Here is a 51,199-nt window from a genome sequence, read left to right on the forward strand (position 1 = left end):
GTGACCACCATCCCCCAGCCGGCCCTGAGCAGTGGGCGGGAGGGGGCTCCTCCGAATGGATAGGAAACCCCGAGCTCCAGACCGCACTCGCCACCGGGCGCCTTCTGCAGGGGCAGCCCTGGGGTGGGGGCCGAGGTGAACCCCAGTCTTCCCGCCGGCTTGGGGAACTTTCCAAGGCCCAGCGCCGCCCTGCAGCCCGAGGCTCAAGCAAGCGAGCGCTCGTCGCGCGTCCCGCTTGTTGCGAAGTTACCGCGCGCCCTCCCGCGCCCCTGAGCCCCAACTGCTCTCCTCCTCGCAGGTCCCGCCGGCGCCTCACTTCTGCCTCCTCTCCGCCTCCGCCTCTCCCTTCCCCTCTCCCAGGGCCTCGCCGCCACTTTCAGCTCCGTGCGCTCCCCCCTCCCTTCCCCAGTCCCCGCTCTCCCGCCCCCACCCCCACCCGCCCGCGCGGGGCCGAGGCCGTCGGGAGCGCGCGGAGGGCGGCGCGCGCCTGGCGCCTGCGGCTCGGCGCTCGGGTTGGTGGCGGCGGCGGCGGCCAATCCCCGCCGAGCCCGAGGCGCCGTCGCGCGGGAGCCGGGGCCGGGCGGCTCCTCCCCCTCCCGCCCCGGCTCCCCCCGCCCCGCCGCCGCCCGCCGGGGCCGCGGAGAGGAGCGCGCGGCCGCGCAGAGCCCAGCCCCGGGCGCAGAGCGCGGGAGGCGGCGGCGCGGAGCCCAGGTGAGCGCGGGGGCCCGGCCGCCGGTGTCCTCGCCTTCTCGGGGCGGGCTTATCGGTGCCGGGGTCCGAGACAAAGCCCCGAGGCTGGCCGGGGCTCCCTCCACCCAGGGGGCCCCACGTGCGGCGCCACACGCCCCGCCACGTGGGGGGACGCGGCCCGCGGGCGCCCCTTCTTCAGCGTCCTCGGGGCGCGCGGGGCCTCGGGGTGGCCTCCTCGGCCGGGCCGCGCCCGAGCGGCGTGGCAGGGGCGGTCCCGGAGTTTAGAACCGCTGTCACCGCGGGCCGGGGCAGTGAAGGATCTTGGGGGCGGCCTAGGCCCACCCCCTCGCGTTGACAGGTGGGGAAACCTCCAGCGCTCCGGGGAAGATCCGGCCGCCGGACCTCGGGTGTTTTGGGGGCAAACCCAGGCCCCGGTGAGTTGGACACTTGGGGCAGGACCCGAACCTACAGTCGTGGGCTCCGGGGCCCCCTCTGCCCTCTCCTCGGTCTGTCCTTTCCTCCCCTTCGCTGAGCCCGAGCCTCCAGGCTTGGTCCTTTTGACCTAAATTCACCTCGGGGCTGCAGCAGGCTGCGCTCGCAGAGCGGAGCCGCCTCGGGCCCCCTCCTCCCGGTCCCGAGGATCCCGGGCCCAGCCCGGCTCTGCCTTGGGTGTTGGTGCCTGGGTGCCACCCGCTCCAGCCTGGAGCTCTTCCCGGCTTCCCCCCACCCCCGGCACTGCCCAGCCTGGGGAGCAGGGTGCTTTCACAGCTCCGCCAGCAGCCCGGGCTGCGCTCACTTGGCGCTGGAGAGGTTGCACCTCAAAACCTCCCATCTCCCTCAGAAGGTTGGGGCGGAGGGATCACGCGTCTGGGGCCGTCTCCTGTGCAGTTTGCTTGCGAGGGGCACGCTGGCCTCTGGGTGGGATGTGGTGTCCACCTCCTCACAGGCAAGTTGTACTTGCCTCTGCCAAGTGTTCCGAGCCCCACGGTCCTGGAGATAGAAACTTCACGTGCCCCAGAGCTGGGCTCGCAGGCTGTGTCCTCAGGGGCCCCCTGCTCCTAGGGGGAGGCAGGGGCAGCAACAAGGGGAAGGGTTGGGAGGACCGTTAGCCCCCCTCCTCCCAAACCGCCCAACAAATACACGGAATTTAAGAAGGAACAGCGTGCATGCTGTGCAAGTGCAACTTCAGGAAGGGCCTCCCACCTTCCAACCAGACGCTGCTGGTGAACCTCTCTGTCTACAAAGCAGCCATTGGCAGAAGAGTATAGGCATATCGCTGTAATAGGGTGATAGCCGTCTTCTGATGAGCTATTGGAGTAATAATAATAATGAGACTAATGCTGAGAATAGCTAACACTTACTGAGTTCTTGCTGTGTACCAGGTACTGTGCTATGTTTTGCATGCATTGTCTCGTGTAATGCCTACCAAAACCCAGGATGCAGGGGTTTCTGTCTCCTATTTATAGATGAGGAAATCCTGCAGTGTTGCTTGGAGTTATCCCATTTTATAGATGGGCTCAGAGAGGTTAAGTATCTTGCCCAGGATCACACAGCCAAGCCAGGTATGTCAGGCCGTTAGAGCTTTGGGCTTTACCACCTGTTCTAGGGCCAAGGGCCCTTGTGAGGTTGCCCTTGGCTTATTGAAGAGCCCAGGTTTGTTTACTAAACCTACCTAGGAAGACACAGATCTCAGGAGGCCCACTGGGGATGCAGAGCTCCTCAGAACTTGTCTTGGCCCCCTGGTTGTTAGTGGGCTGGTAGCCAAATGTATTCACTAATAACTATGTAGTTGTTCTCATCAGGGGTTGGAAAAGTGTGGGGGCGACTTTTGGTTGTCAAAATGATGCGGAGCAGTCCTGGTTTTTGGCGGGCAGGAGCCAGGGATACCAAATGTCCTGCAAGCAGGCAGTCCCACAGCATGAAGAATTGCTGCACCCTAAATGCCAGTAGCACCCCCAGAAACACCATGAGGAGTCAGTGCCATGGGACCGGAGGACACAGAGGCATGGGGCTTCTGGAGCAATCCCTTCTGGCCAGTGTGAATCCAGGAGGCCCCAAAGGAGGCGTTGTTTGTCCTGGGCCTTGACCGATGGACTAAAACGCAGAGCTTGGTGGCTGCCCTGGGACTATCTAGCGGAGAGAACTTTCTACAGTCACTAGGGACCCACACTGGGATCCAAGACAGGATCTCTCAGTGGGGAAAGGTATGAGCTGTGTGGGGCAGGCAAGTGTGTTTTCAGGGCATTTTGGCTCAAATTCTAACATGGGCCAGAGTCACCTGTAGGCCACCATGAACCCTTTTATAGAAGGGCTCAGAGAGGTTAAGTAACTAGCCCAGGGTCGCTTGGGATCTTCTCCCCTCCCTGGCACTCCTTCTGGTGGCTCTGGGAAGCATATGGTTCTCATTTCCTTTCCCAATCCCAGTGATTTGGGCAAATGCTATTTCAGATTTTCCTTTGAGTCAGAGGTCCTTGTGTCATTTTGTTTTGTTGTGTTTTGCAGGTGTTTTACTTTCCCAATAGCTCCTTCCATTTGCACTGGGCTAGAGAACCTGGACGTGGGGTTCAGGCAGGCCTGGCACAAGGCTGGGGCAGCAATCCCCCCCTTGCTCCCATCTGTGCCTTCTCTCCTGGCAGTTGAGGAAATTGGGCTTCCCTTTAGGAATTGTCCGTTCTTCTTTCAGGCTGTGCTTGTTAACGTTCTAACCTGATAATAGGAATTCATAAGGGCTTCTTTTGTTTTTTAAATTGAGGTGATAATTCACGTAATATAAAATTAACCATTTTAAAGTGAACGATTTAGGGGCATTTATTACATTCACAGTGTTGTGCAGCCACCACTTTTTATCTAGTCCCAAAACATTGTCATTACCCAGAAAGGGAACCCTGAACCCATAGAGCTGTTCCTTCCCACCCCTCTACCCCCAGCCCCTGGCAATCACGGATCGACTCTCTATGGATTTGCCTGTTCTGGACTTTCCATATACATGCAGTCATATAATATGTGGCCTTTTGTGTCTGGCCTCTTTCAGTCAGCATCGCGTTTTCAAGGTTCGTCGATGTTGGAGCAAGGATCAGAACTTTATTCCTTTTTATGGCTGAGTGATACTCCGTTATCCCGGTGGACCACGTTTTGTTTATCCCTTCACCTGTTGATGGACGCTTGGGTTGCTCGAGGCCACTTTGTTCTTTCTTCTAACTCAGCAGCACTTCTGTTATTAATGGGTGTGTAAAGACCCATCCCTGGCACTCCTTTTGTGGGGAGGGAGTAGTGGAAGATTGGTTTTCTAAAATCAGCTGGAGACCAGGTTCCCCGGCCGAGGTTTTGGGGAGTCCCTCAATCTCACCCTCACCTGCCCCCCACAAGAAGCCAAGCTTCCCCCCCCAGCCCGTTGCCTCCATGTCACAGACACAGCGAGTGTGGCTCTCAGGGAGAGTGGATTCCACGCAGCTCCTTTCTTTTCTGTCACAACCACGTGTTACATGTGGGCCCTGATGTGATTTCATTGGTTTTTTATTTCCTGAGCCTTTTTCAGGGTAAGTAAAGCCACGGAGTGAGAGAAAGCCGCACTGACAGGTCGGGCCGTGGCTCCGTGGCCACACATCTGGCCACGAGCTCTGCCAGGAGTGGCCACCGAGGGAGCGGGAGGCTGGGAGGAAGCCACGCAGCCCCTCCCCGCTTTACCGACGGGGAAGTGGGGTGCAGAAAGGAAGGGGGAGCCTGGACTTTGGGAGCATTTGCTGCGTGCTGGGCTCACGTTCACACAGAAGACTGACTGTGTGTGCTCCCCTCGTTGTGGGCTGTGCTGCTCCATGTCACAGATGAGAAAATCAAGGCCGAGCCCCCTGGGATCTGTGTCGTCTCCCACGGCTGCCTAACACATGTCCACACACTGGGTGGCCATCCTCAGGTGGCCTTTTCCTCGGCGTCTCCCCAAGTCTCCTTTTCTGATTCTTAAGAGGACATTCTCTTTGGGTTTAGGGCCCCCCCCAACCCAGTATGGCCTCATCTCCATCCTCCATTAACTCTGCAGAGACCCTATTTCCAAAAAGGCCACTTTCTGAAGTTCCAGGTGGACATGAATGTGGGGGGAGCACAACTCAACCCACTGCACGTGCCCCCCCAGCCCCCCTCCACTGGCAAAGTGGAGTGGAGCCTACCTTCTCTACAAGGTTATTCTGTGGAAACAATTTCCAAATGGTTTTGCTATCTGAAAAAATAAGATTTTGAAGTATCTTTTGTATTTTTCTTCTTCCCTGATTAGACCCTCTTCCTCAACAAAACCAAGCAAAGAGCCCCATTTAAAACGAGGTGATTTTGTCGGACTAGTCAGGGAATCCTGGACTCCTGCTCTCCCTGCCTGGGGTGGGGGTCAAAGGTCAACACGAGGACGAAATTCTTCTAGCCTCCAGTGTTTTCAGTTTCAGTCATGTTTGCAGTTTGCAGGACTGCCGCTGAATCCCTCCCACCCCCCAGTTATGAACCATTTTCAGCAGAGAGAAAAGCCCAAGTTCTGTTTCGTTTTCTCTTGTTTTCCGAGTGGCTCATTTTTGGAAGGCTGGAAGGAGGCCACGGAGGTGCGGGAAGCCGAGCAGAGCTGGGCGCCGAGCTCTCCTCAGCATGGCTCTGGAACCCTGATGACCTGCCACTGCACCCACACTTTTTTGGGGGGGCCTGTGGCTGGCCATGCCCCGGGGACCTGAGGAGCCCTGGGACTTGGTCCCTGTCCCCAAGGAGCTTCCCCAGGCCGGTGGGCTGCGAACTCTTGGGGAGCCCTTCGGAAAAGACAATTGTAGCCTCATTTCCCTTTTGCAAAGGAGAGAAAGAACTCGAAGATTCTGTTGTGCCCCCGCTCCTACCCCCTCTTGAAAGCTGCTGAACAACTATTTTTATGTTGCCTCTTTTTATCCCGGTTGCTTCTGTAAATAGTGGAGAGATGGCAGTTGCAGAGAGAAAAATGCCAGTTCCATCTGGGAGGGGAGAGACGGAGGGGTCCCTCGAGGAAACGGGCAGGGAAAGGCCGGGGGTGTTGTCCTGTGTCCACAGGGCTCGAGCTGGAAGCAGGCACGAGCGGGCAGGGGAAGGGGCACAGCCAGTGGCTCCCCAGAGGAGGCTGTGCTGGTGTTGAAATGGGGAACAGTGGTTTGGGCAGGATGGGGAGAGCACCTCTTGTCGGGGGTTAGATTGTGACCCCCCAAAAGATACAGTCATGTCCCAACTCCTGGACTTGTGAGCGTGACGCTATTTGGAAATACTTGTATGTGATTAGTTAAAAGACGGCGCTGATCCAGTGTGACAGGTGTCATCATAAGAAGAGCAGACTCGGAGACGGACAGACGGAGGGACGAAGGCTGAGGGACAACCGAGGTGGAGACTGAAGCCCAGGGATTGCTGGCTGGCCCCCAGATCTAAGAAAAGCACAAAAGGATTCCCCCCTAGAGTTCTGACTTCTGGCCTCCTGAACTGTGAGAGAAAACATTTCTGTGGTTTTAAGCCCCCTGGTTCAGGGTACTTTGTAAAGGCAGCCACGGGAAATGAAGACACCTCCTTTTGGGGGGTTTTAAAGGTGCATTAGGGTCTTGACTTCAAAGTCTCTGGAGGCGAGAGAGTTTTATTTATGTTTATCCCAGACAGTTCTCCTGCCCTCTGGGTGCCAGAAGCAGGGACGGGCATGGAAAGCTGCAGACTGTCCCCAGGCCCTCGTCACCCCTTAGCCTCACCCCCAGACAGCCGAGCAGACAGAGGGGTAGGGCTGTGGGCGGGCCAGGCCGTGGGTGCTGAGCTGGCCCCTCTGCCTCCATCCTGCCAGGCAGCAGAAAGCTTGAATTGATGTCTTTTCTTTGCATTACGAATGGAACTTCTAGTTGGTTCCTTTTGGTTCAGTGAAAGGTTGGGAGGGATTCGGTGGAAGGAGAGGAGGGAATTAAGGTGGTTCCTACCTCCCATTTCTAAATTACCTCCCCCACCATACACACACCCACTACGCCACACTTTCTCCACCTCCCACCCCACCCCCGCTTCAAGGCTGAGGCCCCCAGTATGCACCTGGCTGCAGGTGCCTGACCCGCGTGACTGGGCCGCGCTCTCAGTGATGCATAATTACTGCTGGAACATGAGCTGCCTGTGGACTCAGACGGGTGAAGCTGCCCAGTGAGTGTCCGTGGCTGTAGAGAAAGGGCGCTGGGCTGCGGGGGTCTGGGCTCTGGGTTCTAGTTCCCACTCCGGCCGTGAGCTTGCTGGGCTCCCTTGGGGAGGTCATTCCACCCCCTGAGTCTCCTCGATTTTATCTGCAGCCACTGGTACGTTGATTACGAAAGCCGTGTGAAAGCATGTGCCAATTCTTAAACCCAAGTAAGCAAAGATGTGAAATTATAGGCACACCCTTTTCAGTTTTGTAAAATGTGATGCATATGGACACGGGTTAGAGGGGAAGATGGAAAGAGTCAGGTTACCATGGTGGGATTATAGATAAATTGTTTTTGTTTTAATAGAACTTGATCACGTTCAAGACCTTTCTTGGCAGCGGCTTCTGTGTGGTGGGCATTTACCGTGTACCCTTGTGTTAGCACTTTTAACCTTGCAACGTTCCCACGAGGTTTTTGGTATCTCCCAAGGTCCCACAGCTAAGGAGAAGGGGTGGGGTCAGGTCTGCAGTTGCAGAGGCTAAATCCCAATCACGAAACTCCACCCCTCCAGGAGCCTTTGATTTTAAACCTGGGCCACTCAAAGCGCTTTGTTTCTTGGTCAGTTTTTAGCTGTGTGATCTTGGGTAAGTTGGTCAGGCTCTCTGTGCCTCAGCTTCCTGCCTAGTGAAATAGGGTATCAGCAACTGACTCCCAAGGCTGTTGTGGCTATTAAGTGAGCCACCACTGTTACTACATCCTCAAATACCACAGCTACTGTGACTATTTTTAGCAGGACTAAAGGGCCAGTCACTTTTGTCCCTTCACTCTGCTCATTGCTCCTTGCCTCCCACTCCCTTGATTTTTTTTTCTTTTAAGATAAAAAAGATTAAAATAATGACAACAAAAGGCTTTGCAGCTGTTGCTTTCTGCCTGAGTGTCAAGGTGAAGGCTTTCCTGGCTGCCAGGGGACTTGCAGCTGCCTGGCAGTTTGGCGTAGATGGGAGCCTTAGGCTGTAGGGAACTGAACAGCCCAACAGGGAGCTCTGTGGAAAAGCTTTGCTGTCAGTCAACTCTGTATCATCTGTCAGTCAGGACCCTTTGTTGCCAGTGACAGCAAACCAATCACAAACTGGCATAAGCAAAAATGTTTATTGGCTCATGTAAGTTTAAAAAAAATTCCTGAGTTCATGAGTTTCAGGCATGGTTGGATCCAGGTGTCCAGACAGTGTCTGCAGCCTCTCTTCTCTCTCTGTTGACGTCATTCTCAGCAGACTTCTCCACAGCCCCTGGTAAATCCAGAAGCACATCCTCAAAGCTCTAAATTCCTTTGAAAGAGAGGCGTTCATTCTTCTCAACACTTCCATAAAATCCTTGACTATGTTTCGGTAGACCAACGTGGGTCATGCATCCACTCTAGAATCAATCCCTTGGCCAGAGCAATTGGTGCCCAGTTGTCCAGGCTTGAGTCGTAGATGAACAGCTTCTTGGGGTGATCTCTCACATGAAGGGATCGGTTCCCAGAAGTAAATCAGGCTGCTGTTGTCAGAATGAAGGAACGTCGATTCTAGGCCACTTCTGAGTGGCCTTAGGATGGTTGAAATAAGCAGCCACCTTCAGCCAATATTCATTGTGCCAACAGTGTTCTAGAAGGTTCTGGGATCTGGAGTCCAGCAGTAAACAAAAGAGGCAAAGCCACGGCTCTTATGAGTTAGTCGGATGAATGTTTCTGTGCCCAAATCCTGTGCATTTCAGAAGACACTGTGCCTTCACTGCCTCCCCTCAAACACACGGGGGGTCCCAGGAGAGTGGAGGGATGTGCTCTGTGCTCCCCTTTGTTAGGGCATGTGGCTCAGCCTGGACTTTACTCAGGACACAATCCGTAGATGTTGCAAGGCTGTGCCTTTAGTTTCTAGCCCCTTCCTGGGAAACCCAGACCAATTTCAGCTCTGCCTGAAACCACTGTGTGACTTTGGGCAAAGCAGTAAACCTTTCTGAGTCTTGTTTTCTCATCGGTGAAATGAACTGGTTGGAACAGTGACTGCTGGTGTCTGCCCTTTTAGCTCCAACATCTGATGACCCTCAAAGCAGGAGCTGCACACTCGGACACCTGTAGGGGTGAGGGAGACATGAGACAAGTGGAGGGCAGCTGGCGCCTGTCCTTAGTGTCGGGAGGCAGCAGGGAGTGGTGAGAACTGTGGCGTGCTGGCGAGCGTGTTCCCTGACAAATGCTGCAAAGAGCTCGTGTTCGCTTCCTGGGTCTGCTGTAACAAATGACCACAAACCGGGTGGCTATAAACAACAGAAATTCATCTCTCACTGTTTTGGAGTCCAGGGGTTCAAAATCAAGGTGTCAGCAGAGCCACACACCCTCCAAAGCCCCTGGGAGGGGGCCCTTTTTGCCCCCTGCAGCTTCTGGTGGCCACCGTCTGTGTTCCTTGGCCTTGCTTCCCTCGTAGCTGTGTCGCTGCAGCCTCTGCCTCCCTCTGGGAGTCTGTCCACAATTCTCTCTTCCTACAAGGACACCTGTCATGTTGCATTAGGGGCCACCCTTCCCCAGGATGACCTTGTCTTAACCTGATGACAGCTGCAAAGACCGTTTCCAAGGAAGGCACATCACAGGTTCGGGGTGGACTTGAATTTGGGGGGTGGAGGGCATTATTCAACCCAGTTCAAATAATGTGGTCCCAGTGTTCTCTGCGTGCCCAACTATTCAAGAGAGGCAGGGCATTTAGGCTTTTATCGGAAGCCTCCCAGCTTTTAGATGTTGGTCTCTAAATCAAATCGTTTTAAATGTGGGGCAGGGCAAACAAAACGCCGGGGACCCGCTGTCATCTGAGAGTCACCTCTGCAACCTTTTGGCTCCAGGGGCTGTGGTGGGACAGGGTCTGTGGACGTCCTTCCAGCCATCCGACAAAGGAGGGCTTTGCCTTCGGGGAGGCCCTCCGTTTTCACGGCCCCCTCCAGGAGTTCAAGGAGAGCCGGCATCACAGCTCTGCTAGGACTGCTTGGCGAGGGGGAGTGGACCCGACTCATGGCCCTCGGGCGCTGTCTGTCCATTGGCATCGAACCGCTGTGCCCCCCGCCCTGTCACCCTCAGGCATCGGCCAAAGTCACTGAGCCAGTGGCCCTTCGGCCCCCTGCACCCTAATGCCAGTGGAGTAGGGTGCAAGCTCTGTGCCTTCGAGTGTCCTTTTCCTTCCCCCACAAAGCTGTCCTGATCCAGCCCCCTCCAGCCCCCTCCCACAATCCTCGCCCCTGCAGCTCCGGCCTGGGCCCCTCTTTCCACCCTTACCCCCATCCCTCTTGCCGCGGGGCCTCTTGGAAGCCCTTTCCCCACCTGGAACCTTCTCGGCACCCCCGCCCCTCAGCCAGGATGAATTTCCTTAGCTGAGGCCCCCAGCTGCCTCCTCCCACTCAGAGCTGAAGCATTCTGTCTGCTGCTCTCTTCAGCACCCTGGTTTTCTCTCCCCCAGTTTGAGCTCATAGAGCCATGTATCTCCTTTTTTTTTTTTTTTTTTTTTTTTAATTTTTTTTATTGGGGTAAAATAGAACAAAAATCTGCTATTTTAAACATTTTTAAGTGGGCAATTCAGTGGCATTAGTTACATTCACATGGTTGTGCAACCATTACCACTATCTATTTCCAGAATTTTTCATCTTTCCAGAGTAGAAACTTTGTACATATTAAGCGATTAACTCCCCATTCTTCTCTCTGCCCAGCCCCTGGTAACCACTAATCTACTTTATGTCTTATGAATTCCTTATTTTAGATATTTCATATAGGTGGGATCATCCAATATTTGACGTTTTGGGTCTGGCTTCTTTCCTTCAGCATGATGTCTTCATGGTTCATCCATGTCATTGCATGGATCAGAACCCCATCCCTTTTTGTGGCTGAATAATGTTCCATTGCAGGGATAGACCACATTTGGGTTCATCTGTCAAATGGACACTTGGGTTGCGTCCATCCTTTGAGTCTTGTAAATAACGCTGCTGTGGACACGTGCTGCTTGGCGCCCTGTGTTCAGTTCCCTTTGGCATACGTCTAGAAGTGGGCTTGCCGGGGCATGTGATAACTCTGTGTTTAACTCTTTAAGGAACCCCATGTGTTTTTCTTTTTCTGCACTTGGGGGAAAAAAATCTGTTTAATAACAAAAGAGTGAGACATAATCTGTGCTCCAATCTGGTGAAATGTTAGAGTTACAATTCTTCCATAACCAATGGTAGATTTCCAATATGACACAGGGGAGAAAATCACAATCATGTATTTAATGCCCATATCGTGTAAAGGGCTGGTATCCGCGAGCCAACATGACTTACTTGCAGTAGCTACATATCAAAGCCATGGAATGTGCATCAGACATACTTCTAAAGTGCAACTTCAAAACTACTCCTTACCACCCATTCCTAGATCAGAAGTTTAAACTTGTAACAAACAAGTTCCATTTATGTATGTGACATATGACTAGTTTTAAATGTTTTTTTTTTTTTTTTTTTTTTTTTAAATTTTCCATCACTAGCCTGTCAATCCCTCAGGGCAGAAACCACATCTGTTTTGCTTGCCGGGCACATAGTAGGTCCGCAAGAATTATTTGTAGATAGAACAAGTGAACATGTGAATTTCCTTGAGGTCCTCCCTGAGCCTCGGTTTTCCCACGTGTGAGAGGATGCAGCTGGCTGAGCCCGTGGTCCCTGGCCTTGGCAGCGATCCTTGGAGCTATTTCAGGTCCCTTTGTTGTCCCGTGGTGTCCAGACAAGGCGACCCCACGGGACCCTGTGCACGGTGTGCCTCTCGGGGTTGGGGACATGTCCTTGGCACCTCCGTTGGCCTCTTGGGCGGGTGGCTCTGCCAGGGGCTCTGCATGGTGCAGCAGGTTGGAGATGGCCCCTGGGAACCGGGCAAACTTTTGCTTGCAGCCCGTGGCTCTTGCTCCCAGCAGAGGCAGGAGAGCATGCTTTCCTCCTGGCTCCATCCTGGGACCACGTGCCCCAGGAAGCATCTGGTCACCAGGGGGCGGCCATCGGGGCTGGACCTGCTTGGATATCATGGGGACCAACCCAGGGTTGGGGCAGGAGGTGCCGGGAAGAGGACTCTGTGCATTTTGTTAAACCCACATGGTTTTGCAGAAAGGTCTTATTCTAGGCCCCCCCAAAATTGAATGCTTAAGAGTGCTTCCCTGGCAGGGGGCCCTCGAGGACTGAGTGACACAGGTGGAGCTGCCAGCCCATACCTGGCATAGGATAGATGCTTGGCTGAGTGTTAGCAACTGCTGTCACCACAACCGCGTGTTTTGTGCATCCTTAAAGGGATCTGGCTTAGGCTGTGCAGGGGTGGGTGAGCTGGGAGAAGCCATCCAGTCTGGGAGGGGTCTGCGTCAGGCCAAATGGCCAAGCCCAGGCCCCGAGGCCTTGCTGCAGACCCGAGACCCATCCGCAGGTGGCCTGAGCACTGCTGGGGCTGGGCTGTCCTGGGCTCCTCTTCGCTGAGACCTGGACATACCTGCCCCCTCCACGACAGATGCCCCTGCCTTCCACATTCTTCTCCTCTCCTCCCTCCTCCAGACCGCAAAGGCTCCCGTCAGAGGCTGGGAAGGAGGCCTGGGTGCTTTTATCTGATTAAAAGCACGTTTGCCGGGGGCGAATGGCCTGGTGTCCTTGGTCTGGAGTAGAAGTCGATAAGCAATTGTTTTTCTGTGGGCAAGAAAAAAAAAATCTCCATTGACTGTTTCTGGGCACTGCCAGGCTTAGATTTGTCTGCAGGAGCAGTCCTGGCCTGTCTGGGAGGGAGGACAGCCCCCGAGCTGCTCTCCTGCCCGGGGGAGGCAGCTCCCATGGCCAGAGCTGTGGTTTGCACGAGCTGGCCGCAGCCCTGCTTGCCATCAGCCCCTCAGGAACGTTCTGGAACATAGCCCAGCCCGTAGTTGCCAGCCAAAAGGCATTTGCTAAAAGAAGAGCTTTTTTGGGCACCAGACCACGTGCAAGGCATGATGCCGAGTGCTTACCCCATTTGGTCCTCGTGACTGTCTGGTGGGGACTCATTTTATGGACTGGAAAACTGAAGCTGCAAGAGGCTGGGTTGCCCGTCCACAGTGAGCTGGGATGAGGGTGATCCCGAACAGACCAGCTTCACAGCCTGGCTTTTCCCCTGCCGGGAGACAAGGATGGCAGAAAGGGATGTAACGTGAAACGTGACAGCGCCTGAGGCCATGGAGAACACTGAACTTGGGTCGTGTCCCTTCGTGAGCCCAGAGTCAATTCATTCTCAGATGCAGTAAGGGACAGGAGAGAGGGAAAGAAGATGGAACCCACCCCCTCCCTCCCACCCCAAGTGGCCCCCAGCCCCTAGGCCTTATCATCCTACCTCCTATCGAAGTTACAGTTATTTTCTTTCTTTTGAAAATTTGTTTTTTGAATAGTTACTGTGTGCACACAGTACAAAAACTAAAATGTATATAGTGAAAAGTAAGTCTCTGCCACCCTGTCCTCCACCCCTGCAAACTGCTTCTCTCCCTCGAGACCTTCTCTGCTGCCACTTCCTCGGTGTCTTTCCAGAAACATTCCTTGCAGCACCAATTGTGCATGCACGTCTGTCCTTTAGCTAACAGCGGCACACTGATGCTTTGGTTTTGTTCACGTAACATTGTGTCTCAGAGCTAACTCATACTGGGACAGACAGAGCCATCTCATTTTTTAAATGAATGCATGGTTTTCTCCCAGAGTGATAGACTTCATTTTGTTCACTCGGTTCCCTGTGGGTGGTTTAAAACCACGCTCCTGGAATGATCTTGGGCATACATCGTTTTCTGCATGTGTGAGGTTGGCCATAGGATAAATTTGCAGCTGTGGAATCACTAAGGCAAAGGGTACATGCATTTGGAATTTTGTTAGATATTGATGAATTTCCCTCCACAAGGTGGCAACCGATTTATACTCTCACCAGCAACGTGGGGCGTGTGTGCTTGTGCATAGCCTCGCCATAGTAGTGTTAGTAAATGTTTCGTCTTTGCCAATCTGATAGATGAAAAAAGATATTTCATTGTGGTTTTATTTTTTGTTTTGATTTATTTCTTTATTGTGGTGTATATATATAGAAAACATAAAAGTTACCATTTTAACCTTTTTTAAGTGTACAATTTAGTGACATTAATTATATCCACAGCGTTGGGCAACCATCACCACTGTCTGTTTTTTTCATCATCTCAAACAGGAACTTTGGTCCCGTGAAGCAATAACCTCCCACCCCATCCACCAGCCCCTGGTCATCTCTAGTCTACTTTCTGTCTTTATGAATTTGCCTGTTCTAGATATTTCATATAAGTGGAATCATACCATATCTGTCCTTTTGGGTCTGGCTTCTTTCACTCAGCATCGTGTTTTCATGGTTCATCCATGTCATAGAATGCATCCGAACTTTATTCCTTTTTACGGCTGAATAATGTTCCATTGTGCAGACAGACCACGTTCTGTTTATTCATTCACCAGATGACAGTGTGAATAAAGCTGCTATGAGCATGTGTTTACATGTAATAATTTACACACCTGTTTTCATTCCTTTTGGGAATATACCTAGGAGTGGAATTGCCGGGTCATATGGTAATTTTGTGTTTAACTTCCCGAGGAACTGCCAATCTGTTTTCCACAGCGGCTGCACCATTTTACCTTCCCACCAGCAATGCACAGGGTTCCAATTTCTCCACACCCTCGCCAACACTTGTTATTATTATTTTTCTGATTATTGTCATCCTAGTAGGTGTGCGGTGGTATCCCACTGTGGTTTCGAGGAGCACTGCTCTTCCAGTAAATAAGGCTGGCATCTTGTTCCCTGATTGGGTTCTTTATCTTTCTTTGTGCATGGGTGGTCATAACTTGTGCCCAAGTCTGTTCCGGATGCCGTGGTTGTCTCTTCAGTGCCTTTCCAGGTGGATTTTCCATCTCACAGAGCAGGGACCCTGTCTGTGTACTCCACTATCCATGCACTATGGCCTGACACAGACGACGGTCAAGAAATACTTCCTGAAGGACCATTCCAGAAGGGCCAGGTGGCATTTCTCTGCCCACAGACAGATCCTCCGGGGAGCACTGGCTTTCTGCTGCCATCAGTTCTTCGTTCTTCCCTTCCTCTCTATCCCTCCACCTCCCAGTGTCAACAAGAGGATCATTTTACACAGTGATAAAGTCCTTATTGAGCGCCCACCATTTTCCTGGCACCCAGACAGAGAGCCCTTCCTTTTTCTTTCCGGCATCTTTTAGAAATGCTGATCTAATTGTGTCATTCCTCTACCTACAACCTGTCAATGTCTTCCAAGGCTCTGAAGACGAAGATCCAGATCCCCACCCTGGGCCTCAGCCCCAACCACCCTGACTTTCTGCTCAGCCACATGGGCCTTTTCACATTCTTGAAAGCAGAGCACTCTCTCCCTTCTGCCACGGGGCCTTTGCAAGTGCAGTTTCTCTCTCTCCATTCCTAGTGATATCATCTACTCTTAAGGTTTGTCATTTTTGTTTCTATGGAGGTGAAGTTCAACTAATGTAAAATTCACCATCTTTAAGTGAACAAGTCAGTGGCAGTCGGTACATCCCCGATGCTGCGCGGCCACCCCTCAAGAGCCCGTCTTGTCCACCCTCCACGTCCACCGATGTGCTCATTGAATTCCAGTGGCGCCTGTGACGTTTGTCCAGAAGGACATGTCAAACACATGAATGAAAGGTTAATGTTCTGTCCCAGGGACGGAGGGAGTTTACTGTCTAACGCAGTGAGGTCAGGCTTTTTTAGCCAGTGACTTCACATTATGTTTTGCCGGGGACCAGCCGGGAAGATGTAGCTGTGGCTGAGGTGGGGAAACATTTGCCTCTAGCTGTGCTGCACCTGGCATTACAGCAGCACAGACCCCGGGCCCATCCACCCACTGGGCGTCTCCTGCCTCCTACTCCTCAGCTGAGAAGCACCAACTGAGGACAAGCCCAGAGCCCAGGCTCCCCTCCCTTGAGCCTCAGTTTCCCCATTTTATAAAATGGGGGTAATAATAACAAACCAACAACCTAGGGGAAGCTATGCTGGTCTGTGGGAGATGTTTTGTAAACTGTTAAGCGCTGTTGTGAGGGTCTGCATCCCAGAGGCGGCTATGTGGAAATGTTTTACTTGGCCTGCACACCATTTGAAAATATTTGGAATAATTGCTAACTACAAACATGAGGAGATGTCACCCAATATCCTGGATTTAGGGCTTCTTTAAAAAAAAAAAAGGGAAACCCAGACAATCCTAGGCCCAAATCCCTGCTTAACAACAACTGGCTTGTGCTGGAAGTAGCTGTTTCCCTTATAGGGACATGCATGCTCTATTTGGGGGCTTTCTCATCCTCGGTTCCTGTAGGAGGAATCTGAGTTTAAAATTCTTGTTCTGGTGTGTAGGAAGGGGATTTTAAAATAAAGAGGTGTAGAACATGCTTTTCTGTGCAGATTCAGAGAGCCGATTGCATCATGTTTTACAAAATTAAAAACAGTTCTAAGAGCTTTATCGAGATATAATTCACAGCCACGCAATTTACCTATTTAAAATGTACAATTTGTTGGTTTTTAGTATATTCACAGATATGTGCAACCAACACCAGTCAATTTCAGAATATTTTTCTCATCTCAAAAAAGAAATCTATACTCCTTAGCCATCCTGACTCTGATCCAACCAGCACCCATCCCTCAACTCCTAATCTACTTTCTGTTTTATGGATTTCCCCGTTAGCACATTTAAAAAAATTGTGGTAGCATATATATATTTACAATTTTAGCCATTTTTAAGTGTACAGTTCAGTGGCATCCATTACTTTGTTTTGCAAGATTTATTTTAGGCTGTCAAACCGAGGCAGGATCCAGGCGCCGGCGGGGGCCAGGAGAGGGGCCCCCTCCCCGCCGGTGCTGACCCTTCCTCTCTCTGCAGGCAGCCCCCGTGCTGGATGGGCGCGCCCCGGCGTGTTGGATGCAGCTGGCGGGCGCACCATGTCATCATGCGTCTCTAGCCAGCCCAGCAGCGACCCGGCCGCCCCCCAGGATGAGCTGGGGGGCGGGGACGGCAGCAGCAGCAGCAGCAGCGACGGCCCGAAGCCCTGCGAGGCCCTGCGGGGCCTGTCCTCGCTGAGCATCCGCCTGGGCATGGAGTCCTTCCTCGCGGTCCCCGAGTGCCAGCCGGGCCGTGCGGGGGACCGGCCCATGGAGGCGCGTGGCCGCGAGGGCCGCCTCGACGCCCCCGAACCCCAGGCCCGGCCCCTGCTGGCCGGTCGCAAGCTCTCCCTGCAGGAGCGGCCCCCGGGCCCGGCGGGCGGCGGCAGCCCCGACGTGAACGGGCGCTGCTGTGGGGACTCGCCCGTGGGCTCCCCGCAGTCCTCGCCCCGGCTGCCGCGGCGGCCCACCGTCGAGTCTCACCACGTCTCCATCACTGGTCTGCAGGTGCGTGAGCTGGGGGCCACTTGCTTCCCAGGGGCCCCCAGAAGGATGCGAGTGCAACTTCCTGCGGGGGTGGTCCCAGGAGGCCCTGCAGAGGGCTGGGGAGAGGAGGCAGGGAACGGGGTGCAGTCTGCAAAGGGCACCTCCCCCAGCTGGTCACTCAGGTGGATCCCCGGGGCTCCATCCTTCTGGGGAGCCTGGGAGACAGCAAGGCCCACGAGCCCTGAGGGATATGGATGGGGGTGCGGCTGTGAGTGTGGGCAGGACGGGCTCCAGGAGCCAGAGGGGAGCTGCACCCCTGCCCCATAGAGGGATGTTGTGCTGGGTGTGCTGCTGGGCACACTGACAAGGGGACATGGTGGGTCACCGCAGTGATGGCTCCTCTTATGGACACTTTAGGTGCTTCATCCCATCTCATCCCTGTTCTAACTTCCAGGAGAGTTTCCGGCCCTGCATGCTTTGCCCCTCCCAACTCCCCTGCTCTCACAGAGCTCCACCTGCATCTTCCCTTCTTATGTTTCTCAGAGACCCCAAGCTTACTCCCACCCCAGGACCTTTACCCTTGCAGTCCCCTCTGCTTGGAACCAGTTCCCTGCCCCACCACCCAGCGATCTTCGATCTTCAATCTTTGCAAGGCTGACACTCTCTGTCATGCAGATCTCGACTCAAAAGTCACCTTCCTGGAAGGGGTCCTCTACCGCCCTCTCTAAAGCAGTCCCAGCCCTCCCTAGCCTTTGGCCCTATTTATTTTCCATCAAAGCATGCAGCGCTGTGGGATTATCTGTTTGGTCAAGTGCTTGTTTCCTGCCTCCTCCTACAATGTGAGCTCCAGTAGAACATTCTTCTCCACTGCTGTGTCCTCAGCACCTAGTGCCTGGAGCATAGTGGGAGCTGAAAAATATTTGTTGAAGGAATGAATGAACTTAATTGGGGAGGAGACTTGAAATCATGAATAGCTTTCTAAAGTGGCTGATGTTTCACTACATTTTGAAGACTTGGCAAAACTTTAAAACTTGGAGATGAGTACAAGAGAGTTCACTCCAGGTGGGTGCACAGAACGAGCAAAGACTCAGAGGTGATGAGTGGTTCATTCAGCTGGAGTGTGGGGCCCATCATGGGGGGCAGTGTGGAGATGAGGCTGGAGGGATAGTTTGAGTTCATATTAGTTAGAATTGAGTTAGCTTAGAGAAAGAAAGCCCAGCAGCGGGCTTTACCATGATAGGGCTTCCTTAGCATGTAAAATAAGTCTGGAGCTAGACATTCTAGCCAAGGTGGTTCCATGATGTTGCATTTGTCCTAAAAGCCTCAAGATGGCTGCTGTAGCTCTAACTTTCACATCAGCATTCCAGGCAGGGTACCCGCCTCCTGAGTTAGTTCTCTTTTCCTGGAAGTGCTATGCAACAACTTCTGCCTACCTGCCACTGGCCAGAACATAGTCACATGGCCACCCTCTAGCTGCAAAGAATGCTGGGAAATGTAGTTTTCCAGCCTGGGACATTGGCACCCACAAAATCAGAGTCCTATTTATAAGGAAGAAGGAGGGGACTGATATTGAGTGAGTAAGTGACACTGCCATGGACAGAGCCCTGGTGGGCCTTGATGGCCAGGCCCATGGAGTCAGAACTTGATCCTGGGAGCAGTGGGGAGCCCAGGAATAACGTGGTCAGAGTGGACTCTGGGAAGAGAAATCCAGCAGCTTGTGGGGGTTGGATTAGGAGGCAATGAGCCCCCTTCGGGCAGCTCCCCAGCCCCCATCTCTACTTGCCACAGCCGTTCAGGACTCAGGGGAATGAAAGCAGCACTTGGGAGAAACATTGGAAGTAGTCGGTGAGGGGTGGGGGGTGGAGAAGGGGGCTACGTCAGCTGTGGAGTTCCGTACAGCAGATCCAAAGGCACAGGGATATGTGTGCATTCTGTCCTGGAACTGTCTCCAGTGACACTATTGAACAAGAAGAGGAAGTTGAGAAATGATTTAGTGTGGCACCATTTTAGCCTCCCAAACCCCATGTATTTTCTGCAGGTGCATATGTGTGTGCATTTACATAGAAGAGGCCTGTAAAGTTATATACCAAACTGAGAGGAGAGGACTAGAATTGGGGAGGGGGCATTAAAGGGAACTTTAGCCTTATCTGTATTGCTTTAATTTTTGTTTTCTATCATGTTTCTTTTTCTAATTTTATTTCTTGCATCACTTGAAAAATGTCCCCTAATTATAATGAGGTATAAGTGAAGTAAATTAAACTGCATATACTTGAAGTGTACAATATGATCAGTTTTGACATATAGATGTCATATGTACACCTGTGAAACCATCACCACAATCATAATAGCAGACATTTCCATCATGCCCCCAAATCCACCCCAGCTCTGCTTTCCTGTTTCCAGGGAACTATGGACCTGCTTCTATCATAGGTTAATTTTGCAAGTTCTAGAATTTTACAAATGTACTCTTTCTTAACTTAGCTTTCTTTCCCAGAATAATGATTTTGAGATATTCCCATGTTGGTGCAGGTATTAATAGTTGGTACTTTTTATGGCTGAATAGTATCCCATTGGATGGATAAACCACATTTTGTTTATCCATTCACTCCTTGATGGACATTTGGGTTGTTTCGACCATTACTAATAAAGCTGTTATGAACATTTGTATGTGATTCTTTACGTGGACATATTTTTCATTTTCTTTGGGTAAATACCTATGAGTGGAAAGGCTGTATCACAGGGTAAGTGTATGTTCAGCATTTTTAAAAAACTGCCAACTATTTTCCAAGATCTGCATCATTTTAATTCTCACCAGCAATGTATGAACTTGCATTTGATCCACATTCTTGTCGACACTTGGTATGGTCAGCTTTCTTGATTTTAGCCATTCTAATGGGTGTGATTTTTAATTTGCATTTCCCAGATGACTAACGATGTTAAGCATCTTTTCATGCACTTTTTGGCTATCTGAAGATCTTCTTTTGTGAGACAGATGTCTGTTCAAATCTTTTGCCCATTTTTTAATTGGGTTGTTTGTCTTCCTATTATTCAGTTGTAAGATTTCTTTTTATATTATGGGCACCAGTGCTTTGTCGTTAAATGTGCTGCAAATAGTTCCTCCCAGTCTGTGGATTGCCTTTTCATTTTCTTATTGGTGTACTGAAAAGCATAAGTTTTAAATTTTGATGAAGTCCACTTTAAAAGAAATGATTTGTATTTTTTGTGTATTACCTAAAAAATTTTTGTCTTCTCTTGAAACACTTTAAATTGTTACAGGGGAATGCAGTCTTGGATTACTTACTTTAAAATTAACTTTTAATTGTGGGAGCAGCCTTTTAAAAAGTGGGTGCTAAAAGAAAATGTACTATATGATTGCATTTTTATAAAGTACAAAAACAAGCAAATTCCAGGCTGTTGGAGTCAGGGTACTGGTCACCTTTGGAGGGACAGGGACTGGGCATTGCCTTGACTTGGGATCCTGGGGGTTGGGAATGTTCTGGTTCTTGATTTGGTTCCTGGTTACATGGATGTGTTTTGTTTGTGAAAATTTTAGCTAGCTGCAAACTTACAATTCATTTTTCTTGTGTCTCTCCCATCCCTCCAGGACTGTGTGCAGCTGAATCAGTACACGCTGAAGGACGAAATTGGAAAGGTAAATATCCCAGGAGCCAGGCTGCTTTTCTGCATTCACCAGGGACGTCTCAGATACTGTAGTGGGAAACCGGCAGAGGTGGGAGAGGAGTCCTTGGGGGCCAGCCAAGTTGGGGGCAGTGGGTTTTGTCATTAATGGCCCAGCATTTTGTTTGTTTGTTTTCATCTTAAAACTAAGTGAGTTTCTGCAAAAGCTTCTAGGGAAATCCCATGTCGCCATGGCAATGTTGCATTCCCATAACATTATTATTTTTATTCCTAAAGTATTCTGGTTTCAGCCAGTGGTCAGTATCAGTGCATGGGTCAAAAACTCACATGCCAATAAAGACCATGTGAGTGATATAAATGAGCGAAGCGGGCTAGCTGTTATACAGTAGGGAGTAGTGAGGTCTGTGGCAAACCATTAACATATGCAAATGAGGGCTTCCTGCAGATCTTCTGTTTTTTTTAAAAGAAGCTGGGAATCTGGATTTTTTTATATGAACTCTCTCTACTTTTCAATGTTGGCAGTGAATTCAAGCTTTGTAAAAACTCTGTGAGTGCAATGAAACACAATTGCAGGGCAGATTTGGCCAGTGTGCAGCTTCTGTATTAGGGTCCTCGTTTTGCAGATCCTAACTGCTGGATAGTATGTCACGGGCATCTCCCTTTATCCAGGGCTCCTACGGCGTGGTCAAGTTGGCCTACAATGAGAATGACAACACCTACTATGTGAGTATCCACCTCCCCCTCCCCACCCTGTCCTTATTCAAAGAAAACGTCTGTAGCACTCGGCTTCTTGGAAGGTTTTCATAGCCATGTCTCATTTCATTCTTAGGTCATTTTATGTGTCAGGAAGGAAGCAGTGTTCCCCTTTTACAGATGGGGAAATGGGGGGTGAATTTTTGGCCCAGGAAGAGTTATTCATTCAATAGGCATCTCTTATCTTACTGCCTTCTCTGGGCTGCCATTTTTATTTTCCATTGCACTGAACACAATACAGTAGAGACACAAATTGCCTTTGCAGCTGAGGCTCTGGAGACAGTTCGATGTGGGTTCAAATCCTGGCTCACCCATGTTCTAAATGTGTGACCTTGAGTAAGTGATATGACCTTGGAGCCTCAGTTTTCCCACTTGTAGAAGAGTCATCCCCTTCACTCATCACTCCAGCTCACTCATGTCTTGATTCAGTGGCTGCAGGTACCAGGTCTTGTGGTCTCCAGGACCCTGGGAGTCTGGCCCCCCATGCAACCCAGTGGCAGCTTGATCACCTCCGGTGACAAGGCACTCACTACATTGTCCCGAGGTTGCCGAGGGAGTGAGAACTTGGGCAGGCCTCAGAGGGATGGGAAACCACCCTCCTCACTGCTTAACCTGGGCACTGGGTCTTTTCTCCCGCAGGCGATGAAAGTCCTGTCCAAAAAGAAGCTCATCCGACAGGCGGGCTTTCCACGTGAGTTTGGTGGGCCAGGGCCTTTGTTCCTGGGTGCAGGGGCCAGGGAAGGACAGGACAGAGCCCACCAGATGGTGCTCCTTGCCGACCCTGCCACTGGGCAGCCGGGAGGAGGGAGCTCTGGGTGGATGCCCGCCCTGCTCGGGGCCTGCCCTGAAGACCACGCTGGGCCTCAGTCTGAGGTTCTCTCTTAGTTTTTATTTTTAAACATGTATTAAAGTAATATACATATCAAGTTAAAAAAAACCCAATAGAGGAGAACAGTTTGGCAGGTCCTCAAGGAGTTATTAAACATAGAGTTGCCATGAGACCTGGCAGTTCTACTCCTTGGTGTCTATCCAAGGGAATTGAAAACATGCGTCTACGCAATGTTCATAGCGGCATTATTCATAATATCCCCAAAGTGGAAACAACCCCAGTGTCCATCTGCAGATGAATGGATAAACAAAATGTGGTCTATCCATACAGTGAACTATTATTCAGCTATAAAAAGGAATGAAGTGTTGATCCTTGCTACACTATGGATGGACCTTGAAAACGGGATGCTCAGCGAAAAGGCCACGTATTATATGATCCCATTAAATGCAATGTCCAGAACAGGCCAATCCACAGAGACAGAAATGAGATTAGCGGTTGCCAGGGGCTGGGAGGAGGAGAGGATTGGGGAGAAATAAAGAGTGACTGCTAATGGTTCAGAGTTTCTTTTTGGGATGACGAAAATGATCTGGAATTAGGTAGTGGTGATGGTTGCACAACCTTGTGAATGTAGTAAAAGCCACTAAATTATATATTTTGAAATAGTGAATTTTATAGCATTTGAATTGTATGTCAAGAAAAAGAAAATCCCATAGAACAGGGCAGCTTTTTTTTTTAAATTCAGTTTTATTGAGATATATTCACATTATGTACAATTATCCATGGTGTACAATCAACTGTTCACAGTACCATCATATAGTTGTGCATTCATCACCACAATCAATTTTTAAACATTGTCCTTACACTAAAAAGAAAAAAGATAAGAATAAAAAATAAAAGTAAAAAAGAACACCCAAATCATTCCGCCACCACCCCATCCCACCCTATTTTTCATTTAGATTTTGTCCCCATTTTTCTATTCATCTCTCCATATACTAGACAAAGGGAGTGTGAGCCACCAGGTTTTTACAATCACACCGTCACTCCTTGTAAGCTACATTGTTATACAATCGTCTTCGAGAATCAAGGCTACTAGGTTGCAGTTTGGTTGTTTCAGGTATTTACTTCTAGCTATTCCAATGCATTAAAACCTAAAAAGTATATATTTAGTGCATAAGAATGTCCACCAGAGTGACCTCTCGGCTCCATTTGAAATTTCTCAGCCACTGAAACTTGATTTTGTTTCAATTCTCTTCCCCCTTTTGGTGAAGATTTTCTCAATCCCACGATGCCAGGTCCAGGCTCATCCCTGGGAGTCATGTCCAAACAGGGAGGCTTTTAATGGAGAGCAACAGTTCCTGGCCGTACCCCTCCCCTCCCTGCAGGCAGCCCCCACTCTTTGCTCTTTTAGGAACTGGTAATTACTGTTTTGTGGTCGGATCATGTACTTGCAGGCAGGCATTGCAGAGGCTGCTTGAGCTGCCTGCCGCAGTGCCAGGCAAAATGTGAGCTTGCGCAAAAAACAGAAAGCAGATAAGGAAAACCTAAACTGTGTGCTCACACCAGGACCCCTGGTTCATCCTGCTTATCTGAACTCCAAGTCAGATAATGGCCTTATGCCACTATTTCTCAATTTACCAATTTTTGATATTTGCTTTTGACTTCCTCCGATCACAGATGAGGATTTCATGTGCTTAATCCACTCCCTACCGCTCTTTCCCAACCATCCGATCAAGCGATACCATATTTCAGCTTCTTTATTGTTACTTTGGGAACTTTTCGAGCAACGCTTGTCACTTTCTTCCTTGTTCCAGCACTGTGGCCTGTCTTCCAACTCCTGACTTAGTTAGACGAGGCTCTGAGTACCGTCCCCTTTACTTTGAACTTTTTTTTTTTTTTTTTGCATTTTTTCCTATTTTTGATGCCTGCACCTTTGCTTTTACTTTACAAAGGCTGATGATTTCCACTCTGAATTCTGTTAACTAAACCTAGATCCTTACGTCCTTGCAGTCTGTGACAGAAGAAACGTTTTGACCATTGGCCTTGAACTTGTGACCTTTCAGGTATCACACCTGGCAGAGTCTTGCTCTCCTTGACTCTGGCTTCCTTTCCCAGCCCTGACCTCCTTTTACATCTCTGGTGCTCCCATGTGTGGAGGAGGTGAGGCTGGTGTTTGTGTCCATTTTATGGAGTCAGAAAACTGAGCCCCAGGGAGTGACAGCCTCACCTGGGAGCTGAGGTTGCCGAGACCCCCCACCACCACCTGGGTGACTCCTGACACCCACCCTGGACGGGGGCCTGTGATGGAGGGAGGGGGTTCACGGGAAGTCCAGGCAGCTGTTCAGAGCCCTTGGGAGCATTAGCTACTCACCTCGTCGTCCCATCTGCAGCCACCCTCTGCCGGGGAAGGTCTCTCGGTCCCTGACCCTTGGGCTGTTTGTGTCTCCTCCAGGTCGCCCCCCACCCCGAGGCACCCGGCTGGCCCAGGGGGGCTGCATCCAGCCCAGGGGCCCCATTGAACAGGTGTACCAGGAAATCGCCATCCTCAAGAAGCTGGACCACCCCAACGTGGTGAAGCTGGTGGAGGTGAGCGGGCCCACGAGAGCAGGGCCACAGCAAGGGCTTCTTGCAGGGCTGGGAGCATTTATTGCCCCAGGCACTGGTGTGCCCACTATTCCAGGGAATCCTCACCCCCTCCCTGAGACTGTTTTATTCCCCCCATTTTACAGACGAAGGAATTGGGGCTCAGAGGGATGCCGTGGCTTGCCCTTGACCCATTTCTGTCTGTCTTTGGAGCCGGTTCTCTTTCTACTCCACATATGTGCGTCCAGTAAACAGAAACAGGAACCCCACCAAAAGCCTCGTTCAGACTTTCAGAAAAGATCTCTGACATGTTGCAAAGGCAGGGCAGCATTTGGCAGCAGTGGGTTTTCCTGCTTATCCAGATGCCGAGTAGAGGCTCCCTAGAGGCCTGGGAGCGCTAATATTTGTTCCATTCATTCAAACAACATTTACCAGGTCCTCCTATGCACGAGGCAAACTCTATGGGCTGGGAATATTCCGGTGGACCAGACAGACAGAGGCTGTAATTGAATTTTTGAATAATTGAATAATTGAAATTGAATCGAGCTAGGGTTCCACGAGCCCGAGCCTGGTCCTACTGCTTTGGGGCCATTCCTGCCTCAATAGGATGTTCCTACCAAACTTGACCACGCGAGAGGGGTGCGCAGTGGTTACAAGTCTAGCTCCTGGAGTCGGCCCTGGGATGGACTGTGGCCCAAGCATGGGACCAAGCTGTCATTTGTCCGAGTCTCTCTTCCCTCTTTTGTGAAACAGGGTTGTCACTGTCCTAACTGGGTGAGGCCCATATGAGATCACAAGGGGTCCGCGTGTAAAGTGCTTGGTGGGGTGAGTAGGCTGTCAGGATGGTGTCCTCGGTCTGCTGAGCATCGTGGAGAGGGGGCCCAGGGTGTGGGAAGATGGGATTCCTTGGGGTGCCTAGGGTGAGCTCAGGCTTGTTTGCCAAATCTCTTAACCCCATAACTGGGTTCTCCCTACCCCATATTCTGGAATCGGCTAATAAAGTCATTTGGTCCTACGGTGCCCCCAGCCTGGGCTGGGCAGCTCGGCCCCAGTGGTTCACATCAAAACCGGGCTCCACAAGGCTGCGTTGTTGTCATTATTACTTTCTCTTGTTTGCTGAACAGTCCCAAAGCATCGACCCGGGCCACGTACTCTTGCAAGTGCCTCACGTACACGATCTCATTTCATCCTCACCACAAGCTAATGAAGGAGGCACTACTACTGTTCCCATTTTTCAGATGAAGAAGACTGAGGCACAGAGAGGTTAAGTAACTAGTGCCAAGGCCTTACAGCTCATACGAGGTGCAGCCTGGATTTGCTCTGGCAGCATCAGCATCACCTGGGAACTTGTTACAAGTACCAATTCTGGGGTCCCACACTAGGCCTGTGGAATCCCACCCGGGGTGGGTGGGAGCCGTGGGCAGGCAGCGGTCTGTGCTTTCATGAGCCTCCAGGCAATTCTGATTCAGGCCAGAGTTTGAGAAACTTTACTCAAGACCAAGGGTCAGACACCTTTTTCCGGAAAGGGACAGATTATAAATATTTTAGGCATTACTGCTCACAGCTATGCAACCCTGACATTGCAGCAGCCAGGGATATTACCTAAATAAAATGGGCGTGGCTGCATTCCAATAACACGTTTTTATAAGAACAAGGTGAGGGTGGGAGCAGATTTGGCTCTCAGGCTATAGTTTGTCGTCCCTGCTCTAGATCAGCAGTGCTCATACTTTTTGGTGCCAGGAGTCCTTTACACTCTTAAAAATTATTGACGACCCCAAATTGTTTTGTTTATGTGGGTTACATTTATTATTTTTTTAAATCAATTTATTAGTATCATTATTTACCATATTTGAAATTTCAAAAATACTTACTAGTTCATTTTAAAACAAAAAGCCTATTAAACATTAACATAATGTATTTTTATGAAAAATAACTATTTTCCAAAACAAAAAATTTAGGGAGAAGAGTTTTACATTTTTGTAACTAAAAAAAAAAAAATGTTTGGCTTAATAGAAGACAGCTGGATTCTCATAATGGTTTCTGCATTTAACTTGTTATGATGTCATGCATTATGCAGTTTCTAAAAACTTCTTGTATACTGGTAGAGAATGAGAGTGAAAAAGGCAAATGTTTGTTGTAGTATGAGAGTGGAAATAGTTTTGACCTTGTGGATTCCCTGAAAGGGTCTCAGGGACCCCCAGGCATCCCCAGATCAGGCTCAGAAAACCTTTGGTCCAGATGACTGGGACATGGAGGCAGCGAGTGCTTTACTGGAAGCCAGAGGGCCTCGGCGGATGGAGGGGGAGCGGCCCGCTCAGCCTGAAGCGCTGGGGAAGGCTCTCAGAAACAGTGATGTTTGAGATGGGCCTGGAAGTTCCCTGAATGGAGAAGATGGGGAGGGACACTCGAAGGGAGGGAACAGTGAGTGTGAAGGGTTCGAGGCCTCCACCTGGGGGAGGGATCCCTACCTTGGGTAAGTGTCAGGTTTGCAGCCACACCTTGTCTGGAGCCTGCCGGGTACAGAACTCGGGGTGGGCAAGGCCCTGGGTCAGCTCTGGGCTGGCTGCCCTGGGCCTCCTTCTATGGCCCCTGGTCCCAATGGATTTCGGGGGGCTGTGGAAGGGGCACATGGTGGGGGAAAAGGTGGGAAGGACCATTAGCCAAGGAGCCTGCCTCTGCCTCCTTCCAAAGGAGAGCGATGATGGCGGCAGGCCGTCTCCGTCTGTCTCCAGAGTTTCGCAATCTCCATGTCCTGATGCTGGAGTCGCCATCTTGGAGGAAGCTCAAGGGCGCTTGCTTAGTGAGAGGTTCCAAGGGGCCCCGGTGGGCTCCCCCCTGCCTTGTGGCACCTGGCCTTTACCTGACAATGCTCAGCAGACCCTTCCTTTGTATCTCCTGTGGCCCAGCCCTGGGCAGGTACCACTGAGGGATCCAACATGGATATGACCTGGTGCTGCCCTTTGGAGGGAAGGAGAAGGTTGGAGATAATGATAAGATCACAGCAGGAAGGCATGAGAGGAGAGGAAGATCCGTGGGGGATCCACAGAGACAGAGGGCATTTCCTGCTGGGACGGGATGGGGTGTGGGGAGGGTCTTCAAGGAGGAATCACTTCACCCCAGATAGGATTTGAATTTTCACCTTAAGGACAGGAGGATTCCTACTCAAGCTGAGACATTTCCTTGGGGAGAGATTTGCCCCTTCCATTTGTAACCTTTCTGGGTGTTATGGATCTTTGAGGATTGGGGCCAGGAGGGGCTTATTTTCTACAAGGCCATTGGGATCCCAAACTCTGGGTAATTTCCTTGTCCCCTTCAGAACTTGGAGAAACAGTGGAAAGTGCAGCCCTTTGTGGGCAAACACAGTGGCATAGAGGCTACTTCCCCCAGCTCATCCATTTTTCTCTCTTCCTTGCTCCTCCATCTCTGGCCTGTCCGCGTGTTGGTGCACACAGGTGCTGGATGACCCCAATGAGGACCACCTGTACATGGGTAAGAGAGCCCCCTCCCACCTCCACCCCTGCCAAAGCAGCAGCCCCTTCCCTGTACCCCCCACCAAGCACACTGTCCCCTCCCCTGGTCCTACCGGCCACCCCGCGAGCCCTGCAGAAGCCCACAGCCCCTGTTGGAAGCAGGATGCAGAAGGGAGTTCTTGCTGGAACTCTCTTTGTCTGGATCTCCTATTCATTCATTTGCAAATATTTACTGATATTTGCCTGGTATCATGCTGGGCACTGAGGATGCACCGGTGAGCCAGGGATGAGGCCCTGCTCCTAGGAAGACCTTCCAGTCGGGGAAGACAGGCAGTGTGTTTATTTCCTGGAGTTGCCATGGCAAAGGGCCACAAACTGGGTGGCTTACGACAACAGGAATCGGTTTCCCCACAGTTCTGGAGGCCAAGGTCCAAGATCAGGGTTTGGGCAGGGCTGTGCTTCTTCCGGGGCTCGAGGGGAGGGCCCTGCCTGGCCTCTTCCGGCTTCCACCTGGGGATGAGGTTGGAGGGTCTGACTCTGCAGGGCCTGGGAGGCCACACGGGGTGTGCGGAGATGTGGGGGGCATCCAAGGGTCTGGGCCCATGGACTCAGGTCCATCCTCAGCAGCTGCATCCTTTACAGATGGCGAGGATGTGGGCCGCTCTCAGCAGCCCTCAGCCTTGGTGCTGATGAGGGAAGGAAGGGCAGGGCCATTTCACAACTGGACAAGCAGACTGTCCATTGGGCCCAGCGTGCCTGAGGACACACGTCCTGATGACGTTTGACTTGGGCGGGCATCAAGACGAGCCTGGGGTCCCCAGAGGGCACAGATGACAGCAGGGAGGGGATCCAGGAGACAACGGGGGTGGGCAAGGCCAATCTCAGCAAGGATGCAGAAGTGTCTTCTGGGTGGAACATGAAGGTGATCCTTTGCTGCACCGGGCGTGATTGATCATAAAGTAATGGATCTGGTTTGCAAATGCAGCCTAGAACTTGACTTCCTCTAAGGTAGTCACTATGATTCCAGGGATGCTGGTGGATCTGCCAGTGCTTAGGACAGTTTCCATCCCCCCGACCCGGGTTTTTATTATGAAACATCTTAAGCCAACAAAGAAGTCAACAGAACAGCACAATGAATACCTCTAGGCCTCCCCGGATCCAACAACAGTTATTAGCATCTGTCGTATGGACTTTATGAATTTACCTCCCCATCCATGCCTCTCTCTCTAGTTTTTTTCACTCCTCAAAGATTTTGTTTTATCATAAGTTTTTTCCACTCCGTATTTTATGCTGAACCATTTGAAAGTAAAGTAACAGACCCCTTGACTCTTCAACCCCTGGATACTTTGGAGTGCATCTCTTAATAATAAGAATATTCTCCTACATAACCACAATGTCACCATCACACTTAAAAAACAATACCAATTCCTTAAAAGCATCTAGTGTCCAGTCCATATTTCAAATTTTAGGACTTTAAAAACTTCCTTTAGAGACAATTTAGAAGCTATACAATAAACCACACTAGATCTGTTATTTTCAAGAATTCTGAGAGTAACTGATGCTCATTATAAAAATGTGAACATTAAAGAGTTGCGGCATTTCTCACACTGTGCTCCCACCACCAGCACTTGAAGTAGGTCAGATGATTTTAGGTGGTGCCTGGAGATACGACTAAAAATTACTTTTAGATTTAATTTAACATGTAACATGTACAGAGAAAACCATAACCAGTACACTAAACTCATGCTTTTGTTGATATGATTACTTAAGACAAGGCTAAACATTTTTTAAATGAATCCATTTAAAGGAAAACATCATGTAAATTATAGTTTAAGTGGTATATAGATATGGCCAGATTATCATTGTGGTAGGCAAAGGAGTGAAATTTGAAGGGAAACAGCAGAAATCACAAAATGTCAAAACTTGTTTTTGACCAGAATGGCTTCTGTAGCATAATTCACTCACTTGGGGCTTTGGACCTGACTCTGAATGGCTTTAGGACCTTCCCTCCCTCCTCCCCTCCCTCCCCCTTCCTCCCCTCCCCCCCCTTCCTCCCCTCCCCCTCCCCTCCCTCCGCCCTCCCCCTCCCTCCTTCCTCCCTCCCCTCCCCCCTCCCTCCTCCCTCCCCTCCCCTCCCTCCCTTCCTCCCTCCCTTCCTAGTTGTGGGCTGTTTCTGAGAAGGTTGTTTCTTCATTCCACACATATTACACTTTGTCAAGCCTACTTCTAGTGGACAAAACTCAAGACTGCCTGCCCCCCAGGCCCTTTGACATACTACCCGGGAGAGACAGACAAACCCAGGCCTGAGGGTATATGTGTAGACCAGGGAGCCAGGGATTCTGCTGGAGGACTGAGCGGCTCAGGAAGTCCCGCAGGGGTGACATTTGCACAGGACAGGGGGGCAGATGGCCGATGGCAGTTGGCACCACCGTAAAGCATTTGGCTTTTACTCAGAGAGAGTTGGGGACCGTTGGCTGGCTCTGAGCAGAGAGGAAGGACATGGTTATAAAAAGAATGTGGCTCAAGCCAACCCCCCAAGAGCCGTTTCCCAAACTTTTGAGCCCAGGCAGCTTCACGGACTCCTTGAGGCAACAGTTAGAAGGAGCCGTGCTAATTTTCAGTCTGTGACTCCAGTAGTTTTGGAAATTCAGACATGGTCATCGTTTACCATCCAGCCACAGCTCAGGCGTGACGAGGACAAGCAGGTTAAATGTGGGGCCGGGGAACTAGGTATCAGGAGGGATACTGCAGCGGCAAGCCCGACTCTCGGAAGGTAGAAAACACCCTCTTTGTTTCTAGAACGTAAAAAGTTCCCACCCAGCCCCAAGACTGACTGAACTGTTTGTGACTGAAAACAGATGGGCCAGCTTCCCTCGTGTGGACTGATTTATGGCGCTGGGTGGGTGGTAGGAAAGGGCAGAAGCCCACAAAGCAGCTTAAGTCATCCAGGTGGGAGATGCCCGAGCTGAGGAGCCAGCCCTCGGCTGTCTGTGAAAGCCTCCCTTCCCTTCAGCCCTGATACCTTTTCTTCTAAACACACCCCGAAGCAAAGGCCTGGGTGTCCTGTTTGCCCTGCTGGTTGATGAATTTTCCTTTTGCCTGAGGAGCCCCCTCAGCCCTTGTAGAACTTGCTTCTAACCCTTTGGTTTCTACCACACACTCACCTCAGTGAGGGTAGATGATTCCCAAATAACAGACAACTCTAAAGTCATTCTCTGGTGGAGTTTGAAATTCAGTGTGCTATTTTTTCACCTGTTAACATACAGCTTCATAGTCTCAGTTAGGTCTGTCCCAGCAGAAAAAAATTGAGTGCCCATTATCTCAGACTTGGTGGCAGCAGTGGCGGTGGTGTGGGAGGCGTTTTCCATAAGTGTAGGGCTGAGAATAAGCTGGCATTTTGTGAAGTGCTGGGTCACAGAGCGTCTGGTTAGGGTCGGGTGAGGAACTCCCACCCCCACCTCTCGCTCCAAGTCTTGGTTTGGATTGAGACTCATGGGAGAGGGTCAGAGGGCAGCTGAGCAGGAGGGTCAAGGTGGACCCCTGTTATCCACCAGTGCTCGGTTTATCGTCTAGCACAGCCTGGTGGTTTGGAGAATATGGAAGGGGTGGTGGAAACCTTTCTGTTCCTTGGACTGAAACATCTCTAGGGTCAGAAGACCCCTGTCACTATTTCTTTGGGCCTCAGTAAATAGATACTGGGGTTGTGCCCCCTTAGACCTGTTCATTGGCACAGGTGGCTTAGGACCTGGGGATGACCAGAGGACACTGTTTAGCGTCAGACACAGGGTCTGGACCCACCGAGGTCTGAGCGGGAGAAGGTGTCTCCAGCCATTCCCACCCATCTCGTCAAAGGCTCATTGACCATTTCGAGGACTGGACATCAAGCCGGGCTGGAGGCTCAGGGACATCAGACATCTTTTGTCCTCTGTCTCCTGATGGGAACTTAGCCGAGCAAGACCTGTGGGCAGCTTTGGCTCCGTGGACTTTTCCACTCTGAGCCCCAAATATTAGTTCTTGTGCTTCTGGGTGTTTCTAGAGGCAGGTGGGAGGTGGGGAGGACGGGGAGGAAGATGAATTTCCAGTTTCCCCCTGTAACAGTTTGCCCCCTTCTCTTCCCTTACAGTGTTCGAACTGGTCAACCAAGGGTGAGTATCTCCCCCTGGCAGACGGGTGTGGGGCCGGGCACTTCTCGGGCTGCACAGCTGAGCCAGGCATCACTGGGCTCGTCTGGGGAGAGGGCGAGGGCCGAGGGTCCCTGATCTGATTTTCACTGGGTGCCCCTTTCAGGCCTGTGATGGAAGTGCCCACCCTCAAACCGCTCTCAGAAGACCAGGCCCGATTCTACTTCCAGGACCTGATCAAAGGCATCGAGTACTGTAAGCAGACCCTGCGGGAGGGCTCTCACCCATGGGGGGCTGGCATTCCGAGGTGGTGGGTGGGTGGGACCAGATTAGCTGAGATACAGAGTCACAAACAGCTGCAGGGCGCCACTGGGTCGGTGAGCAGAAACACAAAAAATAGTAACCATGGCAATGGTGACCATTTATCCAGCACTTTCTCTGTGCACCGGGCATGGTTAGGGGCTCTACCTGCATCGTCTCTTATTCCTCCCAACAACCCTGTAACAGGGTCCAGTGAACCTCCTTAAACTTCAGTCTCCTCGTCTGTGAAATGAGGATGAAGAATCTCTTGCAGAACTAAAATAAGCCAGTATACTTCAGTAGTTCTGACTGGCAGGTGCCCTTTCTGTTTCTGGTTGTTACTTGACTCTCACCCCTGCCTACCACATAGGGTTGCTGTGGGGTTTAAATGGGATAAATGTGATGCATTTAACATAGGGCTGGGCCCTGGCCTGGGCGCTCAGTAAAGGGAGCCAGTGCCGTAATTATTACCGATGTCATCATCTTCACCATCGTCACCAGAGAAATGGCACCTGGGCCTTCCAGACCATGGGACTGACCTCTGACATTGGCTAATGTCCAGGCAGGAACAGCTACCCAAGTCCCCAATTCTGCTCTGCTGTTCACATTTCAGATCCTGCTCTGGTCCTTGTTGGTTGGGTGAGCAGGTTAAATGTTGGCCATTGGTAAATGAAGATATGTTTGACTGTCCTAAGTCTTGAGGCTCCTAGCTTGGCTCCAGGCTCAACAAAATCTTTCCAAGCACTGAACCTGTGACTTGGACTACAGCAGACTAATTGCTATGGCAGTTTGAGGATGGGCAAGGAACTTCCCTAAAGACACCCTTATCCCGGTTTCTTTCTGAGCACGTGGGTGCCCAGCCAGTTTGGGAGGGGAAGGCTGGACGGGCCCCCAGGCCGTGGGAGACACAGTGCCTGAGGTGCTCCAGGCTGTGTCTCTGGACTGGGCAGGCCACGTGGAGATCCTTACAAGGGTTCCCTGCCTTTCCTCTCCCCCACGCCCAGTGCATTATCAGAAGATCATCCACCGGGACATCAAACCTTCCAACCTCCTGGTAGGAGAAGACGGGCACATCAAGATCGCGGACTTTGGCGTGAGCAACGAGTTCAAAGGCAGCGACGCCCTCCTCTCGAACACCGTGGGCACACCCGCCTTCATGGCACCCGAGTCCCTCTCGGAGACCCGGAAGATCTTCTCTGGGAAGGTACCCAGGCAGGTGGGGCGGGAATGGGGCTCAGACCTCCTGACATGCCGAGTTCTGCCTGGGTGAGGGTCCTCTTGGTTGTAAGTGGCAAAATTCCAACTCAGACTGGCTAAAGCAGTGGCTCCATTGGCTCGTGTAACTGAGCAGTGGGGTACGGTTGGCTTTGGGCTTGGCTAGAAACAGGGACTCAGACAGGAATTGGTCTCTCTCCATCTCCTAGCTCCGGTGTCCTGTGCTGGTTTCACCCGCGGGTTGCTCAGTCACCAGCAGCTGAGGCTACTTCCTATCAGTTCACCAACCTCAGCTAAAATCAAAAGTCTCCCTTTTGCCCTCAGATCATCTGAATTTTAATTTCTATCAGAATAAAAACAGTTAACATTTACTCTGTGAAATATGCTAGGGACTTGTTTCACATAGATTATTTTATATAATCCATTCAACAACGCCAAGATTAGGAACTATTATTATCTTCATTTTACAAGAAAGGGAACCAAGGAAGAGAGAATCTAATTTGTTCAAGTTCGCACAGCTGGTAATGGTGATGGCAGGAGGGAATCAAGGCCATAAGCCTATAGAGCTTGTGCTCTTCACCATTGTGTACGCTTCTGCACCAAACATAAGCAATAAGTGTTTTGGAGGCCATCAGTGCCCCAGAGCTTATCTCAAATTCTTTAAAATAAAGTTCAAGACAGATATTTTACCAATAATTTGCAGAGAAGAGTAATGCTGTTGTCTTATTTTAAAATCCATGACAATAAAATTTACTTCCCCCCCAAAAAAACAACAACAACAAAAATCCCAGGATCCGCTTTCATTGGCCCAGCACAGGTCACGTTCACATCCGTGAGCCAATCACTATGGCTGGGGGATGTGGTACTCTCATTGGCCAGGCCTCGGTCATGTGCCCACCCCCTAAGTCAGGGGGCAGGGCAGGTCAGTCCCGCCCTAATGCACTGAGAGTCAAGAAGAGAAAACTAGAGGATTGGATGCAGGGCAGGCAAAGGCAATAGATGTCCTTCATTATCTCTTTTCCTCCCTCACACTAAGCTCTTCTTCTTGCAGGCCTTGGATGTTTGGGCCATGGGTGTGACGCTGTACTGCTTTGTCTTTGGCCAGGTAACAGGGTGGGGTGTTCTGTCTCATGGGTGCTGGTGGGTGGCCCCCTGGATTAGAGCTGACTACCCATAGTCAGCCACCCTTGCACAGAGACAGTGCTTATTCATTTAAGTTATGTCATCTCGTTTCCGTAGCTGATTTGAATGTGGGAAAGGATGCCTTTCCAAATGCATATAACTGTATATGAGGATGATCATATCTGTGGCAAAAATTAAGGATTGACAGAGGCTCTAAGGTTTGTAAATAGCTGATGGATTTAGGGCAAGGATGGCAAATGCAGCGCCTGCTCCTATGCTGAGCCCAGGACAGACATCACTAATCAAATGCTACACTCTTTCCTGCTGAGCCTGATAACGCTTCAGTGTTCTTGACAGAGTTGTCCTGGAAGCTGTTGTCAGAGGGATAGAATTAGAATGGCAGTTAAAATCATTTTGGCATGACTGATTTAGGGAGTGCTCTTTTGTCTTTCTTCTTGTTTTTTTTATTGTTGTTGTTTTGAAATCCTTGATATTTAGGGGCTTCTATCTCTATAAAGTTCAGCCAATTACTTGAGCAATAAAAGTGTGGGTTTTCCCTCTCATGAGCTTACGCACCTATTGAGGAAAGCTTCAGAAACTGGTCCCATGAGGAAGGAGAGGAGTTATAAAAGCACTCTGCTTCCCCCAACCCCCAAATTTGATTAGAACATATTCAATCACGAGCAAAGTTGAAAGTATTGTGTGGTAAACACTCATGTTTCCACCACGTAGATCTGAACCATTAACATTTTACTACACTTGTTTTATCATATCTGTCCATCTGTCCATCCTTCTACCCTTATTTTTTATGCATTTCAGAGTAAGTTGCTGACATCTCTACACTTCCTTGCAGATGCTTCAGAATGTATATCATTAGCTAGAGTTCAACATTTGTTTGTGGTTCTTTGTTTTCTGGTTGGTTTGTTTCTTTTACTTTTGAGGTAAATTTTACATATAACAAAATGTACAACTTTTAATTGTATGATTCAATGAATTCTATCAAATAGATACCCCTGTGCAACCCAAATCCCCATCTCAAGTCACTGTGTTTTTAATTGATTTCCCTTGGGTAGGAGTGGACCTGATGGCTTTCTGCAACCTCTTACAGCCCTCTGACTGTCCCATGTAAAGGTTCTTTTTTAAAAAAATTTTGGTAAAATATACATAAAATTTACTATTTTAAATGTAATGTTCAGTATCATTTAGTTCATTCACAACACTGTATAACTATCACTGCTATCTATCGCCAGAACAAAAAGTCTGTACCCATTAGTAATAACTCCCCGTTCTCCCTGTCTCCCCCTAGTCCCTGGTAACTGGTAATCTACTCTCAGTCTCTGTTGAATTTGCTTATTCTAGATATTTCATGTAAGTGGAATCATACAGTATTTGTTCCTTTTCACTTAGCACCATCTTGAAGTGTGTATCTGTACTTAATTCCTATTTATGCCTGAATAATAGTCCATTGAATGGATATACTACATTTTGTTTATCTGTTTATCTGTTAATGGACACTTGGATTTTTTTCTACCTTTTGGCTATTGTGAATAATGCTGCCGTGAACACTGGTAGTAAACTTTCATTTTCCATCACACATAACTGAGCTCCTGCAGGGTGACAGGCCCTCTGCTCGATGGGTGCATCGATTTGTCATCAATTTGTCACCTGGGAGGTGGTGGAAATAATAGTCTTCAGAGCTGGCGCATCTAGGTGCACTTCCCAGCTTTGACTTCCCTGCTTCCTCTTTGTCCAGGATACGTCACCTTTCTGAGCTTGTTTTCTCTTCCGTAAAATAATTAGAATAATTATCTCCTAGGAATTCCAAGAGGATTTACAGAAATAACTGAGGGACTCACTAATTCAACAATTATTTATGGAGCCCCTACTTTGTGCTAGATTATCCAGGCACTGGGGAGTCAAAGTTAGCAAGGCAGACAAAAACCCCTGCCCTCTCAGGACTGGGGGAGTTAAACAGTAAACAAGGGATATATGTAAAATATGCAAACATATAACCCTGGGGACTTGTGCAGTGATGTGAAATAGCATGGTGGGGCAGGGGTACACAGGAGGGGCTCCCTGGGAAGATGGACTTTGGGCAGATATCTTAGTAAAGGGAGCTGTTCACGCAGGAAAGATGTTCCAGGCACAGAGAACTAAATGAAATGTTAGTCCTGAAAACCTCAAGCTAGGGCCTGGCACAGGCTAAGCTGCTGCTACCACGACTTCTATATTCTTGGTATATTATGGTTCATCTAGCAGGTGGGTGAGAAGAGTTCTTGCTTTGGTATAAGTAGGTAAACTGCGGCCTGGCTACTGAGGAAGGCAGCAACGTGGGTGGAAAGGGCTGTCTGTAGCCACTGCCCTTCCCGGCCTTCTAGAACTTGGGGGAGAGGAGCTGCTCCCTCCCAACTCTGGGCGTGGGTGATTTATTTATTTCTCCGCTGCACCCACGAGGAGCGGCGCGGCAGCCACTGAGCCCTGCCCTGTCTCTGGCCTCTTCGCAGTGCCCGTTCATGGACGAGCGGATCATGTGTCTACACAGTAAGATCAAGAGTCAGGCCCTGGAGTTCCCGGACCAGTGAGTGTCGCGCGGCTGCCCCTCGTCGCCTCCCTCTCGGCCTGCGGGCCCGTCTCTCACCCCTGCCGTGCCCCCTCCCCCAGGCCCGACATAGCCGAGGACCTGAAGGACCTGATCACCCGCATGCTGGACAAGAACCCCGAGTCCCGGATCGTGGTGCCGGAGATCAAGGTACCGCCGCCTGCGCCTGCGCGCCGCGCCGCCTGCTGTTTGGCCCCGCCCCGGCCCCGCCCCCTCCGCCGCGCCCCGCCCCCTCCGCCGCGCCACGCCCCCCTCGCCCCTACCGCGCTGGCGGGCTGGGAGGGGTCACTGGGGATTGTGTGAACTGTGGGTGGGGAGGTGGGACCTGGGGCCGACGGCCAGGCCTGCGCTCCCGCAGATTGGCTTGGGCTGACAGCATCCGCTCTCCCCAGCCCGGGTCTGCGCTGCATTCCCAGAAGCGGGGGCTTCGCCCTGATCCCGCCCGCCACCACGGGCAGGGCGTCTGCCCCTTTGAGCAACTGCAGGGAGGGTGGGAGGACTTTAGTGAGCCAGGTGACACCCCCTCCCCCGAAATCCCCCACCCCCCTTGCAGGCAGCATTGTTAGGAGAGCGCACCACCCCACCCCCAGGGCACGTGCGCACAACTGGCCCTTTGGGAAATCTATAGGTTCGCTTCGGAGACGCACAGGCACCCAGCTAACTAGTCCTTGAAGGTGGCTTCGGGGAGGGGGGCAGCACAAAAGGTCAGGGAGTAACGGGTCAGTCCCCCGGGGTGGGGGGCGGGGCGCACCCTGCCAATGGCCCCCACCCCACCTCACCCCACCCCGAGAGATGAGTAAGAGGCCCCAGAGAGAAGTGGCAGAGGAGCGGTGGGTGCTCCGAGGGGACCGTGCCAGGCAGACGCCAAATCCCAGCCACCTCTGCTGGGACCTCGGACAGGAGGCAGAATCGGGTCCCGCGGGCGGTTGGGCCTCGTATTTCCCTCCCATTCTCTGTCGCTCGCCTTTCTCCACGTTTCCACGCATCTCTCTGCCTCGCCCCCACCCGGCTGGCCCGCGCTCTGCCCCCCGCACGCCCTCCTCCCCCTCGGCTCCCCCCGCTGCAGGGCCCTGTGTTGCTCTCCGTCCTCCCCCGGGAGCCGCCGCGCCGCCCCTCACCCCTCCTGTCGTTCGTTGAAGCTGCACCCTTGGGTCACGAGGCACGGGGCGGAGCCGCTGCCGTCCGAGGACGAGAACTGCACGCTGGTAGAGGTGACCGAAGAGGAGGTGGAGAACTCGGTCAAACACATTCCCAGCCTGGCGACCGTGGTAAGGCGGGAGGAACCACCTCCCAGAGCAGGGACAGAGAGCCTCAGGTGGGGGCGACAGAGAGCCTCAGGTGGGGGCAGGGCCGGGGACAGGCTCGGTGCCCAGGAAGCAGTGCCGGTCCTGGGAGCCGGGAGGTGGGCCTGGGTCTGCCCCAGAGCCCTCTCCAGCCTGGTCACCCATCAGGCCAGGAGGCCCTGCATCCAGCATTCCCAGTTCTATCTCCAGCCAGGTCCCAGTGCCACCAGAGAGAGAGGTAGCCCCTCTCCAAGGGTCCAGCTGCCCCTTCTGGAAATTCCAGGGTCTCCCTGCTTTCAAAGCATGGTGGGGGCAACAGGAGGAGGAGAAGGACCAGGGCAGGTTCCAGCGATGGGAGCTGAGATCTCCAAGTTGGGAGGGGGGTCACCACCTGGCTGTGTCTTTTATCTCCAGAGCAGAAGGCTTAGCATCCCTGCTGTGTGGACGGCCACCAGGGCTGGGGCAGGGCTCCCACATCATAAGCCTCAGAAGGTTCTTCCTGACCCCTGAGAATGGGATAGTGCTTAGGAGTCCCTGGACCCCTTTTATGACCTAGGTTTGGGTCCTGACCCCGGCAGGAGTCAGAATGTGAAGTCCTTTGGGCCCAACCTTGAGGACTCTGGGAATCAGCTGCTTGCCCAGGAGCTTCAGAGGTCTGGGGTCCGTGCCACAGTCCTGGGGACAGACCCAGCTGGCTTCCCCGCCACGGCCACCTCAGAAGGCACAGGGTGTGGCCAGTCGCCTTTGGTGGGCTGGGGGTGGGGGGTGACATTGCTGCTACAGCTGCAGAGATGCCAGTGTCCCTCCTGTAGACAGCCTTGGAGGAGCCCAAGTGCCGGCTCCCTCTCTTCCAGCTTCTCACCTCTCCCTCCTGCCTCCCCCTACACTTTCTCTTGCCTTCTTCCAAAACCTGAGCCCAGTGGGGTGGATGCTCATTCACCTCTTCCTCCTCCCCCCACCCTGAGGCCTCTGCATGACCTTTACTGTAAACTGCTCACCCACATCCACCCACCCTTCCTCATCTCCTCCACCCACTGCACCTACCTCCTGCTCCCCTGGTGGGGGGTGCTGTGCCAGCTGGTGCCAGACTCCTGGTGCCTGCCATGGGCTATTCTGTTCCAGCCTAGGTTGTAAGCCTTGGGGAGGGGCAGGCAGGGGCAGCCGTTCCCGTCCACATCAGTCCCCTCCCACCCACCTCTCTCCCCAGCAACAGCTGCAAGTTCTTGGGAGAACTCAGCTGACCCTTGAGGTTGGGAGTAGTCACTCATGATTCAGGAAACACTTCTTCTCAGGCCCGGGCTGGGAGCAGGGTTCAGCCATCATGGAGACACAGACACTGACCAGACAACTGCACAAGAAAATGTACAGTGCAGTAAAGGGCCCTGCTGCAGGGGCTTGCCCCCGATGAGAGTGTTGGAGAAAGCGTCCTGGAAGAAGAGGCCGTTAGCACTGAGAAGTTGGCTGGTGTGAAGCAGGCCGGGAGAGTCGCTGGTGGGGAAGGGGAGTGTTCCCTGCAGAGGGGTTAGCGGGACAGTCGGTATCTGGTGGAGGAAACTGGGTCTGCAAGACGCTTCAAGAAAGGCAGTGGAGGCAGGGCAAGGCAGGTGGCTGGAGGGTGGCATGAGCCTGGGAAGAGCAGGAGCCAGGCCACAGGTCTTGAGGTCATAGCAAAGCTGTAACTTGATCCCAAGAGCTGTGGGAATACCTGCAGGGTTTTAATCAGGGGAGCGTCCTGATCAGAGTGGCCTTGAAGATCCCCCCGACTGCCACGACTGCCACGACTGCCACGACTGCCACGGTAGAGAATGGACAGTGGGGACCAGGGAGGAAGCAGGGAAACCAGGAGAAGGCGACTGCTGCTGTCCAAGAGGGTGGCAGCTGGTAGGGCAGGTGTGGGACAGTGATCCGAGTTGGGAGATAATCGTGTAGTTCAGGCATCATTCAGCAAATCCTCCTGGAGTTCCCACCATGTGCCAGGCACAGAGTTACGGAGATGAACAAGAGACAGGCCAGACCCCAGGGTTTCCAGCCTAATAAGAAAGATGGATGCAGAAAGGATTACCAGACTGTGTGACACCACAGCTGCAGATTGGTGCAGAGAGGGGCAAGAGCTGGGAGGCGTCACGGAGTAGTTGCTGTTTCTAGGGAGAGTTTGTTGGTGGGACAAGGCCAGAGGTGAGGAGCCAGTTGTGGCAGTCTCATCAGGGCTTGTGGCACCCGTAGAGGCTCCGAAGACAGAGGGGTTGGGTGTTCAAGAAGTACAGAGCATAGGCCTTGCCGGAGAGTGGCGAGCTGGAGAGCTAGAAAGTGCTCTCGCTTGCCTTGCCAAGGGCATGGCCTTCATTCTCTAAGCCAGTGTTTTCCAAACTTGTCATAGCAGCAAACCCTTAGATGTGAAACTCAGTTCATGAAACCGCTTGAAGAGGCACCACTGCCCAGCCTGAAGTGGGGCAGGGGCCAGACCTGCTTCCCAGTGACCCCTTGGGGGGTCTTGAGGCCACTCCTTGGAAACTTCCTTCCCAGGATACAGCAGCCCAGAGTGCCTCCAAGTGTGGTTGGTTCACACCCTTGCTCCAAAATCTCTTCTGGCCGGCAACAGGGTGACTTCCAAACTCCTATGGGTGATGGGTTCTAAGTCATTGTGTGAGGGGATGGTCCCAGGTGTCAGAAAGGGTGGGGGTGGATAGGTGGGGAGAGGTGGAAGAGAGAAGTGATGGAGGACTGTTACCTGGACCCAGAAGGATCCTCCGACTTGGGCAGAGTCATTGCCCACCCAAGCTGCAGACCAGTCGGCATTAGTGGGCAAGAGCCAGGGCACCAAAGCGTCCCCATTCCCAGATGTGGAAGGGCCTCCCGGACCTCTGAGCTCTCTCTCCCTTGCACCCCATCAGCCTGTGGAATGGCCACTCCAGGGGTCTTGGGATGTTTCCTCAACTCCTTAGACTTGGACAGATGTTTCTCCTCTTGGACTAAAATGCAGCTGCTCAAGAAATCAGAACTCGCCTGCTTTGCTGGTGGGAATGGAAAATGGTGCAGCTGCTTTGGAAAACAGTCCGGCAGTTCCTCAAAAAGCTAAACACAGAGTTGCCGTATGACCTGGCAATTCTACTTCCAGGTAGACACCTAAGAGAAATGAAAAAGATACTTGCACATGAATGCTCACAGCAGCACTCTTCACAATAGCCAAAAGGTAGAAACAACCCAAGTGTCCATCAGCAGATGACTGGATAAACAAAATGTGATAAACCCACACAATGGAATATTATTCAGCCATAAAAAGGAATGAAGTTCTGATTCATGCTAAAACATGGATGAACCTTGAAAACAGTATGCTGAGTAAAAGAAGCCAGACACAAAAGGACAAAAATTGTTTGATTCCATTTATATGAGATACCCAGAATAGGCAAATCTATAGACAGAAAGTAGACTGTGGTTGCCAGGGAGGGGCTGGGGTGGGGAATGACTACTAATGGGTCAAGCATTCATTCTGGAGTGATAAAAATCTCCTGGAACTAGATAGTGATGATGGTCGTACAACCTTGTGAATATACTAAAACCCACTGAATTGTACACTTGAAAAGGGTAGGTGGTGTGGCATGTGAACTATATCTCAGTAAAAACATTGCACCCCCACCCCCAGCAGTAGTTTGTTTCCTGTTGGGTGGTCATGGGTGGTTTTTCCCTGAAAATAAAGGCATGGCCCTGCAGAGGAGACAACTTGGGGGCGCCAGGAGGACGTCCAGCAATGGCCTAGTCTGAGTTGGGCAGCCCTGGGCTAGGCTAGGACAGCCTTGTGTTTCAGGCCGGAGAGTGTGCCAGGGAGCCGTGAATGGTTTTGGAGCAAGGAAGTGAGCCAAGCAGACCTGGTGACACTTTGGTGGCTGTGTCCTGAGTGGAGAGGCCCCTGCCCAATGTCCCTCCAAGGCCTGCCATCAGCCACGGGCCCTGGGGCTCGTGGGGCTGAAGGAGAGTGGAAAGGGGCCAGGGACTTTTTGGAGTGGCCTGAGGTGGGTGTTGCCTGGAATCTCCCCAAGTGGCCAAGGGGTCCTTAATCCACCCCCTCTCCTCTCCCTCTGCAGATTCTGGTGAAGACCATGATCCGAAAACGCTCCTTTGGGAACCCGTTTGAGGGCAGCCGGCGGGAGGAGCGCTCGTGGTCAGCGCCCGGAAGCCTGCTCAGGTGAGTGCCCACCTGCCTTGCTCCCGGGCCAGTGGGGAGCTAGCAGCTGAATTCAGGGCAGCCCTGCCCAGAACACGCTGACAGCTGCTGGCTATGGTTCTGCCCTGCCCCGGCCTCAGCTGCAGCTGACAGCAAATCCACACTGAAACATTACCTTTTGCAGGAGGACTTGCAATCTAACTGGGGGACTTTTAACAATCAGAAGGCATTTTTGTGGCCCCAGAAGCATGCGTGCTTGGTGGTGGGATTTTAGACCCTGTGATGGGTTAGCAAACAGTCTCACTTACAGGATCCCCCGTGTCTCGGAGGAGAGGTGACCCCTGCTTGTGAAGCTCACCTTGGCAACATCTCTGGGGTCTGAGTGCGTCTGGGGTGGGGGATGGGCATCCCATAGATCCCAAGTGCCCCTTCTCACTTCCCTTTTCCCTCCCCTCTGGTGATTCCAGCAAAAGGCCAACCAGGGAGTGTGAGCCCCTGTCTGAGCCCAAGGTAACGCCTGCCTGCCTGTGCCGTAGCCTCTGCCGGGGCCTGGGGGAGGGGGCAGCTGCAGAGCACGGGGCGTCCCCACCCAAGGCTGCTGCTCCTTCCAGCCCGGGCCTGCCGTGCCCAGGCTCGCCCAGGGCCTCCGGATCCAGGATCAGAACGAGGCGCCTCGAGGGGCTTTGACCTGTCGGCGGCCGTGCATGTGGGTGGGGGCCGCGGGTGCATGGCGCTCCACCCGGAATGCCTGGCGAGCTCACCCCCCTGGAAGAGCCGGCCTATACAGGCCGCCCCGACCCAGCCAGAGGTCGGATGTCCCTGGGGCTTCGTAACTCCACTGGTGTGCATGGAGCAGGCTTTGATGAGCAAATGAATGAATGAGCAAATGAAAGACATCTGTCTCTCCTGTTAAATGGTGAACTCCGGCAGGAACGGTATCTCCTGCACCTCCAGCTCTGCAGAAGGGCTGATGCCCATGACGGGGTTGGAGCTCTGTCAGGCAGCCCTGTGGCTGCCCCTCCTCCAGAGTCCTTGTGGTTAGAGGGGGATCGGGAATGCGGGCCCTGGGGCTCTCCAGTCAGGTTCTCCGGCATCCACCCTTCCTTCACTGATGTGTTGAGACCTGGGAAATAAGCCCACTTGCAACCCACTGTACATAGCTCCTCTGACTCCCGGAAAGGACCCGGAGCTTTTCCTTCTTGGTCAGCCATCCCTCTTCCAAACACTTCCAGGTCTGCGCTACCAGCACTTGGCAGAGGACAGAGCGAGAATTTTTGTCCGGGTTGAACAGGATGACAATATTTGTCAAACCCACTGCACCTCCTCCCCCTCCCCGAGCCCAGGCAGGGTCCTCAGGCTGGGGGCTCTTCCCACAAACCTGGGCTCAGCCTCTGTGTCTCAGAACTCCAGGCAGCCTTTTCTTTCTTTTTGTTTTTAACAGCTTCATTGAGGTATAATTTACATACCACGTAATTCACCCATTTTAAGGTGTATGATTCACTAGTTTTAATACATTCAGAGTTGTGTGTCTGTCAACACAATCAATGTTAGAAGATTTTCATTAGCCTAATAAACCCTGTACCTCTTAGCCATCACTCCTCCAATTCCCCACCACCACCACCACCACCAACTGACTTTCCGTTTAGAAACAGAAAAGATTTGCCTCTTCTGCACATTTCTTGGAAATGGAATCATGCAATATGTGGTCCTTTGTAATTGGCTCCTTTAATTTAGCATCATGTTTTCAAGGTTCATCATGTTGTAGCAAATATCAGTGCTTTGTTCCTTTATATGACTCAGTAGTGGTCCATGATATGGATGGACAGCATTTTGTTTAGCCATCATTTGATGGATACAGGATGTTTCCACTTTGGTGCTATTGTGAATGATGCTGCTGTGAACTGAGCATTTGTGTACAAGTGGCAGCTGTTTCTATTTGTTAGGAGCTGGCTTGTGAGATGAAAGTTATCTGCTGTCCATACCATCAGGGTCAGGGGCTTATATGGTAATCTAAGAGGGACACTTGTCTAGGGGTTACTTATGCCTTTGAAAGAATCCTTGCCCTGCAGTTAGCAGGGAGAGCTGGTCCATCGCAGCCTCAGAAGCCACCAGTCCCCACTGGGTGGACCCCCGACATCCAGTGGCCTTGCCTTAGGTTTGACCTCACCTGAGTGGAAGCTTAACAAGCTGGTTTTCATTCAGCCTTTCTATTCTCAAACTCAGATTTAGGGTTTGCCAAAACCAGGGCTGCCTTCCATCTGTGTGCAAGCCTGTAGCTTATTTCTTTTGTTTTAATTGCAGTGAGATCAAAATTCCAAGACGCCAGCAGACTGGGTTTACCAAATGGCCTCTTTATTCCCTTCATGTGCAGTCCCACCAACACCTGGAGATGACCTGCCCTTGCCCTCAGCCTGTAGTGGGATTCTTGGTAGTCTGAGTGGTCCAGGTCTCCAGAGCTCATCCAGTGCATGCAGGTGTTGACGGCTGGCACCTGCCGTCTGCAGTGAGACCCAGCGTCTCCGAGCAGGCAGTCATTAGGGCAGAAACCCAGGGCCCGACTGAAATCCAGTCCTCCCTGGGAGACTTGACTCCCTATTCTTTTGCAGAAACATAAGCCAGTGGGTGTGATTTTTAAACAAAGGAATGTACAGCCGTCATGCTTTGTCTTTCCTTGTGCGGGTGTTGAGTTTGCCTTCTGGAAAAGGGCACACAGATCTTTCTCTGGGAACCTTAGATAGCAGCTCCACGTCCATGTGGCACAGCTGCTTCCCTTGAGAAGGAGAAACCTTTGCATGCTGGTGACAAGGGGTTTCGGCCCTCCGTAGGGATTTTCCCTGAATAAGATTTTATCCGTGCAGCGGCTGTTGAGGGAGATGAGGACACTCCTCAGTCTGCTCTGATGCACCCACATCTCTTTCATCCTGGTTGGGTCTCTGGGCCAGGGGCGGTTCTCTTCCCAGCCCTTTCCTGAAGGCCTACTGTGGGTTCTGGGAGCTCCTGGAAAACATGTGTCACAGTTCCTGCCCTGCCAGACCTAAAGCGGAGGGAAAAACGAGGGACCTGAACAACTCAGAGGACAGGCCCGGAAGCGGGGCCTGCACTTGGGATGTAGGCAAGGATTTTAGGTGTTCTGTAGATTTGCATCGGTTTTTATAGTTCCTTGCTATTTTTGGCAAATGATACTGTTTTTCCATATACAGAGGGGATCAAAAGGCTCCTAGGAGCAATCTATTTAAGCAAGTAAAAAGGGAGGAGAGAATCGAAAAGAAAAAGTTAAGTCGATAATGCTGCAGGTGGCCCCGGGAACGGGGAACCCCTGGCTCCGCGGTGCCCATCCGTCATTTCTGGGAGTCCTAACCTTGGTTTTCTGTTCGCCAAGCAGGAAGCAAGGCAGCGAAGACAGCCTCCGGGGCCCCGACCCGCCCCCCGCGGGGGAGGAGGAAGTGCTCGTGTGAAAGCCGGTCCTGGAGCGGCAAGCTGGGGGGCCCGGGGCGCCCCCGCACGCGCGCAGCTGCCAGGGGACGCGATGGAGCCCGAGTAGCCGCCCGGAGCGGCCGCCTCGCATGCCACAGCCGCCTCCCGTCCAAGGGGCTGCCTCCGCGTTTCCGTAGCCGCATGCCCTGCGGAAACCCAGCACTTCGTAGAGCCTTGATTGTCAGCTCTGGTTGTTTTCTTTCCTTTGTCGTTTTAAAGGGGACAGAGAAAAAAAAAAAAAAAAAAAAAAGACTTGGCTCCATCACATCGACCTTGGCCGCTGGCTGGCAGAAAGGGAGGGCGTGAGGAGTTGCAGAGTCCGACCCACGTGCCTGGTGCAAGCCGCGTGCGAGGGCGCAATTGCTTTTTTAAACGTTTCGATGCCAAAAATCCTTCATCGTGAATTCAGAACCATGTCCAGGATACCAAGCCAACGTGCACGGGGTGAAAGTCATGACAAACTGGCAGAAAACTCTGCAGGTCTGAGGCTGCAGAGTCAATTAATGGCTGCATTTGAGAGGGAGAGAGAGAGGTGTGATTCCTGGTGCAAACCCCAAGGAGGCCCCTTCCAGAATGTGGGTGCCAGGAGTCGAGCAGGGGTAGCTGCAGGGAGCTCCGGTGCAATTTGTTCGTAAGGAGGACTTAAATTTTCTATGGGTAGAGTTGCAGTCGGGAAAACCATAAGGGCTTGTAGTTTCATTTATTGCTTCTCGAAGGGGATTTACCAACCCTGAAAGAGCATTCGCCTCGTGTGGCAGGGAAAATTTTGCCTAAAGGACTGCATGTGTTTCTCTTGTGATGGCTTGTCATAGTGAGCTTCTGGTTGGCTGAGCTGCAGCACATCTCTTGTTAAATTACAAAACTTCAGGGTGAAATCCTACACTTCCATGTACATTACATGGCTTAAGATTAAACAACAGAATGTTTTCAATTTTCTGATGATACTGAACTCTAGAGTAGTTCAACAATTATTTAGAGCTTCCAGGATCTATTTCACTGTTTCAGGCATGCGATCAGGGTGTAAGAGCCAGTGAAATCTATGCTTGTATATAACAGCTTAGCTTGTCTGCAACCTGTGTATTCAAGAGACTGCGGAGGTTTTATTTTCATCTTAAATACTAGCTGACTGTGGTAGTCAATGAAATACTCATCCAGTTTCTGGAGGGCCAGTTAGGATACTTCCTCTCCATAAGACACAAATGACCATCACTGGCAAGCTTTGTAAGGTTGCCCAAAACTTTGGGGCCGTCTTTTAGGGAAGGTTGTTGAAATCCAGGGCACTCCTCAGGGGTACCAGGGAACCAGGACTTGGTCCAGGAGATTCCCTTTGTAGCCAGAAGTCCAGAAAGAAGGTTTCCCTTTGTGATTTCTGATCAACGTGAAGAAATCTGATTGAGGTTCAAGTGTGACTTCAACTTGGGGGCAGGGGGTGGGGGGCTGGAAGGAGTGTGCCTTGAAAGAGTCAGTTTTGTGGAATCTGGTTTGGGGGAAATAGAGTGTCGGAAATTGGGCTCCAAAGGACACACTTTTCAGTAGTTTGCCTGTGATCAGCCTTTTTTACGGAGCCCTGAGTTTTCCATCCTTCAGTCTACCCACAGCCGCCCTGGGCAGTCTTGGCTTCCATAGATTTCTTAAGCTCTTGACTGTAGTTTAGCTGGACTTTTCTTGCTATCTTATAAGCAGTATGGAATTAGAGGATGCTGGTTTGGAAGAGTAAAGGACCCTAGGTCTGATGGAGGCCTGCATCTTGCCCACTCGCTTTCTCTTGGTGACGTAGCACCTCCTCTTGCCCTCTTGCTTTCTTCTACATTTATGGGGAAAGGCCTGGAGAGCTCCACCCCTTCTGTGAGCAGATGGGGTTTGGTTAGTTTGCAATAAGCACCTTGTAATGGTCACAGTCTCTGGGTACCCTTCTGTTCGTGTGGGCTCTGCCCATGCAGGGCTTCTGTGCAAGCCCCATCGGGCAATGCCTTTTCTCTCGTCCACAGATTTCCCCTGTGGACTACCAGTGATCATCTGGATGGGTGGCTCGGGGAGGCCCATGTAATTTTTTTTTAAACAAAGAAACACCAAAGAAAGCTGTGGAAAGAAACTACTCCCAAGGAAAGTATAAGCAGAAGCAACTAAAATACTAAGCATTAAGTTCTCACTCTTAGAGTATAAACATAGTTTTAAAAGCCAGCCAGGTGAGGAAAATGGGGAAGCTGTGATGAACGGCTTTTTTGGGTGAGCTAAAAGGACACCCATCAGTTTCTTGTGCTGCTGGCATATCTGTGGGATCAGTTTGGAATAAGCAACCTGTGGCCTACACCCAAGGCCTCCGGGAAGGACCCCGGGTCTGATGGAAGCACAAGTCCCCGTCCCCTGCTTCCCCCAGCCCTTTTCCGCATCCCCTCTGGACCCTGCAGGCTGGCCGCTGGCTCCCGTTAGGCCTTCTCCAGCCCCACCGTTGGCACTTGGGGTCAGAGAGGCGTCTCCCCACCGTTCTGGCCTTTCATGAGTGAGGGCTCCCATCCTCAAAGCCGTTCCTGGAAGAAGGAGGAGAGCACATGTGCATTTCGATAAACTGGCTTGCCTTTTGGCTCTCACCCATCTTTCAGAAGTGAGCTTCACGTTGCCGAGTGGAAGAACCATGACCTCCACTTGCTTCCAAGGTGCTAGGGAAGGTTCCAAGGTCTTCAGTTCCCATCTTCTCTCCAGCTTTATGGGCCGAGCTTGGTGGGACCGCTGACTTCTATGTGAGTGATTTAGTGTCCGGCACTGATGTTTTATTCCTGACCCTTTCTACTATGCATTTTCCTTTTATCAGGTGTATAAAGTTAAATACTGTGTATTTATCACTTACAAGTACGTGGACTTAAGAGAAAATAAGCCTTTGGTGTTTTTTCCACAGATGTTTAAGCTTCTCTGTAAACTGAAATAAACAGACAGCAAAATGGTGCAAACCTAGGCCTCCGGGATCTTTTGTTGGCTGGTGGTTTATTCAAGTCAGTGCTCGCTAGGCTGTCTGTCATTAGGTCTGTTTTCCTTCATGTTGACAGCACAATCAAATGCCCAGGTTGGGGCCGATGTGTTCAACCAGTCCCTAATTTGGAACATGAGCTAGTACTTGGCTTCTTATGGGTTCCCAGACCCATGGGGGCTGGTTAAAAAGACAGAGTCCCAGGCCCTGCCCCAGATCTCCAGAACCAGAATCTGCCCTTTAACAACATCCCCAAGTGACTGGGGCGCCTCTGCATGTTGACGGTTAAGAACATTCCCGTGGAGCCAAACAGGTGAGCAGGCGCGGGAGCCGTTTTTAACAGACCTTGAGCTACAGAGCTGGTCACCACTGCACCCCATGATGTACGGGTTAACCTCGTTCTCCGGATGGTCATCTGGGAACTGAGGCTCGGCAGGTTGTCAGTTGCTCAAGATCACACACTTGGCTAAGAGGCAAAGCAAGGCTCTCAATTGGTCAGCGAAGCCCCGGAACCTCAGCCTTCCAGAGCCTGGGTGGTGGCTGGGGCTCTTGGTGGCTGGATGCTCCTTGCATGGTAAACATAACTCTAGAACATGGCATCGCTCCACTGGCTTTGAACTTCATTTCTCTGTCATCAAGGGATGGCAGACGTCTGAAAAAAAATTACTGTGCCATTGCTGCAGAAATAAAACATTGAAATACGGGCTTTTAAAAGTCTAGAGCAGGATGTGGCTGAGAATCTGACGGAGAGCTAAAAGAAAGGCATGAAGGTGCATTGTTTTGCAGTGTTTTTGGAAGCCGATCCACGATCCATGGATGCCAGGTTGAAGGACCCCTACGTAACAGGCAAGGCCAGGGACGGCTGACAAGGGGCGAAGGGGCGGGGGAGTGAACAGATGAAAGAAGACCGTGGGAAGGAAAATCATCAATGCCCCCCTCGTCCCTGACCCCCCCATGCCCTCCATTCCATCTTAGAAAAGGGGGGGCCAAGGAAGTCTTCCGTGTTCCTGGAAAGAGCCAGTAACTCCCAGCCCTTAGCCTGGAGGATAATCGGTCCTAGAAATTCCAGCACCATTTGAACTTGTGTTCAAGCAGGTGTTTTCCAAAATGGCACCGCGAACCAGAGCTTTCTCAAAGGAGGTTGGTAAACTTTTTTTTTTCCCCCCCCAAAGCAAGAAAAGCCCAGGTTGGTGGCTTATCCAGCAAGAAGCATAGCTCTTCTAAAATATACTTTGTCTTTAGTACTTGGAAATGAATTCACAGTGAAGGGGAGGGGCAGACTGCTTTCTTTAGGGAGATCCTGAACACCTGATCAGAATTAAGTAGGCGTGAAGTTGAAGCTAGAAATAGCCTCATTAACATTTCAAAACGGTGGCAGGTGTGTGGGGGGCTGCTTTTGGTTGGAGACTTATGGGAAGTAAAGGGAGGGGAAGGCTAACCCGTTTGACCTAAAATTGCGTT

General features: G+C 51.5%; 1 protein-coding gene across 7 annotated transcripts; it reads left to right on the plus strand.

Moving 5' to 3' along the window:
• The first annotated feature begins 656 nt into the window (after positions 1-656).
• CAMKK2 (calcium/calmodulin dependent protein kinase kinase 2) lies at positions 657-49,721 on the plus strand. Of its 7 annotated transcripts, none has more exons than XM_037816940.1 (17): positions 657-711; positions 16,748-17,253; positions 20,837-20,884; positions 21,541-21,594; positions 22,264-22,315; positions 24,903-25,036; positions 28,486-28,522; positions 32,627-32,648; positions 32,791-32,879; positions 33,929-34,128; positions 35,191-35,244; positions 37,766-37,839; positions 37,923-38,010; positions 39,000-39,128; positions 43,223-43,323; positions 43,770-43,812; positions 46,682-49,721. In XM_037816940.1, exons 2-17 carry the CDS (start codon positions 16,807-16,809, stop codon positions 46,841-46,843), a joined length of 1,734 nt encoding a protein of 577 aa, XP_037672868.1. In that variant the 5' UTR covers positions 657-711; positions 16,748-16,806; the 3' UTR covers positions 46,844-49,721. The 7 variants fall into 7 exon arrangements, with proteins under 7 accessions (XP_037672868.1, XP_037672870.1, XP_037672872.1 ...); XM_037816942.1 differs by having other exon boundaries at positions 46,685-49,721; XM_037816941.1 differs by lacking the exon at positions 657-711 and adding an exon at positions 755-1,124.
• Positions 49,722-51,199: the final 1,478 nt, after the last annotated feature.

Source organism: Choloepus didactylus, chromosome 23, assembly GCF_015220235.1.
Source record: "Choloepus didactylus isolate mChoDid1 chromosome 23, mChoDid1.pri, whole genome shotgun sequence".
NCBI classification, from domain to species: Eukaryota; Metazoa; Chordata; class Mammalia; order Pilosa; family Megalonychidae; genus Choloepus; species Choloepus didactylus.

Coding starts and splice junctions, on each gene's coding strand:
- CAMKK2 (XM_037816940.1), top strand. CDS start 16,807: ATGTCATCATGCGTCTCTAGCCAGCCCAGCAGCGACCCGGCCGCCCCC. Junction 32,649..32,790: donor TTCGAACTGGTCAACCAAGG/GTGAGTATCTCC, acceptor TGCCCCTTTCAG/GCCTGTGATGGAAGTGCCCA. Junction 43,813..46,681: donor AGCCCCTGTCTGAGCCCAAG/GTAACGCCTGCC, acceptor CTGTTCGCCAAG/CAGGAAGCAAGGCAGCGAAG.